The sequence below is a fragment of the Oryx dammah genome, unplaced genomic scaffold, assembly GCF_014754425.2.
Source record: "Oryx dammah isolate SB20612 unplaced genomic scaffold, SCBI_Odam_1.1 HiC_scaffold_29, whole genome shotgun sequence".
NCBI classification, from domain to species: Eukaryota; Metazoa; Chordata; class Mammalia; order Artiodactyla; family Bovidae; genus Oryx; species Oryx dammah.
The window spans coordinates 3,410,482-3,465,497 of NW_024070213.1; the positions used below are offsets into that span (position 1 = coordinate 3,410,482).

A 55,016-nucleotide genomic window follows, 5' to 3' on the forward strand; every position below is an offset into this window, starting at 1 on the left:
CATCACCTTTTACACTGAGGCATGCCTCACCTAAGTGAGGGCCCACCACTTTAAAGCGTGCACCTCAGTGGTTCTTAGCACCCTGTCACAGCGTCACTCAACAGCGTTTCTGTTGCCCCTAAAAGCCACTCCAGGCCGTCAACACTCCTGGCACCTCCCAGCCAGCGGACCATGGACCCACTGTCTCCAGAGCAAGCCATGACTCGCCTGCTACGGTCACTTCCTGTAAATGAGCCCGTACATGGGGCCTTCTACGTCTGGCTTCTTCCTCTAACCACATTCCCCCGGGTCACCACTGTTTACCGTGTGTCAGTCCAGCATTTCTTCACGGGCCAAAAGTATCCCACTGCACGGACAGGTCACATTTCCCTCATCCAGTCATCAGCTGGTGGGCATCTCGATCATTCCTACTTTTTGGTTTTTATGAATGAAGCTGCTTTCAACACTGCTACACAGGTTTCTGTGTGGACATATGTTTTCAATTTTCTTGGGAATATGCCCAAGTGGAACATGTGGAATTGCTGGATCACGTGAAAATTCTGAGTTTAACTTTTCCAGGAACTGCCCACCTGTTTTTCCACAGAGGCCGCACCACTGCACAGCCCTATGGGCAATGTACGGGGATGCAATTTCTCCATGGCCTCAGCGACACTGACTTTGTTTTTTTCATTCTCACTACAGCCATCCTGGGCTCTCCTCGTAGCTCAGTTGGTAATCGTCTGCCTGCAGTGCAGGAGACCCAGGTTCGATCCCTGGGTCGGGGAGATCCCCTGGAGAAGGAAATGGCCACCCACTGCAGTGTTCCTGCCTGGCGAATCCCATGGACAGAGGAGCCTGGTGGGCCCCAGTCCACGGGGTCGCAGAGAGTCAGACACGGCTGAGCAACCACACCACCACCACAGTCATCCTAGCACGTGTCTTGAAAAGACACATCTAGATGGCTCAGTCAAGAGGTCCAGCCTTGTCTGCAGGCAATCCTCACAGGTGACGGTGTGTCAGAGTCACTTTCCATAGAAACAACATGGGAAGCGACGGGGGTCCCTGGGTGAGCTCAAACAGCTCAATGGTCCAGCTAACCCCTCACTGACCAAAACTCAGCTCTCTGGCAAAAGAGTGCTTCTTATGACCCAGAAAATTAAAGGAACCAGAATAGCCAGGGGCTCCCCTGGTGGCTCAGACAGTAAAGAATCTGCCTGCAATGCAGGAGGCCTGGGTCCGATCCCCTGGTTGGGAAGCTCCCCTGGAGGAGGGCATGGCCACCCACTCCAGTGTTCTTGCCTGGAGAATCCCATGGATAGAGGAGCCTGGCGGGCTGCAGTCCACGGGGTTGCGAAGAGCTGGACACGACTGGGCGACTAAGCACAGAACAGTTGAAATCACATCACAACCCCGGCCCTGAGTCTATGTGTTACGCACACAAATCCGGGCCCAAGTCCGGTGTTGCACATAGACCCACGTTGCTTTCATTCTGGAAAAGTCACTTCAGAAATTTACACCCAAATGATCTCCAGGAAGAGGCATTTGCAAGACTAAAGGACAGCTTCAGCTCTGGAGAAGCAGAGGCCACGTAGCCCCTCGAAGGGTCTCTGTGCAGACCCGCATCCAGCCTGGTTCAGTTCTGGGCTCTGCTAGCAGGCAGTTGTGGGCTCAGGAGCTGCACAGGGATCTTCTTTGCCTGTGCTGAGTGTTTTGCATGGACCTAACCCTGCTGACAGCCCCGTGAAGCAACACTCCTCTCTAACTGGCTGGGAGTGCTGAAGCCGGTGGCCAGGGCCGCAGAGCTGGGGACGGCACAGGGCAGGCTCCCGGCTCTCCCTCGCCGCCCCTGTGCTACCGCCCCTCCCTGAGCTCAGAGTCAGAGGAGGCAAACCCAGGTGACGGCCGCAGTCTGACCCCTACCCTGCTACCCACAAGCCACTAGGACTCCCAGCTTCCTGGAGCTGGCTAACAGCACCCCAAAGGCACACGTGTCCCCCACCACGTGCCAGAGCAGCACCTCCACTCATGTCTGGGAGGAAGGCAATCTAAACACAGTCATGGCTCAGAGGGAGACTCACAGCCACCCAGAAGGGGGATCTGGGGAAGAAGCTGCTGTTAACGCACCCAAAATCCCTACCGGGAGCGGGGAGCAGGCAGGCTGGCGAGAGGGAATGTCCAGTGCTGTAACAAACGGAATGGAGGAGGAGGTGTCCTTGAGTCTCTGAGACAGGGACCCAGCCCTGCCTGTGCTGCCCCGCCTGGCTCCCCACGCCACGGACACAGCTCCTTCTGAGCTTCCCATGCCAGCACCTCTGAGCCCTCCCTCCAAGTAAGACATCCCCAGGCTCCCCCCACAGTGGTCTGTTCCCGGGCATAAACCCAGAGGGCTCAGAAGCAAGGCAGCGTCTGGTCCCCAGATAAAAGTGCTTGGGGGGCTGGAGAGGGGGGACTACCTTCTCCACGGTCGAGTGAAGGCTCTTTCCTCGAAGGGACGAGGTTCGGGGCGGCAGCAACTTGCTGGTGACCTTCTTCTGAGCCCCGACCTGGTTTGGAGGCTGAGCAGCACTGGACTCTGCTGGCAGAGGGTATGAGGCGGGCGGCGGCCCCGAGGTTTCGGGGCAGCTGGTCTGGGCAGGAGCGGCCGGCGGGGCTGCGCTAGAGGCAGGCTGAGTGCCCCGGAGCAGCGGTGCCCTCCAGAGGCCATCCGACAGGCAGTATGTCTCCCGCTTAAGTGACTTGGGGCTTTTCTTCGCTTCGTTTTCTCTATCGAAGAGGTTTATTTTGAGTTTAGACTCCTGTATGAACCCTTCCACTCGCTGGCTCCCGGGGTCTTCGGGCTGGGCAGCCTGGGCCGCCTTGGTTCTGCCATTGCTTTGTATCTGGAAGGCCAGTAAGTGAGCTTCTTTATAAACTTCCACAAACTTTTCCCCCGTGAGCGGACTCCAGGTGAAGTGTCTTTCAGAAGCTGGCAAAGGAGGTTCTTCGGGAAGCTGATTATTTAATTCTAAGCTGGCAGCAATACACCTTTCTTTATGGCCAACTGGTCCAAAAAAGACTTCATCCTCTTCATTGGCACTATGTTAAAAGAAAAGGATTATTAACAACACTGGCATCATGCGAAAGGCTTGACTGAACGTGGTTACACCAAGGCAAGGGGAGAAAACTCATTTTTTTTTACCTTGAAGAAGACAACGAAAGGTCGAAGTCAAACTTTTCATCAGCCAACAGAAGAATGTCTGGGGAGGAAAAAGTCAGCTGTTACCTCAGGGGTGGGCTGATAATGAGCAAACATCACCAGTCTCCACAGCGATCAAAACTCTTTTCAAAGCAGTATTTTAATAATCACATTTTCTCAAGGGGCTCTAGATTATCTTAATTTTTCCTTTAAAAAATAAAACAGCATCAGCCATTCTGTGTTCGCTAAGCTGCCATCAAAGCCCAAGTCCTTGTTTTTAAGTCCTTATATTAAAGACATGATCTAAAATGCATTCACTGAGTCATTTGATTAGCTTTGCAAGATGCAGTCAGTCATTTTCTGGTACAGAACATTTTCAAAAGACCACCTGCCTCAGCTCCCCCGCTCCACAGTCACAGACTACAGCTAGTCCTCTTTCAAAAGCAAATTCAGCGCCCCTCACAGGCACAGGAGGGGTCCCATGCACACCTGAGGACCATCGCCTCTCCCTGGAGCCCATCCTGAATGGCTGGATAAAGCGCCGCTGACATCCTGTGTACACAGGGCCTTCGCCAGCCCTGACGGCCCATGAGCCTCTGGGCGAGGGCACCCCTTGGCTGGGGCCACCGCGCCCTAACCCAGCTCCACATCCTGCTCTACGTCCGCCTCCCTTAGGGCTCCCCCAGGCCCGGACCTGACGTCTGCCTTAGCATCACCATCCTGTAAGTAAGTGTCTCTCGACCTTCTGTGGCCCCACCTAGCCTGGAAGCTCCTCCAAAACAGTAAATGTCTAGTACTCTCCCGAACTCCACCTCACAGTCTGGACACTTAGCAAATATTTCTCAAAAAGCAATGAACCGGGGATTCCCTGGTGGCCCAGTGGTTAAAAATCTGCCTTAACCAACACTAGGCAACACTGACCAACAAGTGAACAAAAGCAAAGAATTTGAAGGTTAAAATTGCCGCAACGGACAGATGCTATGATTACATACAAGAAATAGCAAGAAAATCAACCGAAAACTACTATAAATTGTGAAAGAATAAAAGCAAATGTCTGAAGACAAAATTATTACACGACAAATCAACAGCTTTCATATCTAAAAAGAACAGAAGATATAGTGGAAGAAAAGACCTCATTTACTGTACACCAAAGAGTGCAAAGCGCCTGCGAATTAACAAGGAATATGCAAGATAGATATAAAGGGAGCTTAGCGCATCATAGAAGTAACATATCAAATAGAAAGGGAAAATGCATTATGCAATGAATGGTATTGAGATAAACTAGATAATCCTGTGAGAGAGACAGATACATGCATCTGAAGTTTGATCCATAGCTCGTAGACCATACCAGGACAGACCCCCAAAAGGTCCAAGACTTAACCGAAAAAAACAAAACCCATAAGGAACAAGAAACCCCGGGGAAATCGCTGTATAGCCTGGAGTGCGGAGGTCTAACTCTGACACCACGGGGAAGTCCCTGTACAGCCTGGAGTGCGGAGGTCTAACTCTGACACCGCGCTGGAAGCCATAAAAGAACAGGTTGAAACAAAAAAAAAAGAACAGGTTGACAGTCCAATATATTAAAGATGTAACGTCTCGCGTGACAAAGACCACCGCGAGCAGAGCTGGCAGGAGCAGCAGACAGGGAAGAGAACACGGGAGGTCCCATTGCGAGGGCTGCTGGCGAGCGCCCCCACAGACCGCAGGCGAGCGCCAGACACGCAGGAAGAGCCAGACACGCGGAAAGAGCGGGCAAAGGACACGAGCAGAGCGAGGCACGGGGGCGAAAGGAGACGTTCTGAAACGCACGACCGGAAGCTCAGTCGCACTCAAAAGCAAGAGCCATGAAAAACTCAGAGACGGCCAGGACTCCAGTTTTCACTGGTAAGACTGTTGAAAATCTAAAAGTTTGACTTGTCAGTTACTACAGTTCTACGGAGGGTAGCCTGACAGCACCTACCAGGAAAGAAACGCACACACCCTGACGGGAAGCCTGCTGCTGCTGTCAAACACCCCACCTGGTTTACTGCAGCAGCACTTGCAACAGCGAGACACCAGCCACAAAGCCAAAGCTCCCAGATGGCAGATAAGCGCACAGCACAGCCCCACAGTGGGATGGAAGCTGACTGGGTCTCAGAGAAGAGCAGTAACACTTCCTATATTGATACACAGAGCTCATCAAGATAAATTAGAGGCAAAACCCAAGACGGCGCCCAGGATTCTACCTGCTATAGAAGAGGGGGCTGGACTGACACGTGCGCAAGTCAGGTCTGGACTGCCCAGGAGGCCGAGGTCAGTGGCCTCTGGAGGTGGTAACTGGGCAGCGGACGGGCAGAAAGGAGGAGGAGATGGACTCCTCGCTTTTCAATGGGCCTAAAACCTAGAGAGTCAGTTTCATAGGTCACTACCAGAAAATTCCAAACGTCTGCTGTGGGGAAAGGAATCCTGGGCCAGGAGTCAGGAGAAAAGCCTTCCACGCCAGGCTCCACTGGTGGCTCAGGGTGACCTGGGCTAGCTGCCCCCTCCATCCACTCTGCAGACGTGGGCTGTGTCCTCCGCTAGGCACTCCTTGGGGGCGCACTGTCCAGCAGGCACACACCTTGGAAGGCAGTGTGGGGAGGGGCCACCGGGAAGTGGGGACACCTCTGAGGCCAGTCGCTGGAGGAGGTGGAGACACAGGTCAGGTCAGATCCTGGATGGCATCCAAGCCATGGCAAGCTTTTAATTTATTCAGAGTGCAAAGGGTTTTAAGCAGAAGAGTGTTGTGCTCTAACTTTTGTTTTTAAAAGGCTACCCTGGTGGCTGTGCTATAAAAGCAGGCGGTATCTACTGAAATTACAGTGCACACATTGGCTAAAGTGCAAAATATACATGTAGGTGGCGGCGAGTTAATGTGGCTGAGACCAAGGTGGTGGCATTTGGGTGGAGCTGGAAAGAGGTAGATGGATCCAAAACTTACCGTGGAAATGACAGTAACTGATGACTGAACAAATGCTTCACAATTTTTCAGCTAGGTCAATGGACAGGCAATCGACTTCTATTACAGAGACAATAGAGAAGGAAACAGCAACCCACTCCAGAATTCTTGCCTGGAGAGTTCCATGGACAGAGGAGCCTGGTGGGGTACAGTCCATGGGGTCACAAAGAGTCAGACAGGACTGAGTGACTAACTTTCTTTTCACTTTTCACAAAGACAAAGAACCAGCCAAAAATGGGATGGGAGGTGGGACCCGCTGAGTAAGAGGTGGGAGACATTCACATGAAGATGCCAGCCAGCCAGGTGGATGCACAAGCCCAGAACTCAGAGGAGAGGCTGTACCCCAGACAAAACGTGGGCACCACCAGAAGGTGGAAGGATTTAAAGGACTGTCTAAGAACCTGCAGGAGGGGAGGGGGAGTTCAAAGAGACCCCAGACCAGGTCCTGGGGAATTCGGCTTCAGAAGGTGGGACAGAATGAGAAGTCTCCAAACAGTTGGAGATATACCGGCCACAGTGGGCAGATGGAAAAGCAACAAGCCAAGCTGGCCAAGTTTCCTGTAGGAGAAAAGGTCAAAAGTCACTGAGAGGACAGAAAAAATGACTGTGGATTTCGCAACATGGATGTGCTCAGTGACGGACCAAGGCAGTCTGGGTGAAGTGAGAGGGCAGAGAGGGTTCAGAGGAGTTGAAGGTTGTGGAAAAGAGCAGCGAAACAAGTGGGGAAAGTTCTTGCTCTGAAGTCTGGCTCTGAATGAGGCACACAGCAGCGGAGAGGGCGTGGAGCACGTGAGGGCAGGCTGCACAGCGGGACCTATTTGTACATCAGTGATGAGCGTGATGAGCATCAGGAGCAGACAAGAAAAGATATAAAAAATGAAGGATGGGTGACAGACAGAAGTCCTCAGGAAGCAGCAGCAGGGATTAGGCTGCATGTGCAGGGACTGGAAAGGGAGGGCGTACACGCGAGGGTGGAGGTCAGGCTGTGGCAGCAAACACTGTTCTAGACCCGAGGAAGCAGCGCTGATGACTAGCAGTCTTGTGGCTGTTTCTGCAGAACGGGGGTGTTAAGGAGAAACTGGGGTACCTCGTCTCCCTGACTCACACACGTCGTGAAGCAAAGGATATAAAGATGTCCCCACGCTTCAGCAGAAAAAGAGGGCAGGGCCTGTAACTCCTTTTGTGAGGCTGTGCTCTCACTTCCACATTCACAGCAGACAGGAACAGAACAAGACAGCAAGGCTACGGGCCAGGCTGACGGGCCCGATGTGCTGGTAAAGATCCTGGACAAGTCTCAGCAAACGGACACCAGCAACCAGCCAAGAGGCAACATCAGCTCCACAGACCCGAGTGCCTACGGAGTATGTCAGGCCCTGGGGACACTGAAGTATATAGGACGGAGAAGAATCCCTGCTCCGCGGTAAGTCACAACTGGGGGGTAAAGGGAATGTAGAAAACTCGGAAAAGAAAGAAGTTAGAGGAATGCAAAAACTCCGGGAAGACAGGGAGTTTACTGGGGCGCAGAGAACGGGGTGAGTACCGAATAAATAAACGAGCAAGCTCTCGCAGGAGCATTAAATCGACCTGCGGGTTCCCTGAGCCCCCGAGACCGACAGAGCTGCGGAGACAAGGACGTACCTTCCTTCTTGGCAGCCTCCATCTCCGCTTCTTGGGGGGGCCAGGCAGGCTGAAGGCACGTCGCTTCCTCCTTCCGCGGCCAGGGCTGTCAGAGGTCACAGCAAGGAGCAGGAGACAGAAGCGGGGCGGGTGTCGGAGCCGGGGTTCCCCTAGCCCCCCAGCGAAGCCCCCACCGTACGGGCCGCTGCAGCACCGGCTGGGCAGAGAGGGCTGGTTAGGGAGAGACCGCGAGGCCGGCAGAGGCACCGCTGCCGCAGCCCGAGACCCTCCGCCCCGGGGCCCGCTCGCCTCTGGGCCGGCGCCATCCGAGGCAGGCCCGAACCGGGGCCCCGGATCCGGACAACCAGACCTCCCGGCTGGGCTTCAAGCCGGGGGTCTTCGGCTTGAAGACCTCCTTCAGCCTCGCCGGAGCTCGCGAGGGGGGCCCCGCCGCCCCCGACCTGGCCCGACCTCCCCCGCCCCCGACCTGGCCCGACCCCCCCGCCCCGAGGACAGCTGACTGGCCCCTACACAGAGCCACAACCGAGACGCCCGGCGACCCCCTTACCCCAGAGCCGCCGCGACACCCCAGCCGATGCGCCTGCGCCCTGGGTTTAAACGGGGCGCGCAGGAAGCGCTGCGGGCTGCTGATTGGCCGGTTTGAAAGGCCGCGGGGCCCGGTGCATCCTGGGGGTTGTAGTCAGAGCCGCAAGGGAAAAAAAAAAGAGGGTGGCGCGCGCGCGCACTGCCTTGGCTCGCTGCGCGTGCCCGAGGTCCAGCCAGAGCCGGGCTGCACTGGGCTGGGTGCCTTACAGCTCGCCTGGTGTCTCCGTAGGCTGGGCATCAGGACAGCTACGTGTCGCAGGGGACATGGTTACGACACCAGATCTCCTTCCTTAAGTGAAGATCCAACCCCTGTGGTAGGAAATAGGTGCGTATGCCCGCTTCGTAGAGCACTGCGGGTTCCTTCTGGGGGGCAAGAAAACCCCGTCCCTGCCCGCGGAGCGCCCGGTGACTCTGGGTGACCAGGCACCCTAGTTTATGCCCCTGGACCACCCTGACACCTCATTTCTATTTAGAGGCTCCCTCTGCAGGCTTCAGCCTCGCTCTTTGCGGTCCCCTTCACTTCTGACATGCTGGGTATGCACCCCCTCGACCCTCCTGAGCTTCTGTCCACGGGCTCCCTTCCGAGTTCCATCACCTGTTCAGGATCCTACTTAACTGGAGAAGAGAGATGGGGCCAGATAGACCCAAAGCAAATCCCAGCTGCAGATACTGGTCACGAGCCCCGGGGTTGCAAGTAACAGAAGACCAGCCTCAAGTTGGCTTCAGAAAAAGAATTTATTGGCTGGAATTGGGAAGCCCAGGAGCAGCCCTGGCTGCAGGCGTGGATGGAGAGAGGGGCTTGAAGGAGGGCATTAGGTCTAACTGTCCCCCAGCAGCCACTCTGGGTCTTGCTCAGCTTCCGACAGGAGCCTTTGTTGAGCCCACTCACCCAGGGGCCCCAGGCTTCCCTCTGCCTGCCGGGGCCTCCTGAAAACAATGGCCGGCTTAGTGTGTGTGCTCAGTCCATGGTCCCAAGGCCTGGGTTTGCCTGATTCATGACCACAGGGCCACTGCGGCAAGAGCCCAGTGGGTCCTAGACTCAAGGGGTATTCACCCAGGTGTCAGATCCACACAGCCCTGGGGGTGTCTGCTGGGGGCCAGGGTCCCCAAACGCCCACTCACAATGCCCCTCGCCTGTATCATGTCAGCACGTGAGACTCGGTCAGTGAACACACCAATTGTTAATAACTCATTGTGGCTAACTGAATTCTACCTTCACCCAGCTCTTCTCTTGGGTCCCTCCTCTCTTCTATCAATGGCCTACCCACTGTGGATTCTTTCCTTCCTGTCCCCAGTAGGATTCTGCTTCATTTTGTAATGCACTCATTCAAGGGCTCATTCACCAGTCATGGGTTCACTGACAGGTAGTCAGGGCGAGTTCCGTGCTGGGTGATGCTGGGACACAGATGTCCCTGATGGAGAGGGCACAGCTGGGGAGAAAGGTACAATAGCAAGGACTGTGGGACCCTGGCCTGCAGTGTGAGGCTGGAGGCCTTCCTGGAGGAGGGGTCCAGGGTTCTTGCTCCCCTAGCCAGGCTGTATCTTGCTTGGAACCAGGAGAGGGGAGGGCATATAGGGTATGAGCAGGGGAACTGGCAGGAAGGGACAGCTCAGAATGGGAGGGCAGGCTCCCCTTGGGATGTGTCCCTAACTCCTGGGGGCAGACAGCACCCCTCTTGAGACCCCACTGTAATGACTCTGCTCTTGACGCACTGCCCTAATCTACCCCCACATTCAAGGAGAAGCCTGTCTCCCCGGGACCCAGCCCAGGCCTGGCACATGGAGGAGGGTCAGAGGTGCCCACCCAGTAACAGTCAGGCAAAGGAGCCAATCAACTAATGTCTTTTAACCCCAGGAAATGTGTCCAGTCGATTTAGAGGTGTCTCCTGCCTCCTGGAAGACCTGCCCCCTCCCTGCCCCGTGAGTCCCTACCCTAATTTCAGTTTGCACTGAAGGAACCTAAGTCTCAGCTCCAGTGGGCTGAGACTGCCTCTCACAGCACCACCAAGTTGGACGTCAAGGCCGGGTTCCCCGCGGGAAGGGGGACAGAGGCAGCAGTTATAACGCTGGCTCGGATCTTGTTAAAGCCAAATCACAAGGCTTTGGTTTCTACCTCCACGCTCAATCCTCACACCTCAGAGAGCACAGCAGATACGAGTGTGCATACATGTGATCAAAATCATGGATGACAAAAATAATCAACAAGGACCTACTGCAGAGCACAGGGAACTCTACTCCATAGTCTATAACAACCTAAATGGGAAAAGAATTTGAAAAGGAACAGACATATGTATAGGTATAACTGAATCACTTTGTTGAAACTAACACAATATCATAAATCAACTGTACTCCCATGAGAAGTAAAAAATTTTTAAGAATCATGGTTGACAATGTGCAGTTTAGAATTAAGAGAAAATCAACCCAAATCATTGTCACTAAAGCCCCAGGGGAAGCTTGCAGACATCTCTGCAGACACAGCAGAAGGGCTAAGGGCCCAGGCACTGAGGTGGGAGCCCCTGTCTCCCAGGAGGCACAGGGCCCCCACTAGTTGGGACCCTGGGCAAGTCACTCCCCACCATGGGCACCCTCACCCAAAAGGTGGAACAACAGAACCTTTCCAGAATATAGAGAGGAAGGGAGAATGATGGGGTTTATCCCAGGGGCGGCCTAGAGTGGAGAGAGGGGTGCCCCTAGGGGTGGATGGGAGATTCCCCTCCCCGAGCTGAGCCCACCACCACCCCACCCCCGGCTTCCAACCCTTGAACTGAGAGGTGTAAGGGAGGGTCCCCTGGGAAAACGGTTTTCGAGGCAAGTGGAACAGCAGCCCCCACCTAGGCTCTGCTTGAAACTGCGCTGTGGCCCTGAGCGAGGATTAGAAGAAGATTTGGAACCATGCTGAGAATGTAACACTGCTGGTTACAGGGCCTTCTGCTTTACAGGCCCGGCCAACCGGCCCCAGCCACTTGTAACCCTGCAAAGCCCATGTAGCAGCTGGTCTGAGGGCCACAGAGGCCCCGCGGGTTGGGCAGCCAAGCCGGCTCACTGCAGGAGGTGGACGGCGGCCGCCTTGCGGATGAGCCTGGCGGTCAGGGGGGAGTTGGGCTTTAAGGCATCTCGCTCCATCAGAAGGCTCCTGGGGAAAGAGAGACAGGGCCGGTGCTGGAACCTTCTAGAAGCTGGGGGATGGATGGCTCTCCACCCCAAGGCAGGACACGAGCAGCATGGGCTGGGGCTGAGCTGGCAGAAAGCAAGAAGCCCCCTCACCCAGTGGTGGAGGGAGGGGCTGGCATCACGGCCCAGGGGACAGGTGGGACCAAGGCCCAGAGGCAGGAGACAGGGCCTTGTCAGGGGTAGGGAGCGGACAGCAGATGGGCAGCGCTGTGAGGTTGAGAAAGCCTGGGCTCCCGCCCCACGTCTTCATGCTGGCCCAGGCCGTCGGTGATTGGAGAGCACCCTGGGAGTGTCCCAGTGATGCCCAAGTGCAGAGTGCTTCAGGGTGGGCACACCACTGTGGCCTCACCTGCCCCAGGACTGGGGGCGTGTCCCCTCGCCATAAGGAGTGCCTGGACCAGAGGGTGGGGCGAGACTATGGAGACGGGGGAGGACCACGCCCGAGAATGCCGGAAAAGACCCTGGTGCTGGGAGACTGGGGGCAGGAGCAGAAGGGGACGACAGAGGATGAGAGGGTTGGAGGGCATCACCGACTCGATGGACATGAGTTTGAGCAAGCTCTGGGAGTGGGTGATAGACAGGGAAGCCTGGCGTGCTGCCGTCCACGGGGCTGCAAAGAGCCGGACACAACTGAGCAACAACATGCTTGAGAATGTTCTGGGGGATCAAGCGGCCAAAAGGACAGTGAGGGGGAAATTCCAGCTTTCAACAAGGGAGGATAATTTAAGACAAAGACCCCCCAAACAACTGGCCATAGTGATCCTTTGCACTAAGGGTAGGGTTAAGGGGCTGGGCCTGGCACTGGGGCTGCGGACACCATGGCAGGGGGCTGAGGCTTTCTGCTTTGGAGGGGAGGGGGTCTGAGCAGTGTGAGGACGCCAGGAGGGTACCCCGCTGGCAGTGGGCTCCCCAGCACCCCCAGAGTGGACCGCATTGTGCCCCCCAAGCTGACCCTGGCTCCCCTGCTCAAGGCCTTGCCCATCTCTCTGTCCACAGGGCCCCACCCTCCCTCCCAGCTGCCACCAGGCATGGAGCTCCCCAAGCAGCTCCAGCACTAGAGAATGTGTGCGGCTTTGCATGTGGCCGCAGGGGGCTGGCAGAGAGGGCCGTGCGTCCAGGGTGCTACAGGCTGTCACCACTTCCTGTGTGTCTGTCCATACTCGTGGGACACACCATCCATGCCTGTTTCATCACCGCCACCAACACCTGCACTGCCCGGTTTGGAACCACCACTGAGGAAGCTGGGCCTTGCCTGCCATGGGCTGCAGGGACTCTGGCCCCTTCCACCGGACCTCTAACCTCTAGAGTCCAGCAAGGGCCCCCTGTGCAGTCTGGACTTGCAGCAGCAGCTTCACAGGGCCTCAGGACACCCCTTCCGCCCACCCGGCACCCCGGCTCCCCTTTCCCCTTGGCACTCCAGCTGGCCAGGAGACTTGGGCGAGGAGGGGGTCTCATCTCAGCCCCGGGGCACTGGGGCCAGTGGGGCTGAGAGGAGCCGGGGGTGGGAGCATGAAGGTTGTGGCTGGCTTCCCAGAGCTTTCTTCCTGGGGTGCCCCCACCCCGACACCCCCAACCCTCCAGCCACACCCCTCCTCCTGAGCAGATCACCTCTGAGCTGGTTAAACCTGCTGGTCTCAGGAGTCCCCTTGAATGTCACCTCCAGGGGCCGCCTCCCACTCTGAGCCCCCGTCCACTCAGCCCCTCCATCACAGCGTCCTGGGCAGTGTGCCCACGCCCACAGCGTTTACGCACACATTTGTGGGATGAACCACTTACTCCCTGCAGGAGAGGGAAGCTCCTGGCAGCCTTGGCTGGGGTCTGCCCGCCCACCTCTCCCCCTGGCACCTGGCACAGTTTGGCAGGACGTAAGCCGAGGCCTGAAAGCTCAGTGGGCGTCAGTGGTGCAGGAGAAGGAAGGACCTCCCGGGCAGAGGGGTGGCATGTGTGAAGGCTCAGGGGCCTGCATGAGTAACGAGCTCAGCATGACCAGGACAAGGAGTGCGCTGCGGGGGCCGGGTGGGGGGCGCTGAAGGCAGGGCCCTCAGCCCCTTTGGTCGAGTTGCAGATGCTCAGAGGGGAGAACCAGGCACCCTCGGGGCCTTGTGTCTTTGCAGGCTTAGAGACAGGCATCACCTTGGGCCAAGGCAGGGGGGAGCCTCTAGGCCCCTGGAAGTCCGGGGGAGACCCCCGAGTGAGAGGGGCTGTGCTTGGGGTCCTTCTTGGCTGGGCTCTGGGCCAGAATGAGGAACTCACCGGGCCACGTGCTTGTGGAGGCCGGATGAGCAGTTCAAGGCCGCGTGAATCAGTAACTGGTTGAAGACGTCTCTCTGAAAGATGCATTGGGCACGTGAGACCCCATGACGCAGGACGAGGGGTGGGGACCCCCTTCCCCACTGCAGGCCGGCCAGTCCTCAGGGACAAGCTCACAGGGGTATGAACCACAAGGACCTTCCCACCCCGCAGGCGCCCGGGGGCTGCGGACTGTGGGGGCTCCTGGCCCCAGGGCCCTTGCATGACACGCGCGAGGCTGGGGCTCACCTGGGCGTTGCTGCCTCCGATCTGGACCAGCCGGTAGCGGATGGGCAGGAGCAGCTCCACCACGCGGTCAGGGCTCCCGTCCTGGGCCTCCACCAGGGCCTGGCACAGGGGCAGCCCCACGTCGCGGGCCAGGAGGTGCTGGCAGTTCTCCCCCGGGGACCTGCCGGCCCGAGAGGGTGCCCTCAGCCCTGGGCTGCCCCCGTGACGGCGCGTCGGCCTCCCACCTGACTCAGGTCCCTAAGAGGGTGGCCTCCTCCTCAGCCCAGCGTCCCTGGCTCCGTGCCCCACACAGTAGGGGCCTTGATCAGGTGGGTTGACGGAGGACAGGCCACCAGGGACGGGAGAGAACAGGGCTCTCAACTCAGTTCAATGGTGCTGTGGCCTCGGGCCAGTGTCCTGATGCCTGACCTCAGTTTGCTCATCTATAAAATGGGAGTAGCAGAGCCGACCTTGCAGGGAAAGCAACTCAAGGCTGGTACTGGAGATGGTGCCGCCCCTGGACTGAATGAACAGCTGGGGTGGGCCTCATCTTCCCAGGGCCCTCCGGAGGTGGCCGATCTGGGTCACGAGGGCTGGGGGCCTTAAGCTATGGCCAAGCCCCAAGAGGAGGAACAAGGCAAGTGGCCGTGGGTGTCACCCTCCCCTGGGCAGCCGGGACAACTGCCAGCGCTCCTGGTCCCCAGCCGTAGCCCTCCAGTCGGGAGGCGGCTGGCCACATCCCTGGCGGCCTGTACTGTGCCTCCCCAGACTCTCTGGCCCCGCTGTGATTGATGTGGGGGATGGCGCCACGACACTGCCCCCAAACCAGCCTGTCCCACCAGCCGAGGAAACAGGCTGAGAGCAGAGAGCTGAGACCCAGTAAGGGGCAGTCCCTCTGGCTCCAGGGCCTCCCTGCCTCCCCTGGGCGTGACATTGACCTTGACCTTGAGGCCTAGAGGATAGAGACTGCTCTGTGTCCCAGGGGGAAGCAACTGTACCCTCCAAGGGCACGCCCCGCAGGGACGCACACCTGGCAGAGACTGAACACCTGGGGTGCACGCCTTCGGAGGATGCACGTCTAAGGGGCACCCCTGGGAGAGGCCCTCCACGGGCATCTGTGTGGCTGTGCTCACCTGGGGCCTCCACGCTCAGCCTCCCAGCAGGCAGAGGCAGTCTGCCGCACCGCCCCCACCCCCCGCCCCAAGCCCTCCACGTACTCGCTGACGTCCCGCAGGGTGGTCAGCAGCTCCTGCGTGGTCTGGGCGTCCCCCGCACCCAGGGATGCCATCAGGAAGTGTGCATCGTTGAAGAGCAGGACGTGGTCTCGGCTGTGCTTCCGGGTCACAGACAGGACGTCCTGCCACCGCTCGCCCACGGAGACACCTGGGGACACGGACACAGGGACACCCGCAGGCCTGGCGTAAGCGCTGAGTGCAGGAGCCTCTGGCCCCCACAGGTGGCTCCACGTGAGGAAGCCCCGCAAAGCTGGCAGGTGGCATCTGGCCTCAGGCTTAGGCCTGTGGGCCTGGCTTACGTTAACTTTGTTTAATCATTAAAGTAGCAGATAGGTAAGGTAGAAACTCAATCAAAATAATAAAAGCTATGGAAGGGTGTTCAGTGAAGTCTCTGACCCCTTTGACAAACCCCAAACCACTGTAATGGAGAATGAAATGACAACCCACTCCAGTCTTCCTGCCTGGAGAATCCCAGGGACAGGGGAGCCTGGTGGGTACAGTCCATGGGGCTGCAAAGAGTCAGATGCGACTAAGCCAAACCACTGTAAAACTTCCTCTCGTGGTTCTCACTGGGAAGGCCCCTGACACAGGGCAGGGGGCAGTCAGAACCTACAGAATTCAAAAGAGCCTCCTTGGGGTCTTCCTTTTGGGGCTTCCCTGGTGGCTCAGATGGTCAAGAATCTGCTCTCAATGCGGGAGACCTGGGTTCGATTTCTGGGCTGGGAAGATCCCCTGAAGGAGAGCATAGCAACCCACTCCAGTGTTCTTGCCTGGAGAACCCCACGGACAGAGCAGCCTGGCGGGCCACAGTCCATGGGGCTGCAAAGAGCTGTCGCAGAGTCGGGCATGACTGAGAAACTAAGCACCCCTTTGGGTCTGTATTTCCAGCTCGAGACTGTTCCTTCCGCTCTGCCCTCTCACACCACCTCCCCTCCCGTCCCTTGTGGATCCTGCGAGTTACCCGACCCCCACTGCCCCGCTCCTCGCGTCCCTTCTGTGACCCTGTGGTTGCCCTGGACCTCCATGTCTCTGCCCATCAACTGAAAGCAGCCTGGAGGCTCCACTCTGCAGTGAGGAAGCAAGTGGCCTTCCTCTCCCTTCCCCAGCCCCACGGCACCCCGATGGGGCCTCCCAGCCTCCAGACCAGGGCCCGGCCCTTCTGAGCCCCTCCTCATAGGCATTCAGGGGGCCCAGGCTTGAGGACCTAACTGGGCCTCCACAGACGCAGGGTCCACAGGGTTGGGGTCAATGGGACTCAGCTCCCCGGGCCCTCCCCTCCCCACCCAGTTCTGGAGAGCTCTGGCTGAGCAGACACAGGCCCCCCCGGCTGGGCTCTGGTGTCGCAGCCCAGTCGCCCCCTCGAGGGTACCTTGGCCTCCAGCCTGGCCTCCCCCAGCTCAGCCCGCTTGCTGGACGGAACTGGTTCAGCCTGGCCCCACAGGCCCTCCAAGACCCAGATAAAAGCAGCATTCATCACTCTCCATGCCCGCCCCTCAGCCTCCTCCGCTCCACCTGAGCACGCGGACCATGCCGCTCGCTCGCCCCTGGAACAGGCCCCCGGCGGCCGTCCTTGGAGTGCTGGACAGGCCGCTCCCTGCTATGATGTCCTTTCCCGTGGCCCCTTGGCAAGACCCTACACTCACTTCCGTGGCTTCCATCTCACCTCCTCTAGGAAGCCTTCCCAGAACACTCTAGTAACAGCCTCGTCCCCCCTCTGTCCCACTGACCCGGGCCCTAGAGTGGGCAGGGGTTTGGCTCTGCTGAACCTGGGAGGGAGGGGAGAGCCACCCGGTACCCCCAGCGGTCGGCCGGAAGCCCTCCGTGGCCCCCAGGGGTACGACCAACCCCGTCCCGGCCACGTCCAAGCATCGGGTGACACTGTTGAGAAACACTTCTCTCTGAAATCCCTGGGCATTGAGAAACTGAGGTGGCACCCAGAGGTGGGTGGCCAGGTGCCGCCTGTGCCTTGCAAGCCGGGCAGGTAGGCTGCGGGAACAGCGGGGGCCCGCCAGGCTCGGAGCTGGAGGCCTGCACTCCGAGGGGCAGCGGGAACCAGGAGAAAGGGCAGCGGGGGCCTGGCCCCTGGCCTGAGGCCACGCTGTCCCGGGGCTGAGAGCAGGCCCTGGAGAAGTTCGCTTAGGCGTTCCCGCCGGCCTGGGCCCCAGCCACAGCGCCTCCCGCTCGTCACACGGGAGGGGAGGAACCAGGAGGCAGACAGGGCTACCTTCCATCTGCAGCCGGTACAGCATGGAGCAGCTGTCCACCACGTCCAGCATTGCCCCACTGGCCCGCAGGCTGGGGAGGATCTGGAAGACAAGGGCGGGTGGGGGGTGAGGGGCTGCAGGGACCGCCCGAGTCTGGCCGTCGGGGCCAGGCCCTCAGCTCACAGCAGCCACCGCCAGCGTCCCCTCCACCCACCCCTCAGGGCCATTTGGCTCCAGGGCCTGGGCCGCTCCGGGTGCCCGAGGGACACTGGACAGACTTGGGAAAGAGCCCGGAGCACTGGCATCTGGGAGAGTGGGCATCGGGCCCTGGCCCACCTCTCACCTCGTGTCACCGCCTGGCCTGATAACAACTCCATCTTCAGCTGGTGGGTCTGCACCCCACCCCACAAGCTCCTGTCACCCTTCACTCCCTATCACGAGGAGTGCCTTATATAGAATGAAAGTTATATAGGGTTTCCTGTAAGAGCATTTTTCTCCAGGGTTCAGATCCTCAAATCACAAGCATGTTTGTGCCCCAGACTCTGTTCTTAAGCCCACAGTGGGGTGCCCAGAAGTTGAGTTAGGTTTTTTTTTTTCTTTTAAACAGACATCTTTGGCTCAAAAAAGTCTGCCTGCTAATGGAGGAGACTTGGGTTCAATCCCTGGGTCAGGAAGACCCCCTGGAGAAGAGAATGGCAACCCACTCCATTATTCATGCCTAGAGAATCCCATGGACAGAGGAGCCTGGTGGGCTACAGTCCATGGGGTCATAAAGACTCAGACATGACTGAGTGACTAACACTTTCACTTTCAAACATATACTTAGGACCTGGAGAGAGGGGGAATTGTTAGGGTTGAGTAGGTGGGGATTTTCAGTTTGGAAAGATAAAAAAAGTTGCAGGAACGGATGGTGGCGAAGGCTGCACTGCAGTGTGAAGGTACTGGATGCCACAGAGCTGTACATGTACACTGCTTACCATGGCAACCGCAGCTGTAAAGCGGTCACCACGGTAACCATACAAACTGGCTGCCACGGCAAGTGTACACTTACACTGGCTACCGCGGTAAAATACGCTGCGCACGCTTTATCTAGTGCTCACCTGCGTCTGACTCTGCGACCCCACGGACTGCAGCCCACCAGACTCCTCTGCCCATGGGATTCTCCAGGCAAGAATACTGGAGTGGTTGTCATTTCCTTCTCCAGGGGATCTTCCCGACCCAGAGATCGAACCCGCATCTCCTGCACTGGCAGGCGGATTCTTTATCATTAGCACCACCTGGGAAGCCCCAGTGTATATTTTACTACAATTAAAAAAAAAAAAATTCCTGGCAGTTCCCCAGTGGTCTAGTGGTTAGGATTTAGTGCTTGCACTGCCATGGCCCAGGTCCAATCCCTGGTCAGAGAACTGAGATTCCACAAGCGACGCAGCACTGCCAAAACCATTTCAGACAGATCAATGTTCTCACCAAATAAAGGCACTCTAAATGACTAGAAGGAAGCCTGAGATTTCAGAGATGACCATCTGACACATGCACTCTCCCGAAGCCCCCAGGGGTGGGGGTGGGTGTGTGTGTGCATGCGAATTCAGTCATGTTTGACTCTCTGCAACCCATCGGACTGTAGCCTGCCAGGCTCCTCTGCCCATGAAGTTTTCTAGGCAAGAATACTGGAGTGGGTCGATATTTCCTCCTCCAGGGGATCTTCCCATCCCAGGGATCGAACCGCATCTCTTACATTTCCTGCACTGGCAGGTGGGTTCTTGGCCACCGAGCCACCTGGGAAAGCAATCTCCCAATGCCCACAGGCGAGCAGAGTCAAATCCCGTTCCGGGTTTCAACACCGCCCTTGGAAAGAATCAACGCTGTGAGGTCCTGCACAAGAGCTGGGCTTCAGCTCCGGCTGTGGGTCTGTCTGGGGCAACACAGACTGGATCAGGGAGCTATTCGAGACTGAAGGTAAATTGACACGATAAACTGAACTGAGTGCAAGCGTGGACTTACATGGTCGTCGTAAATGGTCAATGCAGCCTCGTATTCGCCCTGGAAAAATGAAGTTCCGGGATTAACACGGGGAGGAGGTGAGATGAGATGCTGAGACACGAACTGAAAACGCCTCGACAAAGGCCCCAGCCTGCCTGCCCACAGCTTGGTGGGTCTCGGGATGGGAGGAGAGGAGCCCACCCCGCCCCCGCCCTCCTTTCCCCAGGCAGGAGACACGGCAGCAGCTGCTGCTGGGGCAGCCCTTTCCGCGCAAGCATCGTTTTTCGCATGAGGCGCTTGTCGAGCGGCTGTGAGCTCTCTCATCTATTTCTCCGAGGACAGTTTCTTCCTCTTTCCCTCATGGCCCATTCAGCTGGGGTCACCGCGTTCTCGAAGACGCTATATTACTGCATTCTGCATATCTTTACCGGGTCCTTACCTTCCAAGCATTTCTCTTTGGACCTTTAGGGAGCTTCTAGATTTTCTCTACGACAAACTGTAAGAAGAGCCCTTATAATGGGACCCAGTGGTGGGGTCGCTGGGGTCAAGCATGGCCCCACATCCGCACCCCCACTGGGGTGAAGCACTGTGAGGGTCCCATGGCTCGTTCGGGTTCAACCATGGGGTGCGGGCCTGGCAGCTCACTCCAGGGGCTGCCTTGGAGCAGTTCACACTGGAGCTGCCTTGTCGCCACAAAGGGCACACGTGTGTACAGGATTTCTGAGTGCAGGACGGCGGGAAATACCTGAAGGAGTTCAAACCTGAAAAGCTGTTTGAAAACATGAGGGCCCAACCGCACGAGAACACCGCTGAAACGCACAGAGACACGGCCCTGCTCGGCAGGGCAGGAAGAGCAGCACGAGGGGGAGCCTCTCTTCCCTTGGAGGGTAAGACCCTACTCAGACGTAAGGCCCTCCATCTCTGCAGGGTAAGACGGCCGGCCATCTTACCTTTTCAATCAGATATAAGGCCCAGTGCCAGTAATTATGACAAGCAAGCATGTCAGAGTCCTGGGGAAAGAACAAGAGAGTGAGAAACATCTGATAGCCCAGGGTCGGGCGGTGGGGCGGCGGTATAGGGTGGGAGGGGCGGCGGGTAAGCAGCTGCTGTCCACGTCAACACAGAGCCCCGCAGCTTTGGGTGCAGGAAACAATTCCCAGCCCCTGCCTCGGCTGCCCTGGCTGGCAAGTCCACGCCTGTCCATTCCTTGGCCCCTGAGCCTCGGCAAGCGGTGTGCCTGAATTTACCGAGGGGGCTGAGGCTACAGCAGGCTGGCATCTTAGCCCCAAGACGAGGAGACAGGAAAACCAGAGCCACCCAGAGGGGGCCGCTTGGCACCCCAAGCCTCGCCTTCCTGAGGCATGGTGTGGAGAAAATGAGGAAGTCCATCCAAACGGCTGCAGAGGCCGACTGTGCCCAACAGGCAGGGCGTCCCAGTAAAGCCTGACGGACAGCTATGCCCAGGGCTGGACCTCCACAGGTCCTGGCATAGCCCACGGGATAAAGGGCAGGGGCGACACCTGGATGGCTGCGGCTGCTCTGCTTTGGGCCCCACCACGAACGCCAGCCTACAGGGCTGCAGCAGACACTTGCTTCTCTGCTTGGACACCTCCTGCCTCCTCCATGGCCCACATCTACCTGGCACCTATGTCTGAGGATTCAATCCTCCCAGCTCCCCTCCATCACAGGCCACTGCGAGCTTCTGTTTACAGTGATCCTACACCTCCCTGTCCTTTGTCTACAAACTCCTACTCACCCTTCGACATTCATCTCATAGGCTGCCTCCATCAGGAAGCCTTCTCTGACTGCTTCCCCCCCCTCAAGCTCAATTGGGTAGGATGCTTCCTCTGGGTTTCCATACCCCCAAGAGTGCCCCTGTCATGCTGTGGTCATGCTGGGAGCTGCTGGCTCCACTTGATGGGCCTTTTGAAGACAGAGATGCCTGGGCAGGACTCTCAGTGGGGTCCCTGGGATGAGGTAAAGCCTGGGACACTGACTGGAGCCTGAAGAACTGAGCTCAGTGCCGGCAGCCAAGGGCCGGGGGCAGACACTGGAGGACGGGAAGGGGAGCCGCAGGCCCCGCCGTCTGCCCCTGGGCCGTGCAGCCAGGCTGGAGGCCGCCAGGAGCCACCGCAGGGGCCATGCACAGGCGTCGGGGCCCAGTGCCTGCCAGATGAGCCCAGCCATCAAGGGCTGCTTCGTGTTAGAGAGTCAGACCAGCGTCCAAGGGTGCTCCTTTGGGGCCAGGGGCCTCACGGCAGTGGCAACAGCAGGGTTTTCAGATGAGGAAACTGAGGCTCAGAGGGACTGGGCTCTTGCCCTGGGGAGAGGCCAGGCCTCAAGCACCCAGGCCCAGGAAATCCAGAGTCTGGGGCAGGAAGTAAATGGAATGAATACAAATGGCCCGGCCTTGGCCAGGCCTCCCCAGCCTCCCCCTCGGAGGGCATGGACGCCCAGGCGCCCCCTCCATGCAGGGTCAGTACCTGCCAGGGGAGTCTGAGGTCCAGGGCCCGACCCACACTGCGCCCCCCACTCCCCACCCAGGGCTGAGGTCAGGCCCAGGGTCTAGGGATCCTTAAAAAGACGTGAGTCTGAACCTAATGCCGTCACAGTTCTCCAAGCTGACCTTGCACCTGCTCGCCTGCTCTACCTAACACCCCTCCCGCAGAGGCCAGGATGCTGCCTTCTTGTCAATGACTTCTCACTGGCCTTCCTGGGCCGGGGAGCCGCTGGGGGGCACCAAGGTGGCCGAGCCAGCCCCTGCTCCCTGCCGGTTCCTGCTCTCACCTGCATTTGCTCAGTAGCTGACCACCCGCTACTAGGTGCCCACTGGGGCCCAGAGAAGGGCAGGGCAGCAGACCACCCCTGGACAGGTAGCCCGGGTGTGTGCCAGGGACAGACCCAAGGACAAGAGGCACGGGTGAGGATGGAGGGCCACCGCAGCTGGGCGCAGGCGGGCACAGGGAGGCCCCAGGGTGGTCAGGCCCCAGGAAGGGCCTGGCAGGGCTTGAGGGGTCTGGATGGCATGAGTGCCGCTGCCCCACCAGGGACCTGACCCCTGCATGCCAGCCCTGCAGACAGTCGCTGGGCCCTCATCCACCCCGTCGGCCCCTGGCTGCACCAGCTGCCCCCTGAGGACACTTTGTGGCTCTGGGGTCCGTGTCCAGCCCTCTAGCCAGTGGCAGAGGAGGCAGCTCAGAGCCTTCGTGGTTCTCACCAGTGCCAGGCTCTTGCTTGCTGCCGTTGTTTAGTCGCTCAGTTGTGTTCGACACTTTGTGACCCCGTGGACTGTAGCCCGCCAGGCTCCTCTGTCCATGGGATTCTCCAGGCAAGGATACAGGAGTGGGTTGCCATTTCCTTCTCCGGGGGGGGGAGGGGGGGATCTTCCTGACCCAGGGATCGAACCTGAGTCTCCTGCATTGTAGAAGGGTTCTTTACTGCTGAGCCACCTAGGAAGCCTCGGTTCTTGTTCACCCAGTAATTTTTCTTCTACAGCCAAGTGCCTCAGGCCACGACCAATTCTAGAATTACCTGCAAATTGCTGGCAGGTGTTGGGGAGCCATGTGGCTCCCAGGGGACCCTGTGGTTTGCTAGGAATGCTTCCAAGCGGAACATAAGTTTCCCCAAAACTAAGCTGCACCCAGTAACCCTATCTGTTAATCCTCAGCTTAATTTAGGAGGACAGATAGAATTTTCCAGGCAGGTGGATGGACAAGAACCATACCTTCCAGTGGGCTTCTGAGTGCTGCATGAACTCCAGTCCTTCCTGGACCTCCGCTTTCATCTCGTGAATATGCGCAACGGTGTGCACTGACCACGCGTCCGTCGGGTTAATGGATAAAGCCTACGTGGGTGAGGAGGGGGAGGGGGGAGGACAAAGCAAGATGAGGTGTGAGTCAGGCCACCTGGTGACGAGGCGTCCCAAGCACAAGGGCGCCAGGGGCCTGGGCTCTGCCTCAAAGTAACGACCCCAAAGACCAGCCCGTGAACCAAACACCGGATGCTGCCAACGAGGGTGCCAGTGCCCACTTCACGGATGAGGAAACTAAGGCTCAGGGAGGCTGAGTGACCCGCCCAGAGCCGCACAGTGGGGTGGCAGTGGGGTCTTTCCAAAGCAGAGCTTATCCAGGCCCTTTGCCCCAAGCCTCTGGTACACAGCTGAGTCATGCGCAACGCGCCGCCCAGCGCGTTCTCCACCTTCCTCTCGGGGCTGCCGTGGAGGCCAGTGGACTCTGAGTGTGTATGGACTCCGGGGGCTCTCAGCTGCCCTACCGACTAGTACACACGCAAGGACCACACACACGCAAGGACCACACGTGTGGCTTTCGAGGCTCGTTCTGATACTGCTAGTAATAGCGACAGCCGCTCACAGGACTGGTGGACTCGCCAGGGACAACATGGCGGAGCGACGAGAGGCTCCTGAGCGCCTACTGAACCCGGCACGGGGCAGGAAGCTGAGCTTCCCCGCGACCCTGGGGACCACCCACACGGGTCCAGGCCCCTCACACCCGACCACGGGCCTCCCCGGCCCTGCCACCTCGGTGCCCCCGTGCCTTTCACCTCTGCCCCTGGCCTGGCCCCTGCCAGGTGGTCTGCGCTGCAGCAGGCGGCGTGAAGCCCCACTGCACCGGCCCGTCTGGTCCGCATGGGGACAGAGAAGGGGCCCGCCTGCAGGGACGCCGGGGGCCTGGAGCGGAGCCCCACAGGACCAGGACGCTGCAGGAGACCCCGGGGGTGCAGCGCAGGGCCGGGGCTCAGGGCAGGGGCTGCTCTCACCCGCTGTGGGGATCGTGGCCGCCCTCCCTGCTGACCTGCTTCCCCCACAGTTTCCTGGGGCAGAGTCCACCTGGTCAGGGCGGCCTGGCCCTGCTGTCCCCAGACTTTGCTCCCAGCACCCGGCCTGCCCACCTCTGCCGTAAGCCTCGGTCTATCAGTGCTCGGTCTATCAGCCAGCCCGGGGCCTGCCGCTCCCCTTCCCCGCGGCCGCCCTTTGCTCTTTCTGCCCTGGGGGTTCAGCCTGCAGATAAGGCCCGGGTGTCATCATCATGAAGCCTCTCCCAATCCCAGAGGAGCCTGTGGCGCTTACTCTCAGTTTCCGAGAAGCCTGGCCTTGCCCAGTACCTGTCTGTAGGGGTCTGGTGCTGGGGTCCACGTATGGGAGCCCGCAGGAGAACAAGTGTGAAGGGAGGGAAGGGGTCCCACCACGTCACCCCTTCCTGCTCCTGTGTGACCCTTCACCTTTAGGTCACCCTCTGACTGCCTGAACCATCCTGCCACCCACAGGTGCCCACACAGATGGCGCCCAGCAGGAGGGCCCAATGCCAAGGTGTCCAGGGGACCTTCCTGCAGCTGGCCCCCTGGCAGGTGACGCCTGGTCCCCCAGCACAGAGCCAAGAGTACCATGAAGTCCCCTGTGTCCCCCCCTCAAAGCCCTGACTCGGGACTGCGTCACAGACCCTGCCACCTCCTGCCAAGTCCCGCCTCTATCTGTGAGCCCAGAGGTCTGCAGAGACCCATGTGCCCTGGGGCCCCAGGAGGGCACCGCTGCCCCCTGGGGAGGGGGAGGGTGCTGGGAGCCCTCCAGGGCAACGTCTGGGGGAAGAGCCCTGCTGGGAGCTGGGGAGCAGGTCTGTCCAGGCAGCACGGACGGTGCTCAGGCAGCCTGGGGGAGCCTGGCGCTGCCGCCTGTGGGCTGGGCGGCCTTGGCCTTGGCCTCCCAGAGCCCGGCTGCCCTCCTCTGAGAGATGAAGGGCTCAGGGCCTCATGGCATTGCACCCAGCAGATGGACCGGGCACGTCCAAGTGAGGGCCACCCTGAGCCAGGCCCAGGAGCGGCCTTCACTCCCGGGTACGTGGTGGTCCCTCCCTGGGCCTCAGTCTCTACTCCTGCGAGGGGACGCGCTGGAGGAGGGCCCTCTGAGTCAGAGAAGCCGGGGCCCTGGGGCCTGCAAGCCAGGCTGTCCAGGGTGCGGCCAGGGTAGCGGCCAGCCAATGAGCCCCAGCACAGAGGGAGGGGCCAGGCCTGCGGGAAGCACTTAGCATCCCACCCAGCTCTGTACCCTTGGCTGCGGCTCCCTCTGGCGGAGGTGGTACACAAGAGAAGGCCTGGCCAGCAGGCCCCAATGCCAGGTCAGGGCCCACCCGAAGCAGCCTGATGAGATCAAATTTATATTTTAAGGCAGGACAAGAAAAACTAAGCCTGAGATCCTCTCTGTCCTTGTTCGGGCCTCCTCCCTGGCTCCCTGATGTGCAGCACACGCCTGCATCACACACTGACCAGAGCTCCTCAAAGAAGGGAGCGCCTGCTCGGCCCTAGAGATGGAGTCTTTCCTCTCTTCCGACGCTAGCAGTGTGAGAACACTGCCCTTTCGCAGCTCTGCAGCGGGGCATGGTGACTCGCTGCTCACTTTGTTCATGCTTATCCAGACTGTGTGTCCTTGGTGGCCTTTAGGGAAAATATCAGGATGTCATTTTGATGTTCGGTCCTTTGTCTCACAAAAGTAGGCGACTGTACCTTCAAGCTCTAACAGGCAGAACAGTGCTCAGAACTGTCTGCTTCCCGGTTTACAATCCTCAGTTTGGCTCGAGTAAAATTCCCTTTCTTTCCTTCCTAACTTGAGAGTTCAGTGGATTTTTGGCGACAAGCCTCACTCAGCACCTAAGGGTCCCCTCCCAGAGGCTTGGTGCTATCAGCGACGCTTAGAAACCTGCAGTTCCAGGTGGGGGAAGCAACGCTGACACCCGCTTCGCACCTACGCACTCTGGGTCCAGAACACACGGGGGGTCCCTGGAGACATGGAACCGGGGTGTGCAGAGCCGCCACGCCATGCGGCCCAGAGCGGGAGGGGCAGATGGAGCCTCACGGGCCTTCCCCACCTCTGCAAGGTAGCTCTGCAGACCCGGGGGGCACAGGTGGCCAGAGGGAGCCACCCTCTCTGTTAATACAAGCCCTCCCAGCAGGAAATGGGGTGCAGAGTTGGGGGCCGAGCCTGGCCTGCTCTGGGCCCCCTGACACCGCTCCCCCAGGGCTCCCACACCTCGGGAAGGGCCCACCTACCTCTTTGGCGAGCTTTTCTGCCTGATCGTAGAGGTTGGTTTCCATCAGTCCGAAAGAATAGATGCCTTTCACGTAGCTGGAAACAAACAAAAATTATCATTTGTTAAAAATGGATGGGAACCATTCCACCCGCGACACGGCGGGTGCAGGGTTGTGTCTGGACATATGCCCTACGTGGAATTCGAATCTTTGCAGCTCATTATCAGATCAAGTTAAGATGAGGTCATCCTGGATGAGGGTGGGCCCTAAACCTAATGACTGGTGTCCTTATAAGAGAAAGGAGAGGGAGGTTTTGGATGCGGAAGACACACGGAGACACACACAGAGGACAGACAGTCAGGTGGAGATGAAGGCAGAGACTGGAATGGTTTCAGACTTGCCAGTCCCCACAGTCACCGGAGACAATTCGGTAAAATAAATACACCTCCCTCCCTCCTCCGCCCTCTCTCTCCCCCTCTGTGTGTGTAAATAACATAGCTATAGCTATACATATCCTGGGTTTCCCTCATGGCTCAGTGGTAAAGAATCTGCCTGCCAGCGTAGGAGACTTGGGTTGTCCCTGGGTCAGGAAGATCTCGTGGAGGAGGAAATGGCCACCCACTCTAGTATTCTTTCCTGGAGAATTCCATGGACAGAGGAGCCTGGCGGGCTAAGTCCATGGGGTCGGACACAAAACTCAGTGGCCAAATAACAGCAAACACACATCCTATTGGTTCCATTTTCTGGAGAACCCTAACACAGCCCTTCAATCTCTTAATCCACTTGCCCTTCACAACAATCCTGTGATGCAGACGCAGTGGAGGCGCGCCCGTGTGGACGTCCCTCGGCCTGCTCACAGGTAGCCCGAGCCTCCCACTCCTTCCAGCCCGTGGTGGCACTGTGCTTCCTGGCCTCCTGGGGGGGGTGATTGGATCTGGCCAGCAACTCAGAGCACTTCACTCTGAGCACTGAGGTCATTGCAAGTCCCCCAGGAGAGCTCTCTTTCCTCTTAGCAGCTGGTGTGTCCAGAGAGTAGTGGCTTCACCAGCTGGGATCCCAGAGGGAGGCAATGGCATGGGCCCAGAGCCTCTGCTCGCCTCTGACGGACACGTATCAGGAGGGAGAAGCCCGCCTTTCTCGTAATAAGAAGTGGAGCAAAAGAGCTAGAGGATGTTTGTTACTACAGCAAAAACTACTTTGTACTGACTGATACATGATGGTATTACTTCATTCCCAGGATGGCATAAAGATCAAATGAGGACACGAAGCCTTTTCACTTTTTTGTTTTCTGGCCGAGACTTGGGGCGAAACCGTAGTTCCCTGACCAGGGGTCCAACCCAGGCACAGAGGCCTGACCCGTGGACCACCAGGGAACTCCCACCTTTTCACTTCGGAGAAACAGGAAATAGCAACAGCAGTCTCATGAGTTTCAGGGCAGAGGAGAGAGGCTGAGACAGGAATGATGTGACTCCTCGCAGGCACCGACCTGCTCAGGGGGATGTCAGGCGTCCAGAAGGGATAAACTCGAGCCACAGAATCTCGCATCTGCTCCTGGTAGCCCAGGTAAAAGTAGGCATCGTGGGAAAACTTCAGAGCCAGCATGTCTGTTGGGTGGTCCTGGAGAATCTGCTCCCACAGCTCACAGGCTTTCGGGAAGTTCCTGGAAGCCAAGAGAGGTGTCTTAGCAACCCTGAAATCAGTTCACACACGGCGAGTGGAAGGGGCTTCCCTTCCTGCCAGTGTTACAGCTCGCACTGAGCTGCTTAAAATACACAGGCACGCTTCTGTGTCAGCTTGTGGCTCAGAAAATGCAAAAGCCACTGGGAGGTTTTACTTTCTAATTCAAGCAAAAGAAAAAAACTGGTTTCACAAGTTGCCAATTCACCTGAGACCATGTACCCAGTCTGAGAGGTAGAATTCCAGCCCTGCGCTGACATTCACACTGATTCTCCAAGGAGACAGTGAAGGACAGGGGAGCCTGGTGTGCTGCAGTCCGTGGGGTCACAGAGAGTCAGACACGACTTAGCAACTGAAGAGCAGCAACACCAGGAAGACCAGGACGTCACTGCTTCAGAACGCCTATATTGTCAGCTCCGGTCCCCCGCACGAGCAGACACACCTCTACTGTCAGCTCCGGTCCCCCAGGTCTGCGGGCACCCCGCACGAGCAGACACACGGGCTGTCCTGGGGGCACAGGACACACAGGGGGACAGGTGGGAACCCCGGGGGCAGGGGGCAATGGGCAGACGCTCACCTGGTGTGTTAGGACCAGGAGTCTAAGGGCATGGGTCTTCCTCTCTCTTTTATCTATTTCTTTACTGTGATCCTATTATTTCTGATGTTGTTATCTAGTCACTAAGTCGTGTCTGACTCTTTGTGACCCCATGGACTGTGGCAATTATTTTTGTAACGAAAATAATAACCAACCTATTCAATGAAACCAAATAAGCTGCTTTGAATGTCAAACTAGGAATCTGAACCAACCATGTCCTCAGTCAGCTGAGGATACAGCGGCAGACAAGGTGCGGTTCTCAATCAGACAGGCATGGGAGGCAGGGTGGGCATCGCCCCTCAGCCCCTTCTGCACAGCACTGGGGCAGCCTGCGGTGCCGGCCAGCGAGAGTGGCCCCGGAGCGCCAGCCCCTGGCCCAGGGAGGCCCCTCACCCCTTGGCAAAGGTCTCTACTGCAGACACGTGCAGCTGCTCCCGGTGGGTCAGGGGCTGGGTTTTGGAAATCTCCACCATCGTCTTCACGGCCGCATCCAGCTCTTTGTCCAGCCTCACGGAGCTTCCGGTGCCAATCAGCACGAGGCCATTAGCGATGGCGTGGCCCATGGCTGGCGAAAAGGGGGAAAAGAGCTGGTGATTCAGACGGTCCTGCCCAGCCCAGGCAGGCCCCGCAGGTGAAATAAACACCCCACATCCCAGGAGGGGCAAGTCAGGAGGCCTTAGGCTATGTCCCCACCGACAGTGCAAAGCTCGGATCCTCACGGTGCGCGTGGAGGTGCAGCAATCCTAACACATCCTGCCCCCGCCCCCCGAACACTTTTCCAGCCAGGACACTCCAGGGAGCACAAGTGTGTGGGTGGCCTGTGCTCCCCCCACCAGGTGAGCTGGTCAGGGGCTGCCTTGGGGCGCTTCGGAAGCCCCTCTGCTTCCTTCATCAGCTGCTACTATCCCCGCCACCAGCACAGAGCCTCCTAGGGACCCCCAGTAGATGCTGTCGGGGAGCTGGCCCCCAGAGCACAGAAGCCACGATCCTGTCTTGGCTGCCTTCCTGCGCTGAGAACCTGGAGGCTGAGGAAAACTGGTGGGGGGGTGGCAGTGCCTTGCAGCCCTTGCAGCAGCCTTGCTGGCAGGTGTGCAGGCCCCCAGGTCCCACCTGGGCTTGCCAGCCCCCACCCTGACAGAGGAAGGATGTCAACTGGTATTTCAAACTCCAGTCCCTAGCCTGGGTCTGGGACCTAGGACCCAACCAGAGTGCTGGGACCACACCTGGCCCCCGCGTCTGACCTGGGACCAGGGTCTGCTGAGAGCCTGAGCCCACGCCCAGCGGCTAGCTCCCCTGACAGCTTCCTTCATTCCCTGTTCTGTGCCCCTTGCCCTCAGTGGGACCTGGCCATGGCAGAGGGTGGCGGGGGTGAAAGGGGGAGTCCCTGCTGCCCTCCCCTCCTCAGCCCTTCCCCCAGCCCAGAACCTTACCCAGACTGGGGCTACCCTGCTGGGGTTCTGGAATGTACTGAGCTGACCCGCATGCTTGCCATGCACATGGCTTGCCTGTGACCAAGCCCCTGTCCCCAGGTCAGTCTCCCTTGCCTCAGCCTCTCTAGGGCAGGGCGTCACTAGGGGGAGGCCTCACCAGTATGCAGAGAGGCTGCAGTGGCCACTTCTTGTGTTTCAGGGGGTTCCAGGCTTTGGATTGAGAGAGCCGTGTCTGATCCCAGATCCCCAACTACCAGTTGGGTAGATTTGGGTGTATTTCTTACTCTGTCTGAATCTCAGTTTCCTCATCTGAGAAATGGGATCAGAGTCTTCCTTGCAGAATTACTATACAATTAAGGAAAACATTTGAAAGACACCTTCTATAGAAACTGGCATCTTTATGGGAGCAGCTGTTATTCCAAGCACAGTGGTGACTGTGATCTTCCCTTCCTCCTAACCTGGTCAATACCACAGGCCTGCCCTCTGCAGCCCAGCTGAGGTCTGTACTCAGAGAACCAGTAAGGGGCTGGACTCATGAAACACGGCCCTCAACCCAGGGGAAGCATCACTCACCAAAGGTCGGATCTGCTGCTTTGAGCTTTGACAGGCAGCCCTCAAGGCCACCAAGGCCCTGGTCGTTGGTCCATTTTACGTACTGAAATTTAAAAGGTGAAACAAAGCTGTCCCAAGGGAGCTTTCAGTTCATGTAAATGAAGGCATGTATCGAAACCTTTTTTCTTTCTTTCTTTCTAGAACACTGAGTATTTTCTGGACCTCAACTCAAAGAAAATGTAACTGGGTGCATTTCAGATGAAGAGACTTAATACATGTAACTCAAAGCACATTTTTGAGGGCTAGTGAGGCCTCTATGTCCCAAAATGACGCATTTAAAGGAAAGTCATTCCTGACAGGTGACCTGCCCACAGTGTCAGCCTCCTCAGCTTCAAGAGGGCCTTGGACATTTGGGTACTTCTATTTATTCTTTTAAAAAAAGAACCATAGTAAACATCCAATACAGAAGTTAGGAAGGGCTTCCCAGGCGGCTCAGGGGTGAGAATCCTCCTGCCGATGCGGGGGGCACGGGTTCGACCCCTGGTCCGCGGTCCAAAGGCCATGGAGCAGCTGAGCCCATGTGCCACGATTATTGAGCCTGTGCTCTAGGCTCTAGAGGCCACGCTCTGCAACCGAAGGAGCCACTGCAATGAGAAGCCCCCGCTAGCCACAACCAGAGGAAAGTCTGAGCGGCAGTGACGACCCAGTGCAGCCAAAACTAAATTTAAAAATATATTAAAAGAGAAAGAGGAAGAGGCGTACAAGCTAATAGATCAAACGTGTCCTAATTTTCCTGGTGTCTCAGCTGGGAAAGAGCCTGCCTGCAATGCAGGAGACCCGGGTTTGATTCCTGGGTCAGGAAGATCCACTGGAGAAGGGATAGGTTACCCACTCCAGTATTCTTGGGCATCCCTTGTGTGGCTCAGCTGGTAAAGAATCCGCCTGCAATCTGAGAGACCCGGGTTTGATCCCTGGGTTAGGAAGATCCCCTGGAGAAAAGAAAGGCTACTCACTCCAGTATTGTGGCCTGGAGAATTCCATGGACTATAAGAATTGGACTCAATTGATTGGGGTCTCAAAGAGAGCTGGACATGACTGAGCGGCTTTCACTTTCATCCTAATTTCATCTCATCCTCACTCTTGACAATTTGTTTCCAGTCTCTCTGTTTTAACGCCTCCTTACTGATTTGGCTGCACTGGGTCTTAGCTGTGGCACTGGAGATCCCCGATCTTTCTTACGGCAGCATTGGAGCTCAGTGGCAGCAGGCAGGATCCCTGACCAGGGAGGGAACCCCGCCTAGCATTGGGAGTATGAAGCTGTAGCCACCAGACCACGGGGAAAAACTAGGCCTTAACCTGGTTTTTAAAACTCTGTGGGACGTTCCTGGAGGTTCACGGGATTGAGATTCTGTGTGCTTCCAACGCAGGGGCTGCATTTCCAGGTCCATCCCTGCTGGGGGAGCTAAGGTCCCACATGGCGGGTGGCCCAAGCCCAAAACATAAAACAGAAAGGATACTGTAACAAATTCAATAAAGACTTTAGAAATGATCCACATCAAAAGAGAAATCTAAAAAACAAAAAAAATCCTAAAACCATAATAATGCATTAGATTTTAGAATGTGCTCAATCAGATACCCAACCACCATCTATATAGAATCAGCACGTGGTATTTTAACAAGACACAGGGGAGTTGGGCACAGAGACAAGGATGCATGGGAGAGCATACACACTGGCAGGGGTTGGAGCATGGGGCCGCACTGGGGAATTTTTCCTGTAACAAATCATGTTCTGCAAAAGCCAAAACGGGAAGGGGACAAACAGGTAGGTAGAGAGCTCAGCTGCACACGGCGGAGGCCCTGGGCAAGCCGACAGCATCTCACCAGGTGTCTCTTGGATGGCCCTTATGTTTCTAGCAGCTTCCTCAGTCCTTATGCTACATGGATGGAATCAGTAGGTAGCGGCCTTACTGCTCTTGGAAGAGCCCCGCCCTAATTTTCCATCAAGGTGTGTAGACCCAGGTGCGTCCTGCCCCTCTTAACTCACTGCAGGAGTCAGCCCCATTCTCCAGGCCTCAGCTCCCCTACCTGTCAACCAAAGTATTTGGACCTTATCTTAGGCTCCTTCACTGCAGTTAGAAATGATTGGTGATACGGTGGAAGGTCTTAGAACAGCCACAGGTGGAACAGTATATTCACAGATTAGACCCAGGAGGGGGGGGGGGGTGGCTCATGTCCTAAATGGAGGAGGTCCACACCAAAAACCCCAGCACCCTCACAGACCAATGCCCGCCGCCTGGAGGACCTCCCAGCTATGTCCTGGGGAAGGTGGAACTGTTCCCCAATCCTGAGGATACAGAGGACATGGATTCTATTGCACTGGATTGCCCAAGTCTGCATGCAGCTTAAAAAGTATCCATGGCTTTCTGAGCCACTGACTTGGACTTGGGAGTGGCCTGAGCCGTTGGTCCAGTGCAAGGATGCTTCAAAGCATCATGAAGGTCCCCAGGAAGTCTTTCTACACTCGAGTTTACCATGGTACAATAACTCCAGGTACGAGTGGGGTTAACGGGCTGCAATGTTTATAAAATCAGGATAAAGTGGGAAAGCTTTGAAAGCTTCCAGTGCCATGCCTGTATGCGGTCCCCACTGACCAGCTCTACTTGGACAGTTCGACACGAACGGCAGTTCGGCTGTAACCTTAAGCAAGCTATGCGGATGGAAGCTAGAGACCACGGTGCCCATGTGGAAGCATCATGTCCTCGCGGCGCAAATAAATGCCGCTCTGAGACACACCAAACATAATCTCATGAACATAAAAATCATTCACCAATTTAAGAAACCTCCTCTTGGATCTTTACAGACGGAACTGCCCCTTCCCTCTGCAGGCATACCTGGGTCAGGGTGGCATCAAACAGTCTGCAGGCCTCGTTGCTTGGGGTTGAGAGCGGCAGCCGGGCATCCTTCCACGCCTGCCCACATCAAGAAGCGGTCTTATTCCTTGTAGCCTTCCCAAGGAGCACACATGAGCCTCCACCCCCAAACCCCGAAGGTGCTGATGCCTGTACTCTGCAGGTATAGGCCTGGAAAAGCCCCATCCTTGTGGGGCAGGTGTGGACTCCCAGATTTCATAGATGGTGCAGTTCAAAGAGAGTTGAATCCTGGGTGGGGCCATTCCTAAGTAACTGCCAGGGACTTCTGAGCAGCCAACTGCCCTCAGGCAAGCTCCTCCCTCCCTCTGACCTTTGGCCCCTCTGTGAAATGGGGCTCTGGAGGATACCTGGGTGACTGGGACTTGTGGGCTCCCACGCTGAGCAGGGGGGAGGCACTTATCAGGCTGCAGGGGGGTGTGCCCCGGCAAAGGAGGGGCTAGAGTTGGAGTCCAAAACCAGGGGCTGGTCCTTCTCCCTGGCCTGCAAGGTGCCAACCACCAAAGCGACTCCTCTCATTCCACTTTTCAGTCAGACATTAGGGAACACCTCCAGAGCTCAGAACTCTGCACTGTACTGGCGGCCCAGGCATCCTGCCAGGGGCACAGGCCGCTCCCCTTACTCCCCGAGCACAGCCGGCGGCCCCTCCAAGTGACAGTGGGGGCAGGTCCCCTCGCTCCTCCTCCTCGGCTCCCCTCCGCAGCGGGCCCTAGACGACACCTTTCAGTGCCCGGCCTCCCCTCCCTGGGACTGCGGGGTTGCTGGGCTACGCTGTTTAGGAGGATCTGGGGTCTCCGAGGGGCCGGGCCTCCTGCCACAGATCTCTCGGTGGTGGGGCGCACCAGGGAGTATCCTCTGGCGCCTTCGGTGCGCCCGGGACGCCTGCGGGGCTGTCGGGGGGGGGGCCCTGCCACCACCGCACCCCAGGAAGCTCTAGTCCTACCAGCCCACATGTCGCGGGGCCACCCCGGGGATGCGGGGCCGAGGGCGGCCTCCGGTACCTGGCAGTCGCGAAGCGGCGTGGTGGCCGCCATGGTGCGGGTTCCGCGTCCGCGGTGCGGGCTCCGCGACCTTCCGCGTGGGGGCGGGGTGTCGAGCCTCCGGGACGAGTCTGGGGGCGGGACGGGGAAGTCCCCGCCCACTACTTGCTTTAGACACACCCGCCCCGCCCGGAGGGTTACCCTCCCCAGGCGGGCAGCTTTGGTGTGAGCCCCCGCCTACCGGTCAGACAGGAACCAGGGGCGGCAGGGGCTGAGGGCGGGCATGGGAGGGGGAGTTGGATGAGGGAGTCCCTCTCCATGGGAACCCTCTGAGAGGTGACTGCAGTGCCCTGGGAGGCAGAGGAGCCCTGGGGCAGCGGTCCCTTTTAAACTCTGGCGCGTGGGGGCGGGGGTGGGGGTGGAGAAAGGGGTCCCAATCGTCGAAATGCGCATTCACAGAGGTCATTGTGACCTGAAGTTTAGCTTGCCCTGCACCCTCTCCAGGATAGAGGTTGTAAGTGGCTTGGAGGGAAAGTGTCTTTGAGACCAAAAAGAAGGTGATGTGACATTTCCCCTCCCCTCCTGCTCACCCTTGCAAGTAGAAGGGCTTTCTGCAGACCTTTGACCTGTGCTCCTGCAGGGCCTGGGTCCAGAGCTGGTTTTGGGTGCTAGGAGCATCTTTGAACAAGTGGGACCAGGGGCCGTGCTGTAAGGGCCCCAAGCCTGGGTGCCTCTGTCCTGGGTGTGGCCTGGACAGTTGCACAGGGCCTCACACTTAGAAGGACCCCGTGCTCGCTTTAAAGCTCTGCTGTGGTCATCTCGACACTCTTGGCCATCTCTGAACCTGGTGCCTACATTGTGGTTTTGCACAGGGCCCTGAAAATCACGCAGTCGGTCCTCTGACAGCCCACGCATCAGCACGTGCATCTTCTCCGAATTCCCCACAGCTCACCACCTCCACGGCCACTAACCCCAAACTGAGTCAGGACCAGCTCACTCACACACGCAGTGTTCTTGCAGCAGGCAGGCCTGTGCCTTTGGTTTCCCTGGACCCCACCTAAGAGGCCCCCGTCCTTTCAAACCTGTCCACCTACAATCTATCTCCCTCACAGCAGGACGATGCTTCCAACCTGGAAATCAGATCAGGCCCTTCCCTGCTCAAAACCCTCAAACACTTCCCAACCCACTTGAGTTAAAAATCCAAATACGTGACCACGGTCTCTGAGGCCCAGCTTGCTCTGGTCACTGGCCGTCTCTCCAATGACACCTTCTGCCACTTCCTCTCGGCTTCCTCAAGCCCCACTACTAACCTTCTCTCTCCTTCCTGCCTCCTGCATTTGTGCTTACAGCTCCCTGTCCTAGTTATGCCCTTCCCTAGCTCTTTGTGAGCCATGCTCCCTCATGTCATGCGGATCTGTTGGCTCAGAGGGCACCTCCTCCAAGAGGCCTTCCTTGATTCCCCATCTCACTGTCATTCTTATCTCTGTACCTCCCTTATTTGTCTTCATATCACTTATCACAGTAAAATCCCACATGGTATGTTATGCTTGGATTATTTTTGATTGTCTTTTACCCCCATTATAATGGAAATTATGTGGGAACTAAGCCTAAGGCTGATGCCTAAGAAAATGCTGGGTATAGTGTAGCTGCTTGTGAACCTTGTATGAAATAACTATAGTTAAATGAATTAAGGGAGAATGAAAAGGGAAAAAAATCAGATATAAATAGGAATAATCAGGGATAATAAGAAAACAAATATTTATGTGACAGATCTAAGTCCAGACATATCAACCATTACATGATCTGGTTCCAGATGGCAGAGTAGAAGGATGTGGGCTCATCTACTCCTGCAAAAGCACCGAAATTGCAACTAGCTGTTAAAAAAACAGCAACAGAAGGATGCTGGAACCCACCAAAAACAGATACCCTATGTCTAAAGACAAAGAAGGAACTGCAGTGATATGGAAGGAGGGGTCCAATCAAGATAAAACCAAACCCTACACCCACTGGGTGGGTGACCCACAGACTGGAAAACAATAATCCCAAAGAAGTTCTCACACTGTTGTGAAGGATTTGAACTCCATGTCAGGCTTGCCAGCCTCAGGATCTGATAAAGGGACTGGGAATCCCCAGGGAATCTGGCCTTGAGGGCCAGCGAGATTTGATTATAGGACTTCCAGAAGGCTGGGGGAAACAGAGACTCCAGTCTTGGAGGACACAAGCAACATTTCGCCTGCACCCAAACCCAGATGAGGAGAGCAATGACCCCACAGAAGACTGAACCAAAACTACCTGCTCATGCTGGGGGCCTCCTGGAGGCGTGGGTCAGCCGGGCCACCACAGGGCCAAGGGCACTGGAAAGTCCCCACTGGCATAAACCCTCTTGGAATTCACTATTTCCCCTACCATAGAGCTTGTAGTGCTGCTGGAGTGGCTACGAGAGATGCCGAACGTCCAAAGGCAAAGGAGAAGCCCCAGCAAGATGGTAGGAGGGGCGAATTCACGCTTAGAATCAAACCCCATACCCGCCAGAGATGCTCAGAGGGCTCAAACAGACCTTGTGCACAGCAGGACCCACAGAGACTGAGTCAGACCTGCCTTTGAGTGTCCCCTGTGGAGGTGCGGGTCAGCAGTGGCCTGCCACAGGGGCAGGGGCTCTGGGTGCAGCAGGCCTGGGTGTGGCATAAGCCCTCTGGGAGGAGGTCACCATTAACCCCCCCATAGACCTGCCAGAACTTACACAGGACTGGGCAGACTCTTGGAGAGCACAAGCAGAACCTTGTGCACCAGGACCCAGGAGGAAGGAGCAGTGACCCCCAAGAGACTGACCCAGACTTGCCCGTGAGTGTCCAGGTGTCTCTGGCAGAAGCTTGGGTCAGTGGTGGCCTGCCGCAGGGCTGGGGCCACTGAGTGTGGCAGTGCCTGCATGGGACCTTTTCAAGGAGGTTGCCATTATCTTCATTACCTCCACCACAGTTTGGCCCCAGGTAAATAACAGGGAGGGTACACAACTCCACCCATCAACAGAAAACTGGATTAAAGATTTACAGAGGATGGCCTGGTGGGGACTCTTTGTGGCTCTGGTGGGGACTCTTCTTTGCTGAGACTGACTTCCTGACCACGCGGGGTACTCAGGGGCCACCTTGCCTGCCAATGGACCAGACCCAGCAGCCGCAACTGGGACACTTTTGTCCCTGGTCTCCCCCTGACCTGGACAACTGGCCAGAGTGCCCCGACCAGTAAGGAACAAGAGACTTTATTGACCTCTCTCCCCTTCCCTCTCTCTTTCCTCAACCCTTCCTTCTCCTTAACGGCTGGGAGGAGCTACACTGCGTCCAAGGTCAGAGGCAGTGGTGGAGAGTGCCAGGCTTCAACAGTGCAGGAGCAGCCGAGAGGAGCTACCCCATGTCCAAGAAGCGGTGGCTGCATGGGCGCAGGAGGGCCGAGAGGAGTTACTCCACGTTCAAGGTCAGGAGGGGTGGTGGTGAGGAGATACCCCTCGTACAAGGTAAGGAGCAACAGCTGTGCCTTGCTGGAGCAGCCGTGAAGAGATACCCCATGCCCAAGGTAAGAGAAACCCAAGTAAGATGGTAGATGTTGCAAGAGGGCATCAGAGGGTAGACACACTGAAACCAAAATCTCAGAAAATTAATAAATCTAATCACATGGACCACAGCCTTGTCTAACTCAATGAAACTAAGCCATGCCCTGTGGGGCCACCCAAGATGGGCGGGTCATGGTGGAGAGGTATGACAGAATGTGGTCCACTGGAGCACAGAATGGCAAACCACTTCAGCATTCTTGCCTTGAGAACCCCGTGAACAGTATGAAAAGGCAAAATGATAGGATACTGAAAGGGGAACTTCCCAGATTGGTAGGTGCCCGATATCCTACTGGAGATCAGTGGAGAAATAACTCCAGAAAGAATGAAGGGATGGAGCCAAAGTAAAAACAATACCCAGTGGTGGGTGTCACTGGTGATAGAAGCAAGGTCCGATGCTATAAAGAGCAATATTGCATAGGAACCTGGAATGTCAGGTCCATGAATCAAGGCAAATTGGAAGTGGTCAAACGAGATGGTAAGAGTGAACGTCAACATTCTAGGAATCAGCAAACTAAAACGGACTGGAATGGGTGAATTTAACTCAGATGACCATTATATCTACTACTGCAGGCAGGAATCCTTCAGAAGAAATGGAGTAGCCATCATGGTCAACAAAAGAGTCTGAAATGCAGTACTTGGATGCAATCTCAAAAACGACAGAAAGATCTCTGTTCATTTCCAAGGCAAACCATTCAGTATCACGGTAATCCAAGTCTATGCCCCAACCAGTAACCCTGAAGAAGCTGAAGTTGAATGGTTCTATGAAGACCAACAAGACCTTTTAGAACTAACATGCAAAAAAGATGTCCTTTTCATTATAGGGGACTGGAATGCAAAAGTAGGAAGTCAAGAAACACCTGGAGTAACAGGCAAATTTGGCCTTGGGATACGGAATGAAGCAGGGCAAAGACTAACAGAGTTTTGCCAGGAGAACGCACCGGTCATAGCAAACACCCTCTTCCAACAGCACAAGAGAAGACTCTACACATGGACATCACCAGATGGTCAACACCAAAATCAGATTGATTATATTCTTTGCAGCCAAAGATGGAGAAGCTCTATACAATCAGCAAAAACAAGACCAGGAGCTGACTGTGGCTCAGATCATGAACTCCTTATTGCCAAATTCAGACTGAAATTGAAGAAAGTAGGGAAAACCACTAGACCATTCAGGTATGACCTAATTCAAATCCCTTATGATTATACAGTGGAAGTGAGAAATAGATTTAAGGGCCTAGATCTGATAGATAGAGTGCCTGATGAACTATGGAATGAGGTTCGTGACATTGTACAGGAGACAGGGATCAAGACCATCCCCCTGGAATAGAAATGCAAAAAAACAAAATGGCTATCTGGGGAGGCCTTACAAATAGCTGTGAAAAGAAGAGAGGTGAAAAGCAAAGGAGAAAAGGAAAGATATAAGCATGTGAATGCAGAGTTCCAAAGAATAGCAAGAAGAGATAACAATGCCTTCTTCAGTGATCAGTGCAAAGAAATAGAGGAAAACAACAGAATGGGAAAGACTAGAGATCTCTTCAAGAAAATTAGAGATACCAAGGGAACATTTCAGGAAAAGATGGGCTCGATAAAGGAAAGAAATGGTATGGACTTAACAGAAGCAGAAGATATTAAGTAGAGGTGGCAAGAATACACAGAAGAACTGTACAAAAAAGATCTTCACGGCCCAGATAATCATGATGGTGTGATCACTCACCTAGAGCCAGACATCCTGGAATGTGAAGTCAAGTGGGCTTTAGAAAGTATCACTACGAGCAAAGCTAGTGGAGGTGATGGAATTCCAGTTGAGCTGTTTCAAATCCTGAAAGATGATGCTGTGAAAGTGCTGCACTCAATATGCCAGCAAATTTGGAAAACTCAGCAGTGGCCACAGGACTGGAAAAGGTCAGTTTTCATTCCAATCTGAAAGAAAAGCAATGCCAAAGAATGGTCAAACTACTGCACAATTGCACTCATCTCACACACTAGTAAAGTAACGCTCAAAATTCTCCAAGCCAGGCTTCAGCAATACGTGAACCGTGAACTTCATGATGTTCAAGCTGGTTTTAGAAAAGGCAGAGGAACCAGGGATCAAATGGCCAACATCCGCTGGATCATGGAAAAAGCAAGAGAGTTCCAGAAAAACATCTCTTTCTGCCTTATTGACTATGCCAAAGCCTTTGACTGTGTGGATCACAATAAAGTGTGGAAAATTCTGAAAGAGATGGGAATACCAGACCACCTAACCTGCCTCTTGAGAAACCTATATGCAGGTCAGGAAGCAGCAGTTAGAACTGGACATGGAACAACAGACTGGTTCTAAATAGGAAAGGGAGTATGGCAAGGCTGTATATTGTCACCCTGCTTATTTAACTTATATGCAGAGTACATCATGAGAAACCCTGGGCTGAAAGAAGCACACGCTGGAATCAAGATTGCCAGGAGAAATATCAATAACTTCAGATATGAAGATGACACCACCCTTATGGCAGAAAGTGAAGAGGAACTCAAAAGCCTCTTGATGAAAGTGAAAGAGGAGAGTGAAAAAGTTGGCTTAAAGCTCAACATTCAGAAAACGAAGATCATGGCATCTGGTCCCATCACTTCATGGGAAATAGATGGGGAAACAGTGGAAACAGTGTCAGACTTTATTCTGGGGGGCTCCAAAATCACTGCAGATGGGGATTGCAGCCATGAAATTAAAAGACGCTTACTCCTTGGAAGGAAACTTATGACCAACCTAGATAGCATATTCAAAAGCAGAGACATTACTTTGCCAACAAAGGTCCATCTAGTCAAGCCTATGGTTTTTCCAGTAGTCATGTATGGATGTGAGAGGTGGACTGTGAAGAAAGCTGAGCACCGAAGAATTGATGCTTTTGAACTGTGGTGTTGGAGAAGATTCTTGAGAGTCCCTCGGACTGCAAGGAGATTCAACCAGTCCATTTAAAGGAGGTCAGTCCTGGGTGTTCTTTGGAAGGACTGATGCTAAAGCTGAAACTCCAATACTTTGGCCACCTCATGTGAAGACTCACTGGAAAAGACCCTAATGCTGGGAGGGATTTGGGGGCAGGAGGAGAAGGGGACGACAGAGGATGAGATGGCTGGATGGCATCACTGACTCGATGGACGTGAGTCTGAGTGAACTCCGGGAGATGGTGATGGATAGGGAGGCCTGGCGTGCTGCGATTCATGGGGTCGCAAAGAGTCGGACAAGACTGAGCAACTGAACTGAACTGAGGATGGCCTCACACATCAGAACAAGACCTTTCCCCCTCAGTCTCTTCCATTAGAAAGCTTTCATAAGCCTCTTATCCTTCTCCATCAGAAGGCAGACAGTTGAAAACCACAATCAGAGAAAATTAATCAGTCTGATCACATGGACCAGAGCCTTGTCTAACTCAGTGAAACTATGAGCCATGCCTTGTGGGGCCACCTGAGATGGATGAGTCAAGGTGGAGAGGTCTGACAGAATGTGGTCCACTGGAGAAGGAAATGGCTAACCACTTCAGCATTCTTGCCTTGAGAGCCCCATGAACAGCATGGAAAGGTAAGACACGACACTGAAAGAGGAACTCCCCAGGTCAGTAGGTGCCCAATATGCTACCGGAGATCAGTGGAGAAATAACTCCAGAAAGAAATAAGAGATGGAACCAAAGTAAAAACAATACCCAGTTGGGGATGCAACTGGTGATAGAAGGAAGGTCCGATGCTGTAAAGAGCAATATTGCATAGGAACCTGGAACGTTAGCTCCATGAATCAAGGCAAATTGGAAGTGGTCAAATAGGAGATGGCAAGGGTGAATGTCGACATTCTAGGAATCAGCGAACCAAAATGGACTGGAATGGGTGAATTTAACTCAAATGACCATTATATCTACTACTGTGGGCAAGAATCCCTTAGAAGAGATGGAGTAGACATCATAGTCAACAAAAGAGTTTGAAATGCAGCACTTGCATGCAATCTCAAAAATGACAGAATGATCATTTCCAAGGCAAACCATTCAATATCATGGTAATCCAAGCCTATGCCCCAACCAGCAATGCTGAAGAGGCTGAAGAGTTCTATGTAGACTTACAAAACCTTCTAGAACTAACACCCAAAAAAGATGTCCTTTCCATTATAGGGGACTGGAATGCAAAAGTAGGAAGTCAAGGAGTAACAGGCAAATTTGGCCTTGGAGTACAGAATGAAGCAGGGCAAAGGCTAATACAGTTTTGCCAAGAGAATGCACTGGTCATAACAAACACTCTTTGAACACAAGAGAAGACTCTACACATGGACATCATCTGATGGTAAACACCAAAATCAGATTGATTATATTCTTTGCAGCCAAAGATGGAGAAGCTCTATACAGTCAGCAAAAACAAGACCAGGAGCTGACTGTGGCTCAGATCATGAACTCTTTATTGCCAAATTCAGACTGAAATTGAAGAAAGTAGGGAAAACCACTAGACCATTCAAATATGGCCTAAATCGAACTCCTTATCATTATACAGTGAAAGTGACAAATAGATTCAAGGGATCAGATCAGATAGAGTGCATGAAAAAGTATGGACGGAGGTTCATGACATTATACAGGAGGCAGTGATCAAGACCATCCCCAAGAAAAAGAAATGCAAAAAGGAAAAATGGCTGTCTGGGGAGGCCTTACAAATAGCTGTGAAAAGAAGAAAGGCGAAAAGCAAAGGAGAAAAGGAAAGATATAAGCATCTGAATGCAGAGTTCCAAAGAATAGCAAGTAGAGATAAGAAAGCCTCGTCAGCGATCAATGCAAAGAAATAGAGGAAAACAATAGAATCGAAAAGACTAGACATCTCCTCAAGAAAACTACAGATACCAAGGGAACATTTCAGGAAAAGATGACCACAAGAACAGAAATGGTATGGACCTAACAGAAGCAGAAGATATTAAGAAGAGGTGGTAAGAATACACAGAAGAACAGTACAAAAAAGATCTTCATGACCCAGATAACCACGATGGTGTGATCACTCGTCTAGAGCCATACATTCTGGTATGTGAAGATAAGTGGGCCTTAGGAAGCATCACTATGAACAAAGCTACTGGAGTTGAGCTCAATTCCAGTTGAGGTATTTCAAATTCTAAGAGTTGATGCTGTGAAAGTGCTGCACTCAATATGCCAGCAAATCTGGAAATCTCAGCAGTGGCCACAGGACTAGAAAAGGTCAGTTTTCACTCCAATCCCAAAGAAGGGCAATGCCAAAGAATGTTCAAGCTACCACACAATTGCACTCATCTCACACGCTAGCAAAGTCATGCTCAAAATTCTCCGACCCAGGCTTGAATAGTACGTGAACTGTGAACTTCCAGATGTTCAAGCTGGTTTTAGAAAAGGAAGAGGAACCAGAGATCAAATTGCCAACATTTGTTGGATCATCAAAAAAGCAAGCGAGTTCCAGAAAAACATCTACTTCTGCTTTATTGACTACGCCAAAGCCTTTGACTGTGTGGATCACAACAAACTGTGGAAAATTCTGAAAAGATGGGAATACCAGACCACCTGACCTGCCTCTTGAGAAACCTGTCTGCAGGTCAGGAAGCAACAGTTAGAACTGGACATGGAACAACAGACTGGTTCCAAATAGGAAAAGGAGTATGTAAAGGCTATATACTGTCTCCCTGCTTATTTAACGTATACACAGAGTACATCATGAGAAACACTTGGGTAGATGAAGCACAAGGTGGAATCAAGATTGCCGGGAAAAATATCAATAACCTCAGATATGCAGATGACACCACCCTTAAGGCAGAAAGTGAAGAGCAACTGAAGAGCTTCTTGATGAAAGTGAAAGAGGAGAGGGGAGAAGTAGGCTTAAAACTCAACATTCAGAAAACTAAGATCATGGCATCTGGTCCCATCACTTCATGGCAAATAGATGCGGAAACAATGGAAACAGTGACAGCCTTTATTCTCTTGGGCTCCAAAATCACTGCAGATCTTGACTGAACCATGAAATTAAAAGACACTTACTCTTTGGAAGGAAAGTTATGATCAACCTAAGATGGTATATTAAAAACCAGAGACATTACTTTGCCAACAAAGGTCCTCCTAGTCAGCTCAGTTCTGTTCAGTTCAGTTGCTCAGTCGTGTCCGACTCTTTGCGACCCCATGAATCGCAGCACGCCAGGCCTCCCTGTCCATCACCATCTCCCGGAGTTCACTCAGACTCACGTCTATCGAGTCCGTGATGCCATCCAGCCATCTCATCCTCGGTCATCTCCTTCTCCTCCTGCCCCCAATCCCTCCCAGCATCAGAGTCTTTTCCAATGAGTCAACTCTTCGCATGAGGTGGCCAAAGTACTGGAGTTTCAGCTTTAGCATCATTCCTTCCAAAGAAATCCCAGGGTTGGTCTCCTTCAGAATGGACTGGTTGGATTTCCTGGCAGTCCAAGGGACTCTCAAGAATCTTCTCCAACACCACAGTTCAAAAGCATCAATTCTTTAGTGCTCAGCCTTCTTCACAGTCCAACTCTCACATCCATACATGACCACAGGAAAAACCATAGCCTTGACTAGACGGAACTTAGTCGGCAAAGTAATGTCTCTGCTTTTGAATATACTATCTAGGTTGGTCATAACTTTTCTTCCAAGGAGTAAACGTCTTTTAATTTCATGGCTGCAGTCACCATCTGCAGTGATTTTGGAGCCCCCAAAATAAAGTCTGACACTGTTTCCACTGCTTCCCCATCTATTTCCCATGAAGTGATGGGACCGGATGCCATGATCTTCATTTTCTGAATGTTGAGCTTTAAGCCAACTTTTTCACTCTCCTCTTTCACTCTCATCAAGAGGCTTTTTAGCTCCTCTTCACTTTCTGCCATAAGGGTGGTGTCATCTTCATATCTGAGATTATTGATATTTCTCCTGGCAATCTTGATTCCAGCGTGTGTTTCTTTCAGCCCAGGGTATCTCATGATGTACTCTACATATAAGTTAAATAAACAGGGTGACAATATACAGCCTTGACGGACTCCTTTTCCTATTTGGAACCAGTCTGTTGTTCCATGTCCAGTTCTAACTATTGCTTCCTGACCTGCATACAGATTTCTCAAGAGGCAGGTTAGGTGGTCTGGTATTCCCATCTCTTTCAGAATTTTCCACACTTTATTGTGATCCACACAGTCAAAGGCTTTGGCATAGTCAATAAGGCAGAAAGAGATGTTTTTCTGGAACTCTCTTGCTTTTTCCATGATCCAGCAGATGTTGGCAATTTGATCTCTGGTTCCTCTGCCTTTTCTAAAACCAGCTTGAACATCAGGGAGTTCGCGGTTCACGTATTGCTGAAGCCTGGCTTGGAGAATTTTGAGCATTACTTTACTAGCATGTGAGATGAGTGCAATTGTGCGGTAGTTTGACCATTCTTTTGCATTGCCTTTCTTTCAGATTGGAATGAAAACTGACCTTTTCCAGTCCTGTGGCCACTGCTGAGTTTTCCAAATTTGCTGGCATATTGAGTGCAGCACTTTCACAGCATCATCTTTCAGGATTTGAAACAGCTCAACTGGAATTCCATCACCTCCACTAGCTTTGTTCGTAGTGATACTTTCTAAGGCCCACTTGACTTCACATTCCAAGATGTCTGGCTCTAGATGAGTGATCACACCATCGTGATTATCCAGGTCGTGAAGATCTTTTTTGTACAGTTCTTCCGTGTATTCTTGCCACCTCTTCTTAATATCTTCTGCTTCTGTTAGGTCCAGACCATTTCTTTCCTTTATCGAGCCCATCTTTTCCTGAAATGTTCCCTTGGTATCTCTAATTTTCTTGAAGAGATCTCTAGTCTTTCCCATTCTGTTGTTTTCCTCTATTTCTTTGCATTGATCGCTGAAGAAGGCATTCTTATCTCTTCTTGCTATTCCTTGGAACTCTGCATTCACATGCTTATATCTTTCCTTTTCTCCTTTGCTTTTCACCTCTCTTCTTTTCACAGCTATTTGTAAGGCCTCCCCAGATAGCCATTTTGCTTTTTTGCATTTCTTTTCCATGGGGATGGTCTTGATCCCTGTCTCCTGTACAATGTCACGAACCTCATTCCATAGTTCATCAGGCACTCTATCTATCAGATCTAGACCCTTAAATCTATTTCTCACTTCCACTGTATAATCATAAGGAATTTGAATTAGGTCACACCTGAATGGTCTAGTGGTTTTCCCTACTTTCTTCAATTTGAGTCTGAATTTGGCAAGAAGGAGTTCATGATCTGAGCCACTGTCAGCTCCCGGTCTTGTTTTTGTTGACTGTATAGAGCTTCTCCATCTTTGGCTGCAAAGAATATAATCAATCTGATTTTGGTGTTGACCATCTGGTGATGTCCATGTGTAGAGTCTTCTCTTGTGTTGTTGGAAGAGGGTGTTTGCTATGACCAGTGCATTTTCTTGGCAAAACTCTATTAGTCTTTGCCCTGCTTCATTCCGTATCCCAAGGCCAAATTTGCCTGTTACTCCAGGTGTTTCTTGACTTCCTACTTTTGCATTCCAGTCTTCTATAATGAAAAGGACATCTTTTTTGGGTGTTACTTCTAAAAGATCTTGTAGGTCTTCACAAAACCATTCAACTTCAGTTTATTCAGCCTTACTGGTTGGGGCAGACTTGGATAACTGTGATATTGAATGGTTTGCCTTGGAGACAAACAGAGATCTTTCTGTCGTTTTTGAGATTGCATCCAAGTACTGCATTTCGGACTCTTTTGTTGACCATGATGGCTACTCCATTTCTTCTGAGGGATTTCTGCCCGCAGTAGTAGATATAATGATCAGCTGAGTTAAATTCACCCATTCCAGTCCATTTTGGTTCACTGATTCCTAGAATGTCAACGTTCACCCTTGCCATCTCTTGTTTGACCCCTTCCAATTTGCCTTGATTCATGGACCTGACATTCCAGGTTCCTATGCAATATTGCTCTTTACAGCATCAGATCTTGCTTCTATCACCAGTCACATCCACAGCTGGGTATTGTTTTTACTTTGGCTCCATCCCTTCATTCTTTCTGGAGTTATTTCTCCACTGATCTCCAGTAGCATATTGGGCACCTCCACCTAGTCAAAGCTATGGTTTTCCCAGTAGTCATGTATGGACCTGAGAGTTGGACCATAAAGAATGCTGAGTGCAGAAGAATGGATGCTTTTTAACTGTGGTGTTGTAGAAGACTGTTGAGAGTCCCTTGGACTGCAAGGAGATCCAACCAGTCCCTCCTAAATGAAATCAGTCCTGAGTGTTCATTGGAAGGACTGATGCTGAAGCTGAAACTCCAATACTTTGGTCACCTGAAGCAAAGAACTGACTCATTGGAAAAGACTTGATGCTGGGAAAGATTGAGGGCAGAAAGAGATGGGGACGACACAGGATGAGAAGGTCGGATGGCATCACAACTCAATGGACATTAATTTGGGTAAACTCCGGGAGTTGGTGATGGACAGGGAGGCTTGGAGTGCTGCAGTCCATGGGGTCACAAAGAGTCAGGCATGACTGAGCAACTGAACTGACTGAGAAGTTGCAGATCCCAGTGCTGGGTTGCCTCAGAGCAAATAACTACCAGGGAGAGAGTGCAACTCCACCCGTCAGGAGATAATTGGATTAAAGCTTTATCAAGCAAGGCCCAGTTTTTCCCATGTCCAGTTCCTCCCATCAAGAAGCTTACACAAGGCTCTCAGCCTCATCCATCAGAGGGCAGACAGAAAAAGCAAGAAGGACAGTCTGACAGCAGTTAAATAAAAAACCATATTAGAAAGTTAATCAAGATGAAACCCTTCTCTGATAGCTCAGTTGGTAAATAATCTGCCTACAGTGCAGGAGACCCCAGTTTGATTCCTGGGTCAGAAAGATCCACTGGATAAGGGATAGGCTCCCGGATTCTTGGGCTTGCCTGTGGTTCACCTGGTAAAGAATCCGCCTGCAATGTGAGAGACCTGGGTTCACTCCCTGGGTTGGGAAGATCCCCTGGAGAAGGGAAAGGCTACCCACTCTAGTATTCTGGCCTGGAGAATTCCACGGACTGTATAGTCATAGTCAAAGCTATGGTTTTTCCAGTAGTTATGTATGGATGTGAGAGCTGGACCATAAAGAAGGCTAAGCCCCAAAGAACTGATGCTTTTTTGAACTGCGATATTGGAGAAGACTCTTGAGAGTTCCTTGGACAGGAAGGAGATCCAAGCAGTCCATCCTAAAGGAAATCAGTCCTGAATATTCATTGGAAAGACTGATGTTGAAGCTGAAACTCCAATATTTTGGCCACCTGATGCGAAGAACTGACTCATTGGAAAAGACCCTGATGCTGAGAAAGATTGAAGGTCGGAGGAGACGGCGACGACAGAGGATGAGATGGTTGGATGGCATCACTGACTAAATGGACATGAGTTTGAGTAAGCTCCGGGAGTTGGGGATGGACAGGGAGGACTGGCGTGCTGCCGTCCAAGGGGTTGCAAAGAGTTGGACACGACTGAGCGACTGAACTGAACTGAGAGTCTATGGGGTCACAAAGAGTCAGATATGACTGAGCAACTTTCACTTTCACTCGTGATGAAAAAGTGGAAAGTTATGCCCCATATGAAGGGACAAGGTAAAACCCCAGAAAAACAACTAAATGAAGGGGAGATAGGCAACCTTCCTGTAAAAGAATTCAGAATAATGATATTCACAATGATCCAGGATGTTGGGAACAGAATGGAGACAGAGATTGAGATGATTTTACAAATGTTTACCAAAGACCTAGAAGAACTAAAGAATTAAGAGAGATGAATAATACACTAGATGAAGTCAGTAGCAGAATAACAGAAGCGGAAGGACGGATAAATGACCTGGAGACCAGAATGGTGGAAATCACTGCCACGGTACAGCATATAGAAAAAAAGAATGAAAAGAAATGAAGATAGCCTGAGAGATGTCTGGGACAACATTAAATGCAGCAACATTCACATTATAGGCGTCCCACAGGGAGAAGGGAGAGAGAAAGAACTCGAGGACATATTTTAAGAGATAATAGCTGAAAACTTCCCTAACATTGGAAAGGAAATAATCAACCAAGTCCAGGAAGCACAGAGTCCAAGGTAGAATAAAGCCAAGGAGGAACACACTGAGACACATAGTAATCAAACTGACAAAAATTAAAGACAGAGATAAAATACTTAAAGCAACAAGTGAGAAATGGCAACATACAAGGGAGCTCCCACCAGGCTATCCACTGATTTCTCAACAGAAACTCTACAAGTCAGAAGGGAAAGTCATGATATATTACAGTGATGAGACGGAAGAACCTGCAACCAAGAACACTCTACCCAGCAAGACTCTCCTTCACATATGATGGAGAAATCAAAACTTTTCACATGAGCAAAAGTTAAGAGAATTTAGCACCACCAAACCAGCATTACAACAAATGCTAAAGGAACTTCTCTAGGCAGGAAACACAAGAGAAGGAAAAGCACTACAGAAAATAAACCCCAAACAATTAACAAAATGGTAATAGGGTCATCACTTCAGTTCAGTTCAGTCACTCAGTCATGTCCGACTCCTTGCGACTCCATGGATTGCAGCACGCAGACCTCCCTGTCCATGACCAACTCCGGGAGCTTACTCAAACACATGTCCATTGAGTCGGTATTGTCATCCAACCATCTCGTCTCTGTTGTCCCCTTCTCCTCCCGCCTTTGATCTTTCCCAGCATCAGGGTCTTTTCCAATGAGTCAGTTCTTCGCTTCAGGTGGCCAAAATGGAGTTTCAGCATCAGTCCTTCCAATAAACATTCAGGACTGATTTCCTTTAGGATGGACTGGTTGGATCTCCTTGCTATCCAAGGGACTCTCATGAGTCTTCTCCAACACCACGGTTCAAAAGCATCCATTCTTCAGTGCTCAGCTTTCTTTATAGTCCAACTCTCACATTCATACATGACTATTGAGAAAACCATAGCTTTGACTAGGTGGACCTTTGTCGGCAAAGTAATGTCTCTGCTTTTTAATATGTTGTCTAGGTTGGTCATAGCTTTTCTTCCAAGGAGCAACTGTCTTTTAATTTCATGGCTGCAGTCAATATCTGCAGTGATTTTGGAGCCCAAGAGAATAAAGGCTGTCACTGTTTCCATTGTTACCCCATCTATTTGCCATGAAGTCATAGGACTGGATGCCATGATCTTAGTTTTCTGAATGCTGAGTTTTAAGCCATCTTTTCTCCTCTCCTCTTTCACTTTCATCAAGAGGCTCTTCAGTTCCTCTTCACTTTCTGCCTTAAGGGTGGTGTCATCTGCATATCTGAGGTTATTGATATTTCTCGCGGCAATCTTGATTTCACCTTGTGCTTTATCCAGCCCAGCATTTCACATGATGTACTCTACATATAAGTCAAATAAGCAGGGTGACAATATACAGCCTTGACGTACTCCTTTCTCAATTTGGAATCAATCTGTTGTCCCATGTCCGGTTCTAACTGTTGCTTTTTGACCTGCATACAGATTTCTCAGGAGGCAGGTCAGGTGGTTTGGTATTCCCATCTCTTTCAGAATTTTCCACAGTTTGTTGTGATCTACACAGTCAAAGGCTTTGGCGTAGTCAATAGATGCTTTTCTGGAACTTTCTTGGTTTTTCTGTGATCCAACGAATGTTGGCAATTTGATCTCTGGTTCCTCTTTTTCTGAATCCAGCTTGACCATCTGGACATTCTCGGTTCACATACTGTTGGAGCCTGGCTTGGAGAATTTTGAGCATGACTTTGCTAGCGTGTGAGATGAGTGCGATTGTGCAGTAGTTTGAGTGTTCTTTGGCATTGTCCTTCTTTGGGATTGGAGTGAAAACTGACCTTTTCCAGTCCTGTGGCCACTGCTGAGTTTTCCAAATTTACTGGCATATTGAGTGCAGCACTTTAACTCAGCTGGAATTCCATCACCGCTGCTACCTTCGTTCGTAGTGATGCTTCCTAAGGCCCACTTTCCATTCCAGGATGTCTGGCTCTAGGTGAGTGATCACACCATCATGATCATCTGGGTCATGAAGATCTTTTTTGTATAGTTCTTCTGTGTATTCTTGCCACCTCTTCTTAATATCTTTTGCTTCTGTTAGGTCCATACCATTTCTGTCCTTTATTGTGCCCATTTTTGCATGAAATATACCCTTGGTATATCTAATTTTCTTGAAGAGATCTCTAGTCTTTCCCATTCTATTGTTTTCCTCTATTTCTTTGCATTGATCAGTGAGGAAAGCTTTCTTTGTTCTCATTGCTATTCTTTGGAACTCTGCATTCAAATGGGTATATCTTTCCCTTTCTCCTTTGCCTTTCACTTCTTTTCTTTTCACAGCTATTTTTAAAGCCTCCTCAGACCACCATTTTTCCTTTTTGCATTTCTTTCTCTTGGAGATGGTCTTGATCACTGCCTCCTGTATAATGTCATGAACCTCCGTCCATATTTCTTCAGGCACTGATCTATCAGATCTAGTCCCTTGAATCTATTTGTCACTTCCACTGTATAATCATAAGGAATTTGATTTAGGTCATATCTGAATGGTCTAGTGGTTTTCCCCACTTTCTTCAATTTAAATCTGAATTTGGCAATCAGGAGTTCATGATATGAATCATGAACAGCTCCTGGTCTTGTTTCTGTTGACTGTATAGAGCTTCTCCATCTTTGGCTGCAAAGAATATAATCAGTCTGATTTCTGTGTTGACCATCTGGTGATGTCCACGTGTAGATGTCTCCTGTGTTGTTGGAAGAGTGTGTTTGCTATGACCAGTACATTCTCTTGGCAAAACTCTGTAAGCGTTTCCCTGCTTCATTTTGTACTCCAAGGCCAAACTTGCCTTTGGCCTTGTATAGGGTCATACATATTGATAATTACCTTAAATGTAAATGGATTAAATGCACCAACCAAAAGACATAGAGTGGCTGTGGGTGAAACATGTTCCTGTATGTACTTCCAGTTACCACATCACTCTGCTTGACCCACCCACAAATTGTATCTAATTATTTTATATGGTTAACTTAATAATGTTCCCATTATGGATTGCAATTATAATTATCTTTTTTTTTTTTTTTGGTCTGGCTATTGATTGTGAAAACTGATAAACATCTTTTACAGTTGTGATTCTATAGCTGCTGCTAAGTCGCTTCAGTCGTATCCGACTCTGTGCAGCCCCATAGACGGCAGCCCACCGGGCTCTGCCATCCCTGGGATTCTCCAGGCAAGAACACTGGAGTGGGTTGCCATTTCCTTCTCCAATGCATGAAAGTGAAAAGTGAAAGTGAAGTCGCTCAGTCCTGTCTTAGCGACCCCATGGACTGCAGCCTACCATGCTCCTCTGTCCATGGGATTTTCCAGGCAAGAGTACTGGAGTGGGGTGCCATTGCCTTCTCTGGATTATATAGCTATTGCTCACCAAATACCATTATATGATAATTGGTCAACAGAAAAATAATAGAACTCTATACCACCAAAGTTATTATCTAATAGAAAAACTTGTCATCACTTTTAAAAATCCAGACGCATATCAGAATGATCTTGAAATTTTTTGAAGAACGCAAATGGCCAGGTATTGCCCTTTTCCCCCAGAGCTCCAGATGTGTTTCTAATGAGCAGTCATGTTTAAAAGCAACTACAGCACATGACGATCCTTTACTTTTATCTCGTTGCTTCACTTTTTCTTTCATATTTAGTGCTTTCATCTCGTTTAGCTTATGTTTTTCAATTTCTTCATCTTTTTTTTCCTTTTGATGTTTTTTTCTCAAGCCTTTATCAAGTGTAGTAGAACAGCTTTTGTATGAAGTGAAGTGAAGCCGCTCAGTCGTGTCCGACTCTTTGCGACCCCATAGACTGCAGCCTGCCAGGCTCCTCTGTCCATGGGATTTTCCAGGCAATAGTACTGGAGTGGATGGCCATTTCCTTCTCCAGGGGATCTTCCCAACCCAGGGCTCGAACCCGGGTCTCCCACATTGTAGACAGACACTTTACTGTCTGAGCCACCAGGGTATGAATATATATATATATATATAATTATGTATGAAGAAAGCTGAGCACTGAAGAATTGATGCTTTTGAACTGTAGTGTTAGAGAAGACTCTTGAGAGTCCCTTGGACTGCAAGGAGATCCAACCAGGCCATTCTAAAGGAGATCAGTCCTGGGTGTTCTTTGGAAGGACTGATGTTGATTCTGAAACTGCAATACTTTGGCCACCTCATGCGAAGAGTTGACTCACTGAAAAAGACCCTGATGCTGGGAGGGATTGGGGGCAGGAGGAGAAGGGGACGACAGAGGATGAGATGGCTGGATGGCATTACTGACTCGATGGACATGAGTTAGGGTGAACTCTGGGAGTTGGTGATGGACAGGGAGGCCTGGCGTGCTACAATTCATGGGGTCACAAAGAGTCGGCCATAACTGAGCAACTGAACTGAACTAAACTGAACATATAGTTTGGAAAACTTACAAGTTTTGATTAAGAAACTTTGTGCCTAATGAATAAATTTGCCTAATAAAAAAAATTATCACATTTTTATTTCACTTGTTTCACTTAGCAGGAATAGAATGCTAGATTTCTAATTAAAAATAGATAAGCAACAAGCAACAATGGTTTACTGTATAGCATAGGGAACTTTAGTCAATATCTTATAATAAACTATGGGAAATAATTTCAAAAATACTATTTTCGTATGTGTATACCCGAGTCATGCTGCTGTGCACCTGAAACACTCTAAATCAACTGGACGTTGACAAAGTATATACACTGAAATAATGATAATAATTACATGAAACGCTGAGAGTAACTACACCAAATGAAAATGGTCTTTTGTTGTTGTCGTTCACTGGCTAAGTCCTGTACTATTCTTTGCCACCCCACAGGCAGCACCTCGCCAGGCTCCTCTGTCCTAGACTGTCTACCAGAGTTTGTTCAAATTCATACACATTGAGTCAGTGATGCAGTCTAACTGTGTCATCCTCTGCCCTCCCTTCTTTTAACTTCAATCTTTCCCAGCATCCGGGTCTTTTCCAATGAGCTGGCTCTTCTCATCAGGTGACCAAGTATTGGAGTTGCAGCACTAGTCCATCCAAAGAATATGCAGGGTTGATGGTCTAAATAACTCAATTAAAAGGCAGAGATTGAATGAGTGGGTAAAAGAATAAAACTATTAAATGTGGCCTGTAAAACACTACTTATAAACATAAAGACATAAATAAGTTGAAAGTAAATGAATGAAAAAAACAAATGCCACACAGACACTATGCATGAGAAGGCAAGTGTGGTCATTTTATTTTACATGAATCCCCCAACCGCCCTCTTTTATTGAGATATAATTGACATATAATGTGGCTAATTTTTTTAACAGGCAAAGGAGAAACTCAAATCAAAGACAGTCACAAAAGATAAACACATCATAATGATAATAGGATGAGATGGTGGGATAGCATCACTGACTCTATGGACATGAATTTGAGGAAGCTCCTAGAGTTGGTGATGGAAAGGGAAGCCTGGCATGCTGCAGTCCATAGGATCACAGTCAGACATGACTGACCGACTAAACTGAATGATAACAGAGACAATTCAGCAAAAAAACAAAACCACAATTGTGTATCTACCTAATAATTAGACCTCCAAAATATAGGAAGCAAAAGTTAACAGAATTAGAGAATGAAATAGACAATTCCACGGTTACAGTAGGAGAGATTATCATCTTCTCTCAGCAATTGCTAGAAGTAGAAAAAACTGCAGAAAAGATATAGATCTAAGGAACAGCACCACCCTCTTGACTTGACTCCCACAG

The 55,016-nt window shown here is 52.9% G+C and overlaps 2 protein-coding genes and 1 long non-coding RNA gene across 3 annotated transcripts in view; all 3 read right to left on the reverse strand.

Annotated features, from left to right (window-relative positions):
* GTSE1 (G2 and S-phase expressed 1) overlaps nucleotides 1–8,200 on the reverse strand; it is a 19,583-nt gene extending 11,383 nt beyond the window's left edge. Inside the window, exons 1-3 of the mRNA XM_040234535.1 lie at nucleotides 7,770–8,200; nucleotides 3,158–3,215; nucleotides 2,433–3,054 (exon numbers count right to left, since the gene is read on the reverse strand). Coding sequence (XP_040090469.1) covers nucleotides 2,433–3,054; nucleotides 3,158–3,215; nucleotides 7,770–7,791 — 702 coding nt within the window. The 5' untranslated portion in view covers nucleotides 7,792–8,200. The remainder of the gene's footprint in view (nucleotides 1–2,432; nucleotides 3,055–3,157; nucleotides 3,216–7,769) is intronic.
* A 2,216-nt stretch (nucleotides 8,201–10,416) lies between these two features.
* TTC38 (tetratricopeptide repeat domain 38) lies at nucleotides 10,417–34,770 on the reverse strand. The gene is made up of 14 exons (XM_040234537.1): nucleotides 34,679–34,770; nucleotides 33,642–33,719; nucleotides 30,772–30,853; nucleotides 29,162–29,333; nucleotides 27,983–28,156; nucleotides 26,518–26,593; nucleotides 23,186–23,305; nucleotides 20,412–20,471; nucleotides 19,483–19,521; nucleotides 17,502–17,583; nucleotides 15,260–15,425; nucleotides 14,064–14,223; nucleotides 13,779–13,852; nucleotides 10,417–11,487 (listed from the first exon to the last, which is right to left on the reverse strand). The coding sequence occupies exons 1-14, from the start codon at nucleotides 34,709–34,711 to the stop codon at nucleotides 11,394–11,396; spliced, it is 1,410 nt and encodes a 469-aa protein (XP_040090471.1). The 5' UTR covers nucleotides 34,712–34,770; the 3' UTR covers nucleotides 10,417–11,393.
* A 2,911-nt stretch (nucleotides 34,771–37,681) lies between these two features.
* LOC120858466 lies at nucleotides 37,682–41,588 on the reverse strand. The gene is made up of 3 exons (XR_005719875.1): nucleotides 41,513–41,588; nucleotides 40,735–40,740; nucleotides 37,682–37,715 (listed from the first exon to the last, which is right to left on the reverse strand). It is a non-coding gene; the product is annotated as an uncharacterized LOC120858466 (long non-coding RNA).
* Between the last annotated feature and the right edge of the window lie 13,428 nt (nucleotides 41,589–55,016).

Coding starts and splice junctions, on each gene's coding strand:
- TTC38 (XM_040234537.1), bottom strand. CDS start 34,711: ATGGCGGCCACCACGCCGCTTCGCGACTGCCAG. Junction 33,720..34,678: donor CGCCGCTTCGCGACTGCCAG/GTACCGGAGGCC, acceptor TGATGTGGGCAG/GCGTGGAAGGATGCCCGGCT. Junction 15,426..17,501: donor GTACCGGCTGCAGATGGAAG/GTAGCCCTGTCT, acceptor CCGTGTCCCCAG/GTGTCTCCGTGGGCGAGCGG.